The sequence below is a fragment of the Hoplias malabaricus genome, chromosome 3 (assembly GCF_029633855.1).
Source record: "Hoplias malabaricus isolate fHopMal1 chromosome 3, fHopMal1.hap1, whole genome shotgun sequence".
Lineage (NCBI taxonomy): Eukaryota > Metazoa > Chordata > Actinopteri > Characiformes > Erythrinidae > Hoplias > Hoplias malabaricus.
Genome location: NC_089802.1, coordinates 68,609,238 through 68,681,068, shown reverse-complemented (window position 1 = coordinate 68,681,068; position 71,831 = coordinate 68,609,238). Strand labels below are relative to the sequence as shown.

The 71,831-nt window shown below is 40.3% G+C and overlaps 5 protein-coding genes across 6 annotated transcripts; 2 read left to right on the top strand and 3 right to left on the bottom strand.

The window, feature by feature from the left end:
• Positions 1-24,143: 24,143 nt before the first annotated feature.
• LOC136691500 (C-X-C chemokine receptor type 1-like) lies at positions 24,144-27,695 on the bottom strand. Its single transcript, XM_066664059.1, has 2 exons — positions 27,659-27,695; positions 24,144-25,287 (listed from the first exon to the last, which is right to left on the bottom strand). Exons 1-2 carry the CDS (start codon positions 27,693-27,695, stop codon positions 24,209-24,211), a joined length of 1,116 nt encoding a protein of 371 aa, XP_066520156.1. The 3' UTR covers positions 24,144-24,208.
• A 10,970-nt stretch (positions 27,696-38,665) lies between these two features.
• Positions 38,666-52,442, top strand: LOC136691902 (actin-related protein 2/3 complex subunit 2-A). The gene is made up of 10 exons (XM_066664827.1): positions 38,666-38,942; positions 40,741-40,775; positions 40,959-41,071; positions 42,586-42,631; positions 42,880-43,066; positions 44,468-44,561; positions 45,902-46,028; positions 46,362-46,462; positions 46,981-47,081; positions 52,020-52,442. Exons 1-10 carry the CDS (start codon positions 38,869-38,871, stop codon positions 52,039-52,041), a joined length of 900 nt encoding a protein of 299 aa, XP_066520924.1. The 5' UTR covers positions 38,666-38,868; the 3' UTR covers positions 52,042-52,442.
• A 2,750-nt stretch (positions 52,443-55,192) lies between these two features.
• On the bottom strand, positions 55,193-59,445 carry LOC136692440 (keratin, type I cytoskeletal 18-like). Of its 2 annotated transcripts, XM_066665847.1 has the most exons (9): positions 59,320-59,445; positions 58,290-58,673; positions 58,042-58,124; positions 57,181-57,337; positions 56,521-56,682; positions 56,306-56,431; positions 55,791-56,011; positions 55,588-55,628; positions 55,193-55,378 (listed from the first exon to the last, which is right to left on the bottom strand). In XM_066665847.1, exons 2-9 carry the CDS (start codon positions 58,659-58,661, stop codon positions 55,356-55,358), a joined length of 1,185 nt encoding a protein of 394 aa, XP_066521944.1. In that variant the 5' UTR covers positions 58,662-58,673; positions 59,320-59,445; the 3' UTR covers positions 55,193-55,355. The 2 variants fall into 2 exon arrangements, with proteins under 2 accessions (XP_066521944.1, XP_066521945.1); XM_066665848.1 differs by lacking the exon at positions 55,588-55,628.
• Positions 59,446-59,614: 169 nt separating this feature from the next.
• Positions 59,615-65,186, top strand: LOC136692412 (keratin, type II cytoskeletal 8-like). The gene is made up of 9 exons (XM_066665790.1): positions 59,615-59,854; positions 61,857-62,065; positions 62,567-62,627; positions 62,720-62,815; positions 62,926-63,090; positions 63,317-63,442; positions 63,720-63,940; positions 64,433-64,461; positions 64,633-65,186. The coding sequence occupies exons 1-9, from the start codon at positions 59,648-59,650 to the stop codon at positions 64,638-64,640; spliced, it is 1,122 nt and encodes a 373-aa protein (XP_066521887.1). The 5' UTR covers positions 59,615-59,647; the 3' UTR covers positions 64,641-65,186.
• A 3,225-nt stretch (positions 65,187-68,411) lies between these two features.
• Positions 68,412-69,455, bottom strand: LOC136691499 (G-protein coupled bile acid receptor 1). Its single transcript, XM_066664058.1, has one exon. It carries the CDS (start codon positions 69,453-69,455, stop codon positions 68,412-68,414), a length of 1,044 nt encoding a protein of 347 aa, XP_066520155.1.
• Positions 69,456-71,831: the final 2,376 nt, after the last annotated feature.

The window sequence follows — 71,831 nt, the reverse complement described above, 5'->3', positions numbered from 1 at the left end:
TCAAATATATTATATATTGTGTTTTCTACACTCTTTTCTAGCCTCCAAAAGTTGAGGGGCTAAATTTCATTCATTCATTCATTCATTCATTCATTTATTCATTATCTGTAACCCTTATGCAGTTCAGGGTCGCGGTGGGTCCAGAGCCTACCCGGAATCATTGGGCGCAAGGCAGGAACACACCCTGGAGGGGGCGCCAGTCCTTCACAGGGCAACACCTACAACCTACGGACATTTTTGAGTCGCCAATCCACTACCAACGTGTCTTTTTGCACCGTAGGAGGAAACCAGAGCACCCGGAGGGGGCTAAATTCATGCAGCTGAATTCTCCAATCATGACCCCGTGGTCATTTAGTTGAAGTGAATTCATTTGGAAATTTAATTTCTAGTTTTTTCTTAGAATACTCAAAAGACACTGGTGGGTTTGAACATTATATAAAATGGCTGTATTTATGATGAAGATATGACAACCCTGGTTCCTATCACTACCACTGTAAAGAGTTTGAAGTCTCTAGAGTGAACCGTTTTATATTAAACAACCCTAAATTGCATTTACTTAGCGATTTTCCCTTAAAATGATTGTAAACTGAATGTTCCAGACAAGACACTTAGCAAATGTAATGTGTCCTTGCATAAATCTCGATTATTAGTTTGTAGATCAGTGTGAGCAGTGACAGTCGTCTCACTGAAGCTGCTCCTCCAATGTCCCACCCCCAAACTGAAATCAAGATTTTAATTATTTATGAGTCAGACTACCGGCCGTTTCCTACACATTGGTCAATGCTAGGAGCAGCTCTTGAGGGGTTCAAGGGAGGTTTTCTTTCCCAGTGTCCCACAGAAATATAGTGGGGCGTGGCCCCATTATTTCTAAAAGTGGTTGGGCGAATGCCGGCTCACCCCCCATAGTTCTGACGGCCCTGTATTTAATTTTGAATTGAAATCTTAGATTGATTCCATTATGAAAGGTCTCCACAAAAAAGGGCAGCTGCTGATGTCCCATTTTTGTATAAATACTACACAATGCCTTCAAAAAGTAGTTACTGATGTTGGGCTATTAGTTTTGGATCAAAAAAGGGACTTACCCTTAAACAGCTGAGATTAATTTTAAGGGATGTTAAACTTTGGGACACAGTATCTTCTACTTTATTTTTCAGGCTCCTTGCTGTGGATAACTGTTATTACATTAGACATGCTAGAATTCTTCTGGCTGGCTGGTATTCCTGGACACTCTGGCCTTCCTGGCGTTCAGAAAGTGTATGTGTGTGTGTTTGTGGCTGGTGTGTGTGCAGGACCACTGAGTAAGGTCCCCGCCTGCCACTGAGCGTTGTCAGCAAGCTGTCATGAGGATCAAGGCCTGAGGCAACATGGGATCATGGCCTGTCAAACACCTTTTACATCAATCACAGAGCTCACTGGGAAAAACACAGTCTGAGGCCATCTCTGCATTGTTCCACTGCTCCTGTTTACCTCAGTCAGCTTACTCTGCTCGGTTTACCTCAGGTCAAATGACCTCAGGACCTCTTAAGCTCATGTTCAAACCGAACTAGAAATACTGAATAATTTTATTAAGCTCATACAAACAAAACAGGGAAACAGGTAGGTGTTTGTTCATACGGCCGTATGGCAATGTTGATGCCTAGGGGTTAGGACCTGAGTGGAGGACAAGGTTCACCTCGCAAAGATCAGGCAGTGGAAAATATCATACACAATGTGATGTTTTTATTTACAGTTGACCCAAACCAGACGGGTCAGAAGCACGAATGCACCTTCCGCACTATACCAGGCAAGTTCCAGTCTCTCTATAACAGTTCCTACAACTTCTACTGGCTTAACGTCAGCCAGACCTAGTGTCAGAAGCCACAAGACCACATAGAAACAGCCTGTCTTCGCCATGTGGGTTCACTATTTGACAAACAACAGGTCACTTTGACCCTTCTCTCTAGGTTTTTAAAATGACTATTAATGCTTTTAATGTGTTACGATTGTAAACAATTTACAAACATTTATAATTGTAGTCTTATTCTAAAGTGGTTCACACTGAATTAGTATACCACACTAATTCCCTTCTTTCCAGCAATCTGACCTAGACAGAAAGGCCTTGACAAGCAGGATATTATGCTGCAATCTAAAGAAATTACAGAAGAGAAAGGAAGTTATATGTAATAGGTTGCAGCGCCATTTCTAACGCGCTGGTTCTCCAGGGAACTACAGTGAAAGTCGTTATCTCCAGAGTTGCTGGCCAGCCGAAACTCCTCCAAGAGCACAGCAATGACTCACAACAGAACGAAGAAACGAAGGACGCTGGCCTCAGATAAGGTTCATGATTCCAACATTAGAAAGAAATTGGACAATTAATGATATCCAAGGGAAGGCTGCAAGGCAAAAGCACTGCTGAACAAGAGGAACACAAAGGCTCATCTCACATTTGCCAAGAAACACCTTAATGACCTCAAGCCTTTTGGAATATTGCTTTGTGAAATGATGAGTCAGCAGCAGGACATTTGGGAAGACAAGTATCCCATTACATTTGAACATTCCATAATAATAACATCATACGACCTCATTGAAAACCCCTTTGTGTTCAGTGTAATAAACATTAAACGGGTAGTAGATTTATTAGACAAAAGCTATTCTTCATACTGAGAAATACACCTGGATGAGCATGATGTTGAAAAGTATACCCTGTAACTGTTAACTGTGCAGGTATTTTAAGCACCACTGGAAACTCACATATAAGGCTACTTACAGTGGAACCTCTACCTACGAACTTGATCCGTTCTGTGACCCGGTTCATAAGTGGAAAACTTTGTTTCTCGAGTCAATTTTCCCCATTTAAAATAATGGAAAAGCAATTAATGTGTTCCATCCCCCACCCTGAAATTCACCCTTTTTGCACTGATATATGTTTACAACACTCTCAAGTTAGTAAAAAAGATACATGGAGCATTACTAAAAATAAAAAAGAAATACAGTGGTAACAGTCATAAAAAAGAAATAAAGTTTTAAGTGTTTACACATCGCTATCTTGAAGACGTGACGACTGGCTGGAGGAGTAACACAGGCACTGGCTGTATGACGGGAGGTGGGTGGAATAACGGAGAGTAGGTGGGTGAATGTGGGGCGAATTTTGATGTCTGGGCGCGCTGGGAGACTCGCCGATTGGGGTCAGTGGCCATTTCCAGCCGGCTCCGCGGAGGCTCGGGTTAGTTTCTAAAGTCATGGTTCGTTGGTGGAGGCAAAAAATATTCAAATGCCCGGTTCGTATCTTGGAAAGTTCGTTAGTATAGGCGTTCGTTAGTAGAGGTTCCACTGTATTTCTTATGTACACATACCACAAGAGGGTGTGGCTTTGCTTCTCATCAGTGATATTTTGTGCCCTTTGTTTCTTACTGAAATACCGTTCACTCATTTTGACAGTAAATATATACACTGTAAAAAATTGCTGTAAATTTACAACGAGTCTGCTACAGTATTTTACTGTAAATCACAGTATTTACAGTAAATTATTTTATTATTCAATTACAGTAGTATGCTCTACAGTACAGTTTGCAATATTTTTTGCATAATTTGCAATACAGTAGTGTTCCTGTAGAAATACGGTAAATACGGCCAGTATTTTACTGCAAAATTTACAATAGCCAGTTGTTACAAATGTTAGTTAAGTCCTTTAACTGAACTCAAACAAAACCGAGTTGGCCCTTCCTGGTCCAAAAGTGTGAGAAGTCAACACTTTATACTAAATTTAAATAGTTTTTTTTTTTGGTTCATCACCACATCTGTGAAAAACCTTGGCATAACAAGTACATCTGCTCTTTCATTAACATAACAGCTGTAATTACTAGAACAGCTCTACATGTTTGTATATACCACTTTAAAATAAGACTACACTAATAAATGTTTATAGACGGTTTAGAATCGGTTTATTAAATGGTTATTAATTTGGTTGTAAACATTGTAAAAATCATTAGTAACTTCAATAGAAATTGCGAGAGTGACCTGAGGTTATAATAGTGGAAGTGTTCAATCACTTTCTAAAAAATGTCAAAGTAAAGAGCACGCTCAGATCTGAGAATGTGAATGTATTCACTTCATAGGTTAAGGGACCTACTAGATTATCGTTAATGTATAACATGGCAATTTGTTGGTAGATAATTGGTGAATAGATGGTTAAACGTATTAACAAATATGTGATGAAGCTGACAGGGTTAATTTTGACAGGTGGAGAAGACTAAGAGGCCTGTGTCTCTTTAACAGTGTAGATGGATGCAGGTTCACTATTTGGCAAACAACAGGTTACTGTTGCCCTTTCTATCTATGTGTTCTAACTGATTACTTATGACTTTTAAATGTGTTTACCACATAATAAACAAACACTAATAAACATATTTTTAACATTTATAAGTGTAGTCCTATTCTAAAGGGGTACCATTTGTCTGTTTGTTGAACTCTGGTGTTGACCCTTTTGAGTCTTGGTTCCTCTCAAGGTTTCAGGGAGTTTTCCTGCCTGTGCTCACTTGGGGCGAGGACCTGGAATTCTGTGTTGTTTTGCAGCAGCATCCCTTTTAAATATAGCTCTATAAATGAAAAAAAAAAAAAACTTTATTTATCATTTTGCCTTTTAAGAGATTTTGACAGAACCTGAGTTAGCGATAGGTTTAAGTCACATACCTTGATTTTGCCTGCCACTGATGTGTTCTTTTTCTGCCCAGCATCTGATGCACTGGTCCTCAGTACAATGTCAGTACAATGTCATAGGGGCAACAGTTTCATTGCTGATGGCCTCTCAGCTCTCGTCCATTGCAGGTACATCCAAACCCAGACAAGCCATGCTAACTACAGGGTGCTTTCAACCAAGGTTATTATTGGATGTATATCGCAACACTATACCAATGAACTTAGCTCCTTCGGTGTGCATCCACTGGGGACAAAGATCAGTTCAGTTATGCACAGATATGTTATAATCTCCAAAGCCTAAAGTGAGCCTGACCATGCCCAATGCCAATCATCATTTAGAGTAATACAAATTTGTAGTGGACATTGGCCTGGCCTTTATGATCCAAAACTTATCACCCATGTTCAATATACCAAGATACTGCCACAACACTAGGGCTGAATCTCATGCATCTTCCCTCACAGTATGTAGTACAGAATGTAGTGGTGGAGTAGAATTTATAAATCTTTAAAGTGCACTATTTAGGGAGTAGCCCGTTGTTTGGGATATGAGTGTCCTGGCTTGCTCCCGGTTTCCCGCCATGTATCAGATGATACATCCAGGTCAAGAAGAAGCCGCTGTGACTTGACCCAGGTATCCGAAGGGCACTGACCAAGCAGGTTTACTTGCTTTCATGTCAACACAGAGTCTGTCAGCAGCTGTTTATTCTGAGTGATGGCTGCCGAGAGGTGAGCGGATCCCTGACTTCAGCTTCTCAGCAGATTCATTCCCAACACTGTCATGGGGTAAACAGAGAGCTGAGGATCAAACGAAGACTTGGGACACCAAAGCCTATCATTTCAGCTTTGCTCTTCTCCAGGCAGACAATACGCCTTCCCTCCTGCTTTGTTCTGAGAGGATCTGATAAGGTTTGGTGACATGTGAGACATGATATGGATTCCTGTGAAACTTCTGAAGGTTTGAAGTGAAGAACTTTACAAATTACTGTGATGAGATTTCTCCCCACAAATTGATTTATTTTCTCTCATTAGTTTATACATATTTATACATTGGGATAAACTAGACCCTCTCGTCCAACATCAGTGCCTGACACAAACGCTCTTCTGAATGAACAGGTGAACATTCCCATTCATTGTAGAAAGGCTTTTCTAGGAAGATTTTAGACTGTGTCTCTGGGACACAGAGCGTTTGGGTCAGACACTGATGTTGGACGAGAGGGTCTGGTGTTCGATGGGGTTGAGGTAACACCACTGAACGATGTCTACAAACTTTTGGCCATATAGTTTATACATTCTGCCATACACAAGAGTTCACCTGGACACGCATCATTAGACACCCCAGTTAGTCGCTCTCTCCTGTGACTGAACTCAGCTCTAGCCGAGAAGCATTTGAACTACACTATCTCACACATACACCCACACACACACTCTTCTCCTCTGGCTGAAGTCCAGCAGAGAGAATGATGAATGCACAGCGTTCTCCTGGCTGACATATTCCATTAAAACAAAACAGCGCCTTATTTCCAGCTGGCATGCACAGACACAAGCCTCATCGCTTTTTTTTGTCCCACCAATATTATTGAATGGAGGAAACAAATGACTCAGAATCCCCCTATGGACCCTTGTCTGACACAGGGACCCAAACATGTTCTTGTGGAATGAAGTTTGTGTGTTTCTGATGGGGGAAAAGAAAAACAACGCTTTCCTCATTGGTTTTTTCTGTGGGATTGTAGCAATTTAAAAATGTAATCATATTACATTATACATACGTAGCTTGTAGATGTCCCGTATAATTAGTGAAATCAGATAAATATCATGTGCAGCTGAAGATAAGCACACGTTCGCAATGCTCAGTGTCAAGCCTCATCTTCTTCTTCTTCCAGCTTCTCCCTCCCATCAGGGGTTGCCACAGGGAATCCGCACTAATCTGGCACAGTTTTTTACACCGGACACACTTGGTATTGGTATGTGTGGCCTTTTGGTATGTGTGGCTAGGTACACATACTCACACCTATGGATGAGCTTCGGAGTCGCCAATCCACCTACCAACGTTCTCACTGGGAGAACACAGTAAACTCCTCACAGTCACCCAGAACACGGGGCTCCAACCCATAACTCCAGGTCCCTGGAGCTGAGTGACAGCAACACTATCTGTTGCCACCATGCCCCCACACCCACAATAGTATCTAAGTGGTTAATTGTATGAGGTGCTTTCAAATGTAATACATTACAAGTTTGGAAAATCTGTAAGAGAATATCTTATATGTATTGATATTGTTCATCCCAACTTCACATATGTGGTCCCTTCCAAAATGAATGGCACCCTTGGTAATGAAGTGATAAAATGCTATGGAAAAATGTGCAGAAGGGGAATGTGTTTTAATAAGGGATTCTAATTGAGAAAGAGAGTGCTACCACATTTTCATCATCGTCATGCTTTAGCAGAGCGCACACTGCAGATCCCTGCACATAAAGACGATTAAACTGTGGTCAAATAAACATGCCACATGCAGAAAGCTGACAGATACACACTCTGGAGATGCTTAGAAATGTACATTATATGGAGAATTAGAGAGAGGGGGGGAGGGGGGATAAGAGAATGAGAAAGACAGAAAGAGACAGCACACAAACGAGTGTGTATGTGGGTGAGAGAGAGAGAAAGAGACAAAACGAGAATAAAAGACAGTAGGTTTGGGCGGTATAAAGATAACACTGCCAACCGCGGTATTTAAAAAGTGCGGAAGGTATCTCAAAATGAGGGCGGTGTTTATGACCTGTGTGGGGTGTCAAATTTTTTGTTCTGTGTCTATAAATGTCGGCTGAAATTTTCACGTGCATTTAAGAGAGTTACAGGCAGGGGGCGCTGTGGGAGCTCATTGACTGCTGATGTAACGGTCTGAAAACGGGTGGAGAATAACACAAGCCATGTAGCCCACTGCAGTAGAAAGTTTGTGTTAAGAGAGGAAGAAAGCGGTAAACAAACAAAATTCTCATAAAATCCTTCACTTGACTTTGTGCTCACAGGTATATGACATTGTCCTATAAATATGTGTGTTTTGAGCCTTAATTTGGTGAAAAATCTGTGCTGTGCTAAACCACAAGTGCTTGTTAGCGCCAGCTAAACGGTTTAAAACCGTCTTATTTGGCTTATTTTTTAACCTTTCTGTTCCTTAAGCACTAGTCAGTGAAATTTGCTCTCTCAGAAACTGTGTTTTGTCGTCAACAAATGTCGTCACATGTGTCGGTGTGCCCTCGCTGCCGTTGTATGCTTAGCTGAACCTATGTGTGCTTTTAGGTCCTCTACACCTTTATTTACTACACAAAACATGGGCATTTCTTTTTAATTCATCCGAGAACTTACAATTACGTTTCGGCATAGCTGCTCGAGATGAGGGTAGGTATTTGTAGGGCCTTGCCTGACGTAAACAAGGACTACTGACGTGCAGACTGACCAATTAAATGTTTACAGAGAAGGTTATCGACCAATAACGGTAGCTCTACAGTCAGACCGTCCAATCAGAAGATTTTAGGCTACTTCACCACGCCCCCTTCTCACTCAAGCGAACCAATCGGAGTAGGGGAGGGCGGGACTAGTTTGTGAACGAAACGCTTCTCGAAGTTCTATGTAAGCTCTAGAAAAACAAAATCCCGGATGTTTGTGAAATTCCGCCCGGACATTTTTTAAGTCTAAAAAAGAGGACATGTCCGGGTAAAAGAGGACGTCTGGTCACCCTAGTTTAGTTAAATTCACTCAACTTTATGCTCACAGACAACGCAGCCTGACAGAGCACCCCCTCCTCACGGTAATACCGTATACCACGATACTATTTTGAGACGGTATGAAGGTACGAAAAATGTAGATTCCGCCCATCCCTAAAGACCCTAAAATTGAGAGTGAAAGAGTGACAGTATGAAAGAAACAAAACAGAGGATGAGAGAGAGAAAAAAAGGACAAGAAGGAGGGATGGACAGAGAAAATACAGCTTGAAGGTTGAGGCTGTGCCGTATTTATGTGAGGTTTAATGGTAAAGCAGAGAGAAAGCCTTAACATGATTATCATTGAGTTTTATTGCCTAATCATCCAGGTGTTTCACATTAAAATAATAGGTTCATTTTGCTGGTCTTCACCAACTCAACAAAATCAAGAAGGGATGCCCAAACACACACCCATTACACACACTGTATATACCTAAACCCATCCATGTGGGTATTGTTGATGTAGCCTGCTGTCTTGTGCTCAGGCAGGCACACCATTCATCACTAATAAGTCCCTGGACAGGACTCCTAACACTGGATTCACTTTATTAAGTAAGAGACAGATCACTCTGGATGAATAAGGGCTGTGTTGCCAAATGCCCCAAATGTAAAGGTGTACCGAATACTACACAAAATCCAAACCAGTCACAGTTGGCTTTGTCTATCTTTGTACATCGAGTGACGATCAAAAAATATAAATATCCAGGACACTGTGCTATGTTTAGTACAGAAGTGCTTCAGACAGCAGCGCACACAGACAATAAATACAGGTAATACACTGCTGCGTCTGATCCATTCGCACTAGCACAACACAACACACACTAACACACCACCACATCGGTATCACTGCAGCGCTGAGAAAGATCCACCACCTAAAGCATACCTGCCCTGAGGTCAGGAGCATTTAAGAACGGAGAAAGGGCACTAACAAAGTATGCAGAGCAACAGATGGACCACAGTCTGTAACTGTAGAGCTACAAAGTGCTCCTGTATGGGAATTGGAGTTGATGAAATGCATACTGAATGGAGATAATAATAATATTAAATCCATTTTATTTATAAGGCACTTTGCATTTCAAAGAAATCTGGATAAATGAACTCCTCCACAATTAACGATTTGAAATCCAGCCCTACTGTTTAACAGAGTAATGCAGACACCAGCGCACAAGTATCAACACTCAGCTACAGTGTACACTCCACATGGACACAGAAGCATGCATCTGCCTTTAATGTGAGGTGGCTCCAGGGTCTGAAAGCTTAAGCCAGGATGGAGGAGTGACCCAGATCCACTTATGAACACTGAGGTGAGGATGAGGTGGCCATTACTGTAGGAGCTTCAACAGTGGCCACACTCTTTCCTTGGAGCTGTGGGGCAAGTTGAATTTAGCGAATAATTGTGGGGAGAAAAGGAACTGCTATACACATTCCTTATCAGATGATTGCAAAAAGTGGAGGGGGAGATGCACAGAGGAGGACTACATTGAAGGCAGTCACCTCAGTGATGTTTAGCTAAAGGAAGGTAAAGCACCTCAGTAGCTACTCAATCTATGGTCAACAATGAGGAGTCAGCCTTTAAGACAGATCCTTGTTGTAGATATTTGCTCAGAAATGAAATTTTAAGCGGAGAATATTCTGTTTTTTCAAGGCTGTGTGGACACATGGCATTACGTTTTGAGTCCAAACCCATGCACTTAAAAAAAAAAAAACACTGAAAAACCTTATAGCTATAGACAATATTTTTAGCCACAGACTGTGATTTTGCAAAGGCTGGGGGTCTTTCAATGTCTATATCTGAATATTTATCATGCAATACGTATGTGATGTGAATATGACTCAAAATAGCAAATCCATATTCAAACACTCAGGTCTTAAAGGGACACAATGTAAGAATTGACTTTTTTGTCTCCTGAGCACCCCCTACCTGCTCATGAGTGTACTTCACGTTTACAATACTGTCATGAAATCAAGTCTCACACACATCTCTCTCCTTCGCTCGCTTTCTCACTCAAACACAACCGGCTCACTCACTTAAACACGACTCGTACACACTATCCCTGTCTCTCTCACACAGACAAACACACCTCTCTTTTACTCTCTCTTACTCACTCATCGAGTGATGTTTACAAAAGTAATGGCTCTGGGGCTCCTGTTGAATTTGAGCTGGGGCAATGTGTAATCGAATAAAATAATGTTGACTATATGATAAAACCCATATATCGCTCATAATACACACTGGAGTGTGGGGGGTGTTATTACAACCATAAAGTGTAACTATGGTGGTACACTAGACATTATAACAACAGCAACTGACAGTAACGCATTTGTTACTAGAATCAATGACCAATGCTAAAAACTGAGCCAATCCGGTTAAAGTAAGCAGGTGCTAGCACTCGCCCTTGTTTCTCAGTAGCTCTCAAAACTGGAAAATAACACTGTCATTAACAAAGCTTGGGTTCCACCGACACAAAGTGTAACTTCAGTCATTTGATGACAGTCTGACTGTCTCTCTGACATATCTACATGGCTGAAGGAACATCATCTCCAATTGAATTTATCCAAAACTGAACTGCTGGTCCTCCCAGCCAAGCAAGCTATTCTCCACAACATCAGCATCAAGCTAGAGTCCCTATCAGTGGCTCCCACCAAGGTTGTAAGAAACCTGGATGTCATAGTTGATGACCAGCTGAGCTTCGCAGATCACGTTACCGCTGTAGCTATTCAACATAAGGAAGATTAGGCCATACCTAACTCAACATGCAACACAGCTTCTTGTTCAGACGTTAGTAATCTCCCGTCTTGACTATCGCAACACCCTCCTGACAGGTCTTCCGGCCTGTGCTGTGAGACCGCTACAGATGATCCAGAATGCTGCAGCACGCCTGGTTTTCAACCAGCCAAAAAGAGCACATGTCACGCCCCTATTAGTTGAGCTGCATTGGCTACCCTTAGCTGCTCGCATCAAATTTAAATCACTAATGATGGCCTTCAGAGTATTCACTGGTTCTGCTCCCATCTACCTCAATAGACTCTTAAAACCATATGTTAGCGCCCGCCCTCTCCGTTCCTCAAAGGAGCGCCAACTAACACGGCCAACCCCCCGTACAGGTCAGTCGAGGCTATTCTCATCTCTGGTACCACGCTGGTGGAACGAGCTTCCAAGCACTATCAGAGCAACAGAAACCCTCTCCGCATTCAAGAAATCATTGAAAACCCAGCTCTTCCGAGAGTATCTCTTGCACTGACAGTCTTTCTTTAATGCACTTATTACTTTCTGACATATTGCACTCAATGTAAGGTAATTTGTATAAATTGTGCTGTAGTTCGAATGTTAGATCCTCTTTTGTAAGTCGCTTTGGATAAAATGTAAATGTCATTTAATCCACATAGCAAAGGGCGAAAAGCACTTATTACCAAAATCAATGTCTAATGCGAAAAAGTGAGCTAATCCGAGTAAAGTTAGCAGCTGCAAACCCTGGCTCACTGCTCAGTAACTCTCAGAAATTGAAAACATGAAATTCATTCATTCATTATCTGTAAGCGCTTATCCAGTTCAGGGTCGCGGTGGGTCCAGAGCCTCCCTGGAATCATTGGGCGCAAGGCGGGAACACACCCTGGAGGGGGCTAACATGAAATTTCCTCAACAAAACTATCGCTAACTAGCACCGTAACACGTGAAAAAAGGGCAACAAATACTTTCTGCTCTAACTTGTGTCCTCATGTCTGTTTCAGCTCTACTTTGTAAATTCAGTCCAGTAAAAACCCTTGTACGGACGGTCATTTTCTCTCTCTTTCTCCTCCTTGCTCTCTCTGCCATATAATGCACATAACAGGAAGACCGAACTAGGTTCTTCTTGTAGCTAGGTGACCATCCACCTGTACGCTATGTGCCATTAAGTGTTACTCATTTCTTGCGAGAGTCCTTCTACCCCCTGATTCCAAAGTTTCTTATTGCAGTAAACTAGAAGAGGACCCGGCGTAGCCGCAACACAGGCTGCATTCTCCCTAATACAGTTCTGTGGAACATTACAACCATTTAGAAGCTGTAATTTTAAGGTACAAATACTATAAAGTGTTCCTTTAAGCTCTGTATTTCCAGCCCTGAGTACTACACCCTACCAAGCCAACACACCCATGTGAAGCCCATATGAACAGCCCAACCGAGTACCAGCTAGTTTTATCCACCTTGGCTCCATGTTGATCTTACATATGGATGCCCTCCATGATCAGTGATGGATCCAGGATGGGATCAACACAAGGCCCATAACTGATTCAAAGATTTAGCTGCAGAACAACTCAACTGTATTGCTTTATATTTTATTATAAAATAGCATGTTTTTACACTTAATACATAGATAAATATTCAATGAAATGGCTTGCAGGCCTGCAATTCACACAGTTACAGTGTACAAGTCAACAACATGTAATACAATGTCTCTGTTGTGATGTGTTTTGATCACGTGTGTATCTGCTTACACCACGTTTCAAACACGGTTTGACGTTATGTGCCGAATTCAGCACCCCCGCCGCGAGATGCATCCCCGGCATATTTAGTCCTAAGGGAGGTTAATCGGCGTTTTATGACAAAACGGGCAAAATATCATGTTCATTTCCGTCAAAATAAAAATAAATCGCCTTTTCCCCAGTAGAAACACTCTAGATATTGAGATATAAAAAAGAAAAGGTCGCTTGTAAATAATAAAATGATATAATCTACAGGCACCACTGCTTTTTCTGAAGTCAGCTTCGACTTATTCTAAAACAAACGTGTACGTTCATTTTCTGACCACAATGAAACTCCTACACGTCCTGTCGCAATTTTTATGGAATATTTAAACACTGGAAATAAATAGGAATATAGGACAAAAGCAGCGAATTGTAAATAAAATTACCACTTCATTACTGAACTTGCTAAATGTTATATCCATGAAAATGTACACATGCTGCCACTGCCTGAACATTACTGCAATATTAATAGTTGAATTAGAAAGAAATGTACCCAATTTTAATTCTGGCTACATTTCTGTTTTTGCCATGAAACTTATACAGGTATTTTACATTGATCCTATAGGTGTACTGACAAAAACAAACCATATTTGTGTGTACAGAAAGAGAGTTATGATGGGGTGCTTTTTAAGGCAGTCCACCTGCCTGAAAAGGCACCCCCTCTTAATTCTGGCTACATTACTGTTATAACCATGAAACTTATACAGGTATTTTACATTGATCCTATAGGTGTACTGACAAAAACAAACCATATTTGTGTGTACAGAAAGACAGTTACAGGGGGATGCTCTTTAAGGCAGTCCATCTGCCTGAAAAGGCACCCCCTCTTAAAAATGCTGTGTGTTTTAAAGTAAAAAGAAATAAGCACTTGATTCAAATAAGATATTTTTGGAAAAATACAACCACACATTTATTTTATAATATAAAAACAATATATTATGAAAGAAAATATATTATTTAAACTGCACATGCAAATAAACATTAGAATCTAGAAAGCTCCTCCTTGGATCACCACCTTAACGTGGTGGAGGGGTTTGCGTGCCTGCGTGAGCCTAGGAGCTATGTTGGCGGGGGCAATAGCCCCTGGTAGGGTCTCCCAAGGCAAATTGGTCCTAGGTGATGGGCCAGACAAAGAGTGATCCACAAAGACACGGATGAAAAAGACAAGAACACGGACACAGCCTCCCTTGCCCAGAGCAGGGTTACCGGGGCCTCACCCTGGAGCCAGGCCTGGGGGAGGGGCTCCTTGGCGAGCGCCTGGTGGCCGGACTTTCACCCATGGGGTCCGGCCGGGCTTAGCCCGAAGGAGATATATGGGTCCACTCTCCCATGGGCCCACCACCTGTGGGAGAGGTAGTAATCCGGGTCTGGTGCATTGTGGATCAGGTAGCGGTCGGGGTCGGGGGCCCTGGCGTTCTGATCCTCGGTTACTGAAACTGGCTTTTGGAACATGGAACGTAACCTCTCTGGTGGGAAAAGAGCCTGAGCTGGTGCGCGAGGTTGAGAGGTACCGGCTAGATATAGTTGGGCTCACCTCGACACACAGTATGGGCTCTGAAACCAATCTGAAACCTTGAGAGGGGCTGGATGCTCTTTCACTCTGGAGTTGCCCAGGGTGAGAGGCGTAAGGCAGGTGTGGGCTTACTCATAGCCCCCCGGCTTAGCGCCTGTACGTTGGGGTTTACCCCAGTGGACGAGAGGGTAATTTCCCTGCGCCTTCGGGTTGGGGAAAGGGCTCTGACTGTTGTTTGTGCTTATGCACCGAACAGCAGTTCAGAGTACCATGCCTTCTTGGGGACCCTAGAGGGAGTGCTGGAGAACACTCATTCTGGGGACTCCATTGTTCTGCTGGGGGACTTCAACGCTCACGTGGGTAATGACAGTGAGACCTGGAGGGGCGTGATTGGGAGGAACGGCCCCGCTAATCTGAACCCGAGTGGTGTTCAGTTATTGGATTTCTGTGCTCGTCACAGTTTGTCCATTATGAACACCATGTTCGAACATAAGGGTGTCCACAAGTACACCTGGCATCAGGACACCCTAGGCCGCATTTCGATGATAGACAGAGGCGCTGAGCTGTCAACTGATCACCACCTTGTGGTGAGTTGGATTAGATGGCGGGGGAGGATGCCGGACAGACCTGGCAGGCCCAAACGTGTGCTGAGGGTTTGCTGGGAACGTTTGGCAGAGGAACCTGTCAGAAAGATCTTCAACTCCCACATCCGGCAGAGCTTCGACTGCATCCCGGGGGAGGCTGGTGACATTGAGTCCGAGTGGGCCATGAACGGAGCTGTGGCTGCAAGGTTGTCAGTGCCTGTCGGGGTGGCAATCCCCGCACTCAGTGGTGGACACCCCAGGTGAGGGGGGCTGTCAAGCTGAAGAAAGAGTCCTATCGAGCCTGGTTGGCTCAGGGGACTCCGGAGGCAGCCGACAAGGTACCGAGGAGCCAAGCAGCTTGCGGCCTCGGCAGTCGCTGAGGCAAAAACTCGGGTGTGGGAGGAGCTCGGGGAGAACATGGAAAACGACTTTCGGTCGGCTCTGAGAAGTTTCTGGCAAACCGTCAGGCGACTCAGGAGGGGAAAGCAGTTTTCCACCAACACTGTATATGGTGGGGGTGGGGAACTGTTGACCTCGACTGGGGACTACCAGACGGTGGAAGGAATACTTCGAGGATCTTCTCAATCCCACCAGCACGTCTTCCGCAGAGGAAGCAGAGCTTGGGGACCCCGGGGGGGGCTCGTCTATCACTGGGGCTGAAGTGGCCAAGGTGGTAGGGAAACTCCTTGGCGGTAGGGCCCCGGGGGTGGATGAGGTTCACCCCGGGTTCCTCAAGGCTCTGGATGTTGTGGGGCTGTCCTGGTTCACACGTCTTTGCAACATCGCGTGGACATCGGGGGCAGTGCCTCTGGACTGGCAGACTGGGGTGGTGGTTCCCCTTTTTAAAAAGGGGGATCGGAGGGTGTGTTCCAACTATAGGGGGATCACACTCCTCAGCCTCCCCGGTAAGGTCTATGCGGGGGTACTGGAGAAGAGAGTCCGACTGATAGTTGAACCTCGGATCCAGGAGGAACAATGCGGATTCCGCCCCGGTCGTGGAACACAGGACCAGCTCTTTACCCTCGCTAGGATCCTGGAGGGTGCATGGGAGTTTGCTCAACCAGTCTACATGTGTTTTGTGGATCTGGAGAAGGCATTCGACCGTGTCCCTCGGGGTACTGGGCTCTTTGTTACGAGCTATCCAGTCCCTGTACAAACAGAGCAGGAGTCTGGTTCGTATGGCTGGCAGTAAGTCCGACTGGTTTCCAGTCGGAGTTGGACTCCGTCAGGGCTGCCCGTTGTCACCGGTTCTGTTCACAATTTTTATGGACAGAATTTCTCGGCGTAGCCAAGTGGCGGAGGGTGTCCGGTTTGGTGGTCTCAGGATTCCATGTCTGCTTTTTGCAGATGATGTGGTCTTGTTGGCTTCATCGAGCCGGGACCTCCAGCTCTTGCTGGACCAGTTTGCAGCCGAGTGTGAAGCGGTAGGGATGAGGATCAGCACCTCCAAGTCCGAGTCCATGGTACTCAGCCGGAAAAGGGTGGAGTGCTCTCTCCAGGTTGGAAGTGAGATCCTGCCTCAAGTGGAGGAGTTTAAATATCTCGGGGTCTTGTTCACGAGTGAGGGAAAGATGGAGCGTGAGATTGACAGGCGGATCGGTGCAGCATCAGCAGTAATGCGGGCTCTGTACCGGTCTGTTGTGGTGAAGAGAGAGCTGAGCAAAAAAGCAAAGCTCTCGATTTACCGTTCAATCTAAATGAGTTTTCTCCGCAGGATGTCTGGACTCTCCCTTAGAGACAGGGTTAGGAGCTCGGACATCCGGGAGAGACTCGGAGTGGAGCCGCTGCTCCTCCACGTCGAGAGGAGCCAGTTGAGGTGGTTCGGGCATCTGGTTCGGATGCCTCCTGGACGCCTTCCTGGTGAGGTGTTCCGGGCATGTTCCACAGGTCGACTGGCCTGGGAACGCCTCGGTATACCCCCGGAGGAGCTAGAGTCGGTGGCTGGGGTGAGGGAGGTCTGGGTTTCTTTGCTCCGACTGCTTCCCCCGCGACCCGGACCCGGATAAGCGATGGATAATGGATGGATGGATGGATCTAGAAACAAGTTCAAGCAAACTTGTAGCATAATAATATATTATTATGGCAATTATTTTAATGACAATATATACAAAAGCATGTTAATAAATAAAAAACAAATATTAAAACTATTATAACAATCAAACATTTTTTAAATTATCTTAAAGTACTTTTATCTGAAAATGAACACAATACTGTATACATATATACATACCTTACATTTGCAAATAAACCAACTTTAAAAGATTCAAGTATATTTAACCAAAAAAACATGAGATTTTAGAAAGAAGAACACCCCTATTTGCATTGCTGGACACATGTAGTCTCTATGCAGTGTAGCCAGAATTAAGCAGGGGTGCCTTTTCATGTAGATGGACTGCCTTAAAAAGCACCCCATCATAACTCTCTTTCTGTACACACAAATATGGTTTGTTTTTGTCAGTACACCTATAGGATCAATGTAAAATACCTGTATAAGTTTCATGGCAAAAACAGAAATGTAGCCAGAATTAAAATTGGGTACATTTCTTTCTAATTCAACTATTAATATTGCAGTAATGTTCAGGCAGTGGCAGCATGTGTACATTTTCATGGATATAACATTTTAGCAAGTTCAGTAATGAAGTGGTAATTTTATTTAAAATTCGCTGCTTTTGTCCTATATTCCTATTTATTTCCAGTGTTTAAATATTCCATAAAAATTGCGACAGGACGTGTAGGAGTTTCATTGTGGTCAGAAAATGAACGTACACGTTTGTTTTAGAATAAGTCGAAGCTGACTTCAGAAAAAGCAGCGGTGCATGTAGATTATATCATTTTATTATTTACAAGCGACCTTTTCTTTTTTACATCTCAACATCTAGAGTGTTTCTACTGGGGAAAAGGCGATTTATTTTTATTTTGACGGAAATGAACATGATATTTTGCCCGTTTTGTCATAAAACGCCGATTAACCTCCCTTAGGACTAAATATGCCGGGGATGCATCTCGCGGCGGGGGTGCTGAATTCGGCACAACACCGTAACTCTGGAATGCTGCTTGGTTTAGTGAAGTTTCCAGACTCCGCCGGGTAGTGAACATCAGGCTAATGTTGTGGTTGCTTTTGAGCAGAACTCACCTCACACATGAGTCTACACTTCTCTTGTTGTTTGTCATAGCGCTCCAACGAGTCATTCACAAACTCTCCCTCGCAGCAGATGAAGCTTACTGTACATCCCATCCGGCCGCTTCAGGAGCATTTCACCTCTTATAATACTCGATAGGAACAGCTGCTCTCTCTCAGGACACGGAGAAGACAGCAGGAGTTAACGAGGAGTTTAGCTCTGTGACTTCAGTAGGAGGTTTAAAATGAACGGAGTTCCCTACACACTCTTCTTGGGAAGAAACTGCAAAAATACACAAACACAGAGAGAGAGGGAGGGGGAGAGAGAGAGGGAGAAAATAGCTCTTAGTGGAAGGCGCGCTATAAAATATCCTAAGAATATTAGTCCGTTTAAAAGTCTTTTGTCACAATCCAAATAAACTTTCTTAATGACACAGACAGTGTTTTAACCTAACACAGTCCTTATACAACTGTTGAGATTCCCCTACTTTAGTATCACTCAAGTAATGTCCAATAACAGAATGTTTACAAATAAGCAGCTAAAAACTGAATGGAAAGCTAGCTAATGTTAGCATTGCAAAAATATACATCTTTAAAATATTTTTGGTTAATATCAAGAAAATACAAATTATTTAAAGATCATCTTATTGTCTTTGATACATTTTTTAAAATGCCATATATAGTTATTGCCCTCCTAAAATGTTTTGACACTTATTTATTCATTTTACTTCATTACTTATTATTATTTATTATTATTATTTTTAATCAGCTCCATCATATGGTGTTTTAGAAAGTGTTACTCATAAAAGTGGATCGGACAGTTGTCCACTCAAAAAATGTGTCCACTCACTATTTGACACATCTACCTTGTTGGTCAACTTTATTGATGCAAAGTCAAAGACGATAGTTCTTCTGCTGCAAAGTTTGTGTTAGTTTGTGTTAGTTGTCCTGTTCACTGGATAGTCCATCAGTGACACAGAAATATTAATAATAAAGAAAAACCTTAAATAACAAACAACCTTAAAATAAATGCAAATTAACCTAGGTACAGTAAATATTTAACAAGAAATTCTTATTTTATTGTATTTAAAATATATTTTTCACAAGAAAACTGCTACAGGTTTGTTTTATGAATTTTCTGTGAATTTTCAGTTCCATGTAGAATTCCTTGCTGCTTTCTGGGACCAAATCCATCTCAGATTGTCTGGAAGACATTGGAAACATGCTGTGGTCAGATGAGCCTCCAGGTTTTTTTTGTTTTGTTTTTTTTTTTTTTTTTTGGGTGAAAAAAAATTATCTTTCTTATGGTATGGTAAATTTCTTATTGGTAATGTAGTGCATCAGTATACGTGGCACATTGGAGACTTGCATATGTGTGAAAGCACCATGATGTGGGGTGTATATTGGCATTATCCATCAAGGCGACAGTTTTATTTTCCTGGGAAGTCCATGGTTATTTCAGCAAGACAATATCAGACTTCGTTTGGTCAGATATGGACGTTCTTCATTCTGTGTATGTATGGTTGAAATTTTTTAACAATTATGCTCAGCTGTAACTGAGCATAATTGGTGTAAATGTGGACCACACATGTGAAAACAGGCAAAAACAAAAAAATATATATATATATAAATATATACCAAAAAATAAATCATAAAATCTGACAAAAATGGCCATTATTAAATAAAATGGGGACTAAAGTAAATAATATTTGACTGTGTGTATTTAGTAGATATTTGGGTTTTGATAGCACAGTGACTGCATCCCTCTCACCAATTTCTATTTAAAAATTCAGCCTTATTTATTACTTATAAGATAAACATTGTCCTAGTGGTTTGATAGCATATGGTGCTTGGCAAAGATACTTCTACAGCCACTGACTCAAATGTCTATATACAGTGGTGGGGTCAGGAACCAGGAGTAGCTTGTAATCATATTTTTACTCTAATAATAATGTATCCTCTTGTTCAAGTTTATATTGCTATTTCATTTTTCACCTAATGTTGTTGGATTGTAAAAACAAGGAAGTAATCCATTTCATAAATATGGATTGCTAACTTTTTGAGGTGAAATTTGTTGTTTGTTTACATCTAATCATAATGCAGACATTTTGAAAAAATCTGCATTTTCTTTTAAAGTAATTCTGTTTAATGTCTACTCCTCTCAGTGCAGCGGAGTACAGCCTGACGGTGTGCCTCTGGGGATCTCTTTCCTTCTCAGTTCTCAGCTCTTCTTTCCTTGTATCTCTTATGTTATCCCACAGTATTTCAACCCCCAAAAGGGTCTCGATGATGGGCTGTGGCAGGGGGCAGAGGGCAGCGGACCAACAGCAGTGTTTGTCATTCAGGTGTGTAAGGAAATACACACTTCAAGACAATGACACTGCAGAGAAATAGACCAGTCCAGCGACAGATATACTCTGGGAGATTTTTGACACTTAACCCCATTAGTGCAGGAAAGAGTTGGTGAGGTCACCTGCCCTGAGGAATCCATCCAGTGACACAGGACCCTCCACAACAACAAAAGTTCTCCCTGATGCCTGTGCTCAGCAGGATGAGGTGGTGACGGAGACGCTTTACATTTAGTAGATCTGTTTGCTTTTGTGTGTGTAGCCTGCAGAGCTGGGTAAGTTATTACTGATACATTCAGCAGAAAACACAGATGTAAAAATCCCAGTGTATGGCTGAATCGTTCACTGTAATCTGCAATTTACTCTTAATGATCTATAAAATATTTACTTTTAAAAGACGAACTCAAACATTTTCATATTGTGTATGCACAAACTTTAACATATAAAATCATTTTGTATGGCTGCAGTAAGGCTAGCCCAAAATCCCAGTGTAGGACTAAACTTGTACTTCGTAATACATTTCACCGTGATATTTCATAGCTTGTCACAATATACCTTATTGTATATTATCATAACACCTACATTAAACAGTAAATAAACATGTCATTCATTTTTATTCTGCTAAATATTGCAGTATAAACCCAAACACTCCCCTTCCCTCATGTCTGGGCATTATGGGCAGTTTTATTTTTCCCTTAAAAACATTTATAAACCAATATTTTATAAAAGATTTGTTTACTGTTTTACGTTTGGAAGAGTGTTATTGAAGATTCCTTCTAGAAAATAAGTAATGTAAATAAGGTATGGGTGGCACAGTGGCGCAGCAGGTAGCGTCACAGTCACACAGCTCCAGGGACCTGGAGGATGTGGGTTCAAGTCCCTCTCCAGGAGACTTTTGGTGTGTTCTCCCCGTGTCCAAGTAGGTTTCCTCCGGATGCTCAGATTTCCTCCCATGGTCCAAAAACACACGTTGGTAGATGGATTATGCTCAAAAGTGTCCATATGAATGTGTGAGTGACTGTGTGTGTTGCACTGTGCAGGACAGCTCTGTCCCCAGTTATTCCAGGCAGGCTCCAGACCCACCACAACCAGATCAGACAGTGGGCACCACGAATTGGTGAGGAGGTGAATCCTTGTATCAAGCAAGCATGGGAAAAAACCTTCAGTTCAAACACATCAACAATTTGTATCATCAGTTCCCAAACAATTAAAAAGCTAGGGTTAGGGTTGTTTATAAAAGGTGATGTAACACAGTGCTAAATGTTGCCTCTGTCCCAGCAAACTGAAAATAAAATCATGTTGATCTGTGAAAACCTTGGAAATCTTGTTTTGTGCTTTTGTCAGGTAAAGAAAAGTTCAAGAGAAATTACTTCCAGCTCTTCTGGAAATGCGGACATGTGTTTTGTATTTGTTCATTCAGCCTAAAAAAGTGTATACTCACTATTTTTTGGCTGTTATGTTATTCACTGGGAATATATTTCCCTGTAGGGGAGTAGCCTGAGAATGAAATCAAATCAAAATTATATTTTATAATATATTTTTCTTTTAACCTAATGTCCCTGATCACATTAACACAACCTGCATAGCATATGCTGCATTCAGCATAGCATTTCAAACTCAAAAAACATTGTTCACATTGTTGACCTTTCCTCACAGACTCCTACAACTTCCATATGACATCACTGACTTTAGGTTAAGTGTTATTTTTTATATATTGGATTGGTATCAGCCAGTACTCAAGGGTTCAATATCTGCTAATTGTTTATTTAAGCCAGTTCACTGCCATTTTGTCATAATGCAACTCTGTGTTTATTGAGGGTCAAATAGAGTGTGTGGTGTTACCTCACTACTGCATTTTCAACACACTTTTGCTGACTGTAATAACGGAAGGACAAAGGAAACTAATTGCACAAGTGGACGCCTCTTTCTGTGGGATCTGAATACTTATTAGAGAGTATAAAAGAACATAAATGTTCTGTCATCATTGTCAAAATAAACCTTGTATCCCCAAAATGGTGACCTACTTAGAAGTAGGATAAAATCTTCTTCAAATATACAGTAAAGTTGGTTCATTAAAATTCTTTTAATATAATGAATAAATATAATTAATAAATTAATACATAATTAATATAATTAATAAACACATTTTTAAAAATAATAATATTAATAATATTAATAATAATATAATAATAATGTTTATATGTTCATTGGTCTGTTCATCATAAAACTGTTGATTCATTTGATTCTTCTTGGTTTTATGAAACTTTACTCCAATATGCCGACAGCCAGTGGCCTCAAAGGTTCAAAGATTCTGTACTATACCCATTTACTCATTACCCACTCATTGAAGTGTAAACTGGTTTATTTAAGGACTACAAAAGCTACAAGCTACTGCACTTGTAAAAATAGACAAACAATGACTTATGTAAAATAATGATTGTCTCATAGTTCCAGCTCCAGGGTGTTCGAGTGCTCAGCCCCTGTCTGTTGCCCTGTGAAGTCATGGCACCCCCCCTGCAGGGTGTATTCCTGTCTTGCGCCCAGCGATTCTGGGTAGGCTCCGGACCCACAGTGACCCTGAACCAGATAAGTGGTTATAGACAATGAATGAATGAAACCAGATTACTGCTTCTTTAATGTAAAATCACTGTTATTTAAACTTGTACAGCGTGTATTGTATTTCATGTAAGTACATACTTCAGGCATTAATATGACTGTGATGATTGTACCATGATATGTGAGAATGTGAACTGGAAAGTAAAGATTTAGAGGGCGACTCTCCACACAGCTCACCTTTGAAGAGAGGGATTTGTTCTCTGTTTCTCCACACCGAAAGTAGGTCAGTTTTTACTTATGCCTCTGGCATAGTTGGCACACTTTTTCTCATAATGATGGTCACAGATAAATGTCTCATCGACAAAACATACACATCAGACTTATTAAAAGAACTCATTTACTGAAGCATCTCATTTTTACAGTCCAGCGGTGGAATTCCTGTTTTGCTGAAGAAAATATAATTGTAACAGATGATGTAAGTACAGTATATGGCCAAACATTTTTGCACACTGCCTCTGCTCATCTGGGAAATCTGTAGTATAGATGTTTGGACAGTTTTTCTGAGTTTTGAAGACATTCAGCCAGATTCTGGATTATTAGAAGTTCAGAATCATAAACAGCACTCCGAGTTATCTAACACATTCCAGAGAACATTGTTCCACTGCTCCCCAATACACTCATCTAATTGATTCCTGGCGTTGAACATGGTGAGCTTAAGTACATGTGCAGCTACTCAAGAGCATAAGGGACGTTCTGGAGCAAATGCCACTAATTCCAAATAACACAGCTAATGAGAACACCTCCTTATGGTTTTGAATGGCAAAACTCTAAACAGTAAAAAAATTAAAATAAAATAATATACAAATTTTTCTGTAAATAAGTACATCTACGAATTGAACATTTTACAATGTTTTATACTGATTGCTGTAAAATAAACATGCTTTTATAAATACAATTAGCCACTCAAGATTGTGCATATAGTAATTTTATCACAGTGAAGGACGTTTTATGCACTTTGCCTTGTGTCAAAAACACCCTTCCTTGTAATAAAATCAGTTACATATGGCAAAGTCCAGACACCATGTCTTGGAAAACTCCATATATTTTACAACAGATGTTAGGGATTCCCTGCTGTCTTTGCATGGTCTTGGAGAACTTGTCACGTGAGAGCATTATTAGCATCCTGCGAAGTGCTGGAGGTTGAGCGACTGAATCTGGACATGGATTCTCTTTCCAGCCCACTTCTCCTGCACAGCAGCTTCTTCAGATTGCTTCGGAATTTCTCTCCGACAAAGGCGTACAGTACAGGATTGATGCAGCAGTTGAGCAAACCCAGGCTCTGGGTCACCAACAAGGCAAGATCGACCTCATTCCTCTTCTCGCAGCTAGAAGCAAGTTCATCCCTCACCAGTGTATCCACTATCACAGCCAAGTGGTAGGGGCTCCAGCAGAGCAAAAAAGCCACCACAACCAAAATGATGACCCGCATGGCCTTCTGCTTGCGAAATCCGCGGGTCTGGACGAGCCGAGCTATGGTCACACCATAGAAGCCCACCATGGCTCCCAGGGGTATCAAGAAGCCAATCAAGTGACGTAACATACGTGTAGCAAACCTCCACTCAGTCGACGTGGAGGCAGTGTAGTATTCTCCACACTGGATCTTGTCTTTTTCATCTAGCTTGAAGGCTTCATTGTAGATGACCGCAGGCACAGAGAGCAGCAATCCCAGAGTCCAGACACAACCACAAGCAATCCAGCTTGGAATCCAGCGTCCTCTGAACCTCCCCCAGGTCTCTGTGGCGGCATGTACCACCACTATGTAGCGGTCAGCACTAATACAGACCAAGAAAAGGATGCTAGTGTAGTAGTTGACCTCCATAGCCATGCTGACCAGCTTACAGGTGAAGTTCCCAAAAACCCAGCCCTGCAAAACAGACACGGCCGACAGAGGCAGCGTCAAAGCCAGCATCAGGTCAGCCAGGGCCAGGTGGAAGAGGAACAAATCTGATGGGCTGAGCTTGTGGCGGCTGCAGCCCACAACACAGAACACCACAAAGTTACCAGGGATGGCCAGCAGGAAGATCAGCAAGTAGAAGATGCAGATAAAGATGCATACTCCTAGGGGGAGTTGTAGGGCCTTGCAGGCGTAGGCATGGTCCAGCACCAAGGTGCCATTAATGACGTAATCATCATAAATAATATCAGAAAACTCTTCACTTTCAAAGGAAACCTTGATGCCTGTGTAGGAAAATAAAAAGACAATCTTGAGATTCAACAAACATCACCATAACCCTTGTATTGCTTTGCTTTTTGTTAGTTTCATACAGTATGCATATGGATGCAGTTAGTCTCTAGTAAATACTACGTAATATACTTATGCCAAATGTGTATCTATTTATAGTTTTATGAACGTTTTCATATTAATCTTTACTCTGATAAGTTTTAGCTATTCATGCTATGCTACTAATAATTTTGTGTTAACTTTCATTCTGTACATCTGTACTGCTCCGTGATTGGTCACAATACTGAGCAGTTTTGGCATTTTATTTGAGACAAAAAGGATACTAAACTATCAACTTTCCTGTGCTAATAGAGTTACTCAGTACTTAGAGGAATACCTGGGCTACAGTTGCAGAGTGTAATTCATTATTTCAGTATTGTCCTTCAATACTTCAATACCTTCAGTGTAGCTTCCCTCCATATAGACTGTATGGCCAATAGTTTGTGGACATCATAACACGCTGCTGTCACTGTTTAATTAGGGAACATAACTGTTCCTTATTCTATTATATTGTACATTTTTAAGTTGTGTTGATTTCATACGCCCCATTTCATCTCCAGGACTTATATTATTTTATTTATTTTACACAGTTCTATAATGAAAGAACATTTCTGAGGACGTACATTAAACCGCTCTTCTAAAAACAGAATTTCAATGCTAAATATGTCATAATAAGTCAGCAAATACTATACACTTCTTCAACATTTTTGATACACAATGCCCTACTGTACTGGACACGGAGCATGTGGGCTAAGTAATGGGTCAAGGGGCATAGGGCTTTGTCAGTGGGCACAGTCGGCAGGCATGAGGCTCAGCTGCATGGCACAGAGCAAGCAAAAGGAAAGGTTTCTTCTGGTTTTTGTTTTCTTTTTTGCCATAAGATACTTCTTAAAATCTTGCTCATGACTTTGACACAAATCTAATTCCGTAAAACTGAAGACATTTCCACCTGTGAGTTTTGGGCAAGTTCTCTTTAAATTCAAACTTGAATGCTCCAAATCTACTTTGGGGAAATGGAACGCAACACAACTTTACAAAATGTCCTTCTGCAGGTTTTGAGCAATTACAGATTTCCACCAGAAAGATCATCAATCTTCTAAAGTTACCAAACATACACAGTGCAGCTTTAATATTGCATTTTTGGTTTGATTCAGAATGAGGCGAAATGAAATAAATGGAATAAGCAATATCTTGAATATTATAAATATAAATATATTCATAATCTATATTTATCCATCAGATTTGATTCTAAAATTATAAAATAGAATTTAATTAGGACCTTTTTTGAGCCCTTGGTTTGTTGATAATTCCCCTAAACCCTGGTGTCTACTGAACTAATATTCTGGATATCCAATTTTTTAAATGAGCACTAAAAACAGACATAAAGGTCTCTGGCATAAGCTTTCCCTCATAAAGAGAGTTCCCGTACACAATATGTCCAAGTTTGTAGACACCCCAGTATGGAGCGAATAAAGGTTCCGGTTTTTCAAATTTGCTTTCAGCTGCTATAATCTACACAGAAAACTGGATGCTGTAGAGCAGCTGTAAATGAGCCTAATGCTTAATGCATCAGTTAGAGAGGTATGAAGTCCCCCAGCTTTAGGACTGGAGCCAAAGATTGTTATTGTCTTTAAAATGATTTTTCTACAAGGGTTCTTTATTAAAGGAAATGGCTCTATATAGAACCCTGAGCACTTTAAGAACCTTTGGCATTGTGAAGGGGTTTCTTCAGATAAATGGAGAATGTGCTATAAATGGTTCTATATAGCACCTTTTGTAAAAGGGTCCTATATGGCATTTCTAAGGTGCTATATAGAACCATATTTGGTATATTCTCCATCAATCTAAAGAACCCCTTCATAATGCAGAAACCCTTTAATCAGAAGGTTTTTCAAGTGTTAAGGTTTCTATATAGAACTTTTTCCTTTGTAGAAGAACCCTTGTAGAACCATCATTTTTAAGTGTGTTAAGTGATGTATCTTGTACTGCTAGGATGAGACGGCATGGTGTTTGAGATCCAGATTTAATCAGCCAACATTAGTATCTGTATACCCTTAAATTCACAATAAAAAATGAAGAAGCAGGTGTCCACAAACTTTTGGTCATGAAGTATACATATCAGCAACACCAGTTATCAAAGCTCAGTTTTTATTGTTAAAGACGCTGAGCCTACCTGCCATGGTCGCCTTCATCTCTGTGTGACAAAGAGATTCAGAACTGAGTGTCTTTTATTATACTGTTGTTTTTCCTGTTAGGAAGTGTTGATATTTCCTATTAGGCCAACTGCGAATATTCTCCTTGCGTCAGTTATAAGACAGACATGTTTACCAGAGATGATGTCAAAGGGACCGTGTGCGTTGTTCATCCTGTTACCAGCTGATGTTAATTAGCCGTGGTCATTTGGGTTACATTTTTAAGAGACTTTTAAAAGATATCATTAGCATTAAAATAGCCCCAAAGTGTCAAATTCTTTCAGAATGACTTGTTTATATTAATACAGATGCTTATTGCTGTGCTACCATTTAGCAGCTGTTTTCAGTGTGTTTGAAGGAAACTTTCCTTTTTCGTTCCTTTAAGTGAGGAGAAACGCATACCAACATCTGAATATTCCAACAGCAGAGATTCTGCTCAACCTTTGAAGAGCCCCTTTACAGTAGAAGAACGAAGACTAAGTTTGATGTAGTGCATCTCAGATTTTGTGGACTTTTAGTTTACTACATCATTTGAACACATCAACTGTCCTTTATATTGTGTGAAAATATCATGATGAATGAACCAATACAGTGACAAAATAAAACATATCTGCAGCAGTTTAGCCGCGCCCATTTACATAGACTTTACAAAGATGCTGGACCACAAATGTAAATGAGGCCCAATATAGAATAGCCAGAACTTTTAAGAACTTTTAGACATCTGTGTGAATCCTGAATTAGAAAACTGTAAATCATTAATTAATCACTGTTATCATTTACTTCTTTACAACAAATCAGTGAATTCAACAGATTTTCTTTGCTCCCAAAGTGGTACAAATTTCTAAGCATTGCTCCTGTCAACAGGAGATCTATGATGATCCCTCAGTCATCTGAGGCACCCCATTACTCAGGGTGGTGTTATTTACCATAACAGAACTGGGAAGGTAGCATTTTCTACTAAGCTTTTTGATCTGTCCAATGATATGTAAGCATCAGTTTAAAAAGCATTGTGTGATTGAAGAGGGCAGCAGGTAGTGTCACAGTTACGCGGCTCCAGGGACCTGTCCCACTCTAGGTGACTGTCTGTGAGGAGTTTGGTGTGTTCTCCCCATGTTCACATAGGTTTCCCCCCACGGTTCAAAAACACATCGGTAGGTGGATTGGCAACTCGAAAGTGTCCATAGGTGAACACTTGGTGGGCAATGACTACAAATGGGAAGGGTGAAATCCACTCAAAGCCTTGAGTGTTTTTGTTTTTTTACCACGTTTAAGGACGGCTTAAGTATCTGCCTTGTAACTGCCTCAAAATGGCTGTAACTAATGGCCTCTGGTGACTTACTGCTTCATGAAAACCTGTTGGCCTACTCTGGCAAATGTAAAGAGCTGAAAAATATGACCATTACAGATGATGTGTTAGAATATGTGACAGTAGCCTGTAACTGACACCAGACACAGACTCTAAACAAAAAGATGCACTTTGTAGTTCTACATGTAAAAAAGACTATAGTACATATGTTCCTCTGCATTTTTAGCACCCTTTCACCCTGTTCTTCAATGGTCCCCCACAGGACCAGCACGGTGCATATATCATTTGGCTGTTGGATAAGTCTCTAGTGGTGACTTAATGTGCGTTGCACTGATATGAATGGATCAGACACAGCAGTGGTGCTGGAGTTTTAAAACCAACACAAACTGCAGCAGCAGATGAAATACGGTCTCATAATATATTTTACATTTTCAAGGTGAAGCAACATGGTGGGTTTGTCAGTTACCAGTATCTCCAACAGTACTGCTGCGTATGATTCACTCATACCAGTGCAGTCAGGGGATGCACTAAGTATGCAGAGCAACAGATAGACTACAGGCTAATTATTTAACTACAAATGTGCCTATAAGTAAGTGGTGCTGAGAAAACAGTGAATAGTGTAGAATAATAAGGTCCAATGTTGTGGCTGATTGGTGCGTACCATAATTTGACCAAGAATGTGAACTAACAGGATACAACAGGTGAATATGGATCTCAGTTTTCTCTAATGGGATTTTTGAATGGTAAAAACATAAAGTCATTCAGCTGTTGGATGTTAAAAATGTTATCAGTGATAATACTTTGCTATCGGTGATGCTACTGACTGTCTGTAATGATCACCGATAGCAACTGAAACTGAAAACTTTTGAAAAGATTTTTTAAAGGGGAATTCCACAGGTTTTTGACATTTTCTGCACAGCTCTGCACTTGAGATTGAGAAACATACACAGTAATATGTACAGGTGCATCTCAGGAAATTAGAATATCATCAAAAAGTTCATTTATTTCAGTATTCCAGTTCAAAAAGTGAAACTCACAGATTCATTGGAAACTGAGTGATCTATTTTAAGCGTTTATTTTAGAGCACTTCATGCCTCCCTCTGCTGACAAGCTTTATGAAGATATGGATTTCATTTTCCAGCAGGACTTGTCACCTGTTCACACTACCAAAAGTACCAATATCTGGTTTAATGACCACAATACGGTGGTGTGAAAATGGGTTTGCCCCTTCATGATTTCTTATTTTTTTGCATGTTTGTCACTCTTAAATGTTTCAGATCCTCAAACAAATTTAAATATTAGTCAAAGTAAACACAAAATGCAGTTTTTAAATGAAAGTTTTTATTATGTGTGAAAAAGTTAAAACATGACTTTTGTTTATCATACCTGAGTTCAATTTCTCTAGCCACACCCAGGCCTGATTACTGCCACACCTGCTATCAATCAAGAACTCAAGATCTATCAGTCTGATATCAGTCTATCAGGTTATAAAGCCATTTCTAAAGTTTTGGGAACAGTGGTCAGCACTATATATATATACATACCGTATGTATGCTTTATATTCACACATACATCAACACACCAAAGGAATGCATATTGTAGCTTGTTTACTCTCTACTTTTTCGTCAGCTATTTCACCACCACACATTGGTTAATGTAGATATTGATCAATGTGGGACAAAATTTTGTAATAAGGAAGTTAAGAAACAAACCTTTAGTCCTAAGTCCTTTAGGGATCCGCATTTAAAAATAAAAAGTATTCCTCTGTATACTATAGCACTCTCCTCAAAATTAAATATCATAAGTATTAACACAAAAGTCTAATTTCTTAAGGCTTCAGTTTTGAAATGAGTTCATTTTTGAGTGTACACTAGAGGGCAATATAGGACTACATTTGGCTCTTGATAAACTTTTACTGAAATGTCTATTTTGCTCCTTCTGCTGCCCACTGCTGGTTCAGTACATACATTCTCTTATCCACAGTTGAGCAAGAGTCTTTAACACTGGGTTATCAGCCGTAACCTTGACCACTTCTTTGTTTCTACACTCACGGTCCACTCCCTCAGTTTCAGTGCATATACAGGAGCACTATAGTTCTAGAGTTACAGACTGTAGCACACCTGTTACTCTGCCTATTTTATTTATCCCTTTTACCCTATTCTTTAATGGTCTGAAGCACCACAGGACCATGCTAACCTTAAAACAGCAGGACAAACTGGCAGTTTCTCTTTATTAAATGTGTAGAGAGACATGATCAGTGAACAAGCCCAAATAATTTTAGAAACAAACACAACATAAAGCAACCTGCAATTACATAACACGACATAAAGCAACCTGCTCCGGTTTCCTCCTATGGTCCAAAAACACATTGGTAGGTGGATTGGTGACTCAAAAGTGTCCATACATTTGAATGAATTTGTGAGTGAATTTGTGTGTTGCCCTGTAAAGGACTGGCGCCCCCTCCAGGGTGTATTCCCGCCCTGCGCCCAGTGATTACGGGTAGGCTCTGCACTCACCGCGACCTTGAACTGGATAAGCGGTTACAGATAATGAATGAATAAATAAATTATGTTTACAATTATTTTTTCAGTAAGAGGGAGCATGCCAGCCCCCCCATCAACACCCAGATTTCCACGCCTGCACAAGGACACGCCTGTCACTGATGGAACACACTGAATGGTGGCCCTTCTGTGGCATGTGAACGAGTGTGTGAAGAAGTCAGTGAATGATTGAGTGTGTTTCATTTCAGAATACGAAGTTCAGCAACTGACATATTAAGAAATGCCTCTGCAGTTCTGTGGGGAATTCAGTATGTCAGGCATTTTAAGTCCTTTTTGTTTCACTTCTATCCAAGTTGTGCTTTGGCTAAAGACACTTCTGCTTCTACTTTCTTGCCTTTATTACCACAGTCTATTAATACACTTCACAGGCAGGAGGACGTTATTTTCCTGAGAACAAATTTGAGTCCATGAGAACGAATGTATTTATATTTGACAAACCACACTGTCACGAATGAAGCCTCAAAATTTGCAATGCACATTGGTGAACAGCCTGACAGGTCTGTGAGATGCTTAGCATTCTCAGTTTGACTGAAACAGAAAACTGTGTTCAAATTGCCGTGCACCAGACCAAAACATGGGAAAGTGAGTGGTAGAGACTTATATTGTTTCTTATCTGCTTTCATGGGGTCCTGACCTGTATAACACAGGATTATGGTCTGAATCACAACCGCAGACTTTTAACAAACTCGGCAACGATATTAAAGTTTTTCAAGGTACATAAAGGTTTCAATTATTTTACATTCTTACATAAAAAAAATTGATTTTACCACAGAAATGCCACAACTCCATTAAAAAATGAATTGAGTTTGTATTGAACAAATGTGCTTAAATAATTAACAGTAAAGTTCTGTAATGTTATGAAAGAGGAAATGTTCTGTTAAAAAAAGTCACATATTTTACAGATTTTAAAGTAAAGATGACTTCAAAAATAATGGAATTAATTATTTATTACTAGAAAGAAAAAGACATCAATGTGCAGTAAACATTTATAAATGAAAGAAAGTCAGTTTTATATGCGAGATGATATCGCAAGATGATTTTGAGTGGCATGAGTGGCATGAGTGGCAGTGCAGGTAGCCAGGAGCTCATTAGAGCTAAGGGATGTGATTGGCCATGTGCAATGCAGAAGAGAGGGCCTTGGGTTAGGTAATTCATAGAAAGCATTTAGTAAGGCCACATCACAAGGGAGAAAGCAAATGACGACTAGATGTATTCGCGATCAGGATGAGGAGGCACGGTGCGCAACAGCAGCATCTCAGGCAAAACAAGGAGAATCTAGAGACGTGGAAGATCACTTGACAAGAATTGTGGGCGATGGCGGCAAGTCATTAAGTTTTTGCTGGGAGCAACTTATGACATCCTTCCAACACTGTCCTTCCATTTTTAAACACAAAATTTTGGACAGTGGGTAGGTGAAGACCCTAGTTGCAGTAGACGAAGCATTCAAAAGGAAGAAGCTGAAGTAGACGGACTTGGCAGCTGAAGTGAAGTTAGAAGTTTTGGAGACATGTTAAGACGGTGGAGATAGGTGTTAGGAGATTGCATGTGCAGTTCAGCATCAGGGGGCGGAAAACTGAGGGCAGCTATGAAGGAATTACCAGAAACAGCTGAAGGGTCTAGTCAGTGGTTATGGATTCGGAGAACACAGACGAGTTGGGGAAATGCACTGCAGAGGTGCTGTTGTGGTTGGTGATGTAGCATGTGGAGATCACATGGAATTGGTGGCACTGAGCATGCATTAATGGTGTCAGTGGGCCTAGGTACAGCCTTAATCACCAGGGAGGCCAGTGTGGATTTACGATTGTTGATGCTTCAAGGTAAGGTAGGACTGTAAAGGTAGCTTGGAGGGAGGTGGGTCTAGGACGCCAGACTTCACACTTGAGTCATTTGGAGGTGTTGTTGGCTTAATTCAGCGAAACACTGACCGGGGGAGGTGCCTACTTAACGACACCTGTTAAGAGCTAGTGATGTAGGGGGTGGTTTGGGTACTCGTGATTTGCTCAATAAGTAACCATAGATATTAAGGGTAGCTGGTTGCTGATCGGATCATAAACAGCCACAGCAACCTTAGGGTGTAGCAGTAGGATTGTGTTACGCCCCTACCATTGGGCTCCAGGGTGGTAGTAGTAAGGGAAACGTAACAATATGTGCAGGTGAAAAAGAGAAGCCAGCCAAAAGCTAGACACCAAGTGGTTCAGGTACTACAAACCTTACTTTAATACAAACGATAATACCACAATAACACACGACAGGTGGACAAACCTTAGGAGGGAGGAACATGGACAGTACCAAAGAAAAGAAAATAACAAAACATGACTAACACCTAAGCTATGTCAACATACTCTAACTGTATTCTATAAAGAAAATACAAGGGGTGGTACCTGCCCTCTACTCTGGTGTATCTATACAATACAGAGCCTACGTGTGCACCATGTAAGTGCGCGCACATCTAACTTGCTCTCACCCTCCTAGGGAGACAGAAACAAACAGACAACCTGACAGGACTAGGACACGGTTTCAAACACAAAAATATAAATACTCCAAAGGCAAAACAACACTAACATAAGGTAGACATCATTAAACTAGTTTAAGACACACACCAGCACACAAGACCATACAGCCAGACAGAGTCAAACAATTTCCAAGCAAAACAAGTGAGCCCAAAGATGGCTGCCTTTCTGATTTCCTGGTGCAGCTTAAAACCTTTAAGCCCCACCCTTTTAGGAGCAGTAAGCTGTTGTGGCTGGTTGGGATTGGCTGGAGCTAATTGGATTGCCAGGTCCATGAAGTGACAGTCCAATCTACCTATGAGAAGAAGAGAGAGAGAAAAAGAAAGAACCAGGAAACAAAACAAGATAACAAATACATGCACAAAATTGTTACATGTAACAGATTGGAACAATAGAAATTATATGGCTGCCATTAGGAAGAGTGTGGGGTGGGCCCTATGTGAAGCTCTAATAGATAGATATCTTATCTTGTGTATGATTATAATTGTGACAACCATTTGCTTATTTTTCCTAAATATTAGTCCTAGGTACTGTTTATAAAGTTTTATAAAGAAATTAAATTGTAGTTTTAATGAGTGTCTTGGAGAATCTGCCACAGTTCTTTTATCCATCCATCCATTATCTGTAACCGCTTATCCAATTTAGGGTCGCGGGGGGTCCAGAGCCTACCTGGAATCATCAGGCGCAAGGCGGGAATACACCCTGGAGGGGACGCCAGTCCTTCACAGGGCAGCACAGACACACACACATTCACTCACACCTACGGCCACTTTCGAGTCACCAATCCACCTGCAACGTGTGTTTTTGGACTGTGGGAGGAAACCGGAGCACCCGGAGGAAACCCACGCGGACACGGGGAGAACACACCAACTCTTCACAGACAGTCACCCGGAGTGCGAATTGAACCCACAACCTCCAGGCCCCTGGAGCTGTGTGACTGCGACACTACCTGCTGCGCCACCATGCCGCCCACAGTTCTTTTAAAAACTTGGATTGTTTCTCCTGGTGCTGGAGATGCAGCCGGCCAGCACTCTGTGTGTGTTCACAGCCCCTAGTGCCCTAGTATGTGTGTGTGCTCACTGCCACAGATGGGTTAAATGCGGAAGACATGTTTCATTGTACATTGTACAATGACAGATAATTTCACATTATGTATCTAAAATGGTTATGGATTTGCTCTTCTCTGCTGGGTCTCTCAATGGTATTGAGGGTACACAGTATGGTTATTTTGGTCCACATCCAAGGGTGATTACTTCTCTCACACCTGCCCAACCAAACTGCACCTGGGGTGAAAATGAACAAAAGTTTGATTCAGCGGGACTAAAATGTGTAATCAGCATTTTTCTCTAACATTTCATGTATGAACGAAACCTTTTTACTGACCCTTAGTGGCCTGGGTATTTCTGTTTTTTAAAAGAAAATTCTCATGTTGGGACCCCCTCTACAGACCATAAACTGTTTCATTCAGGGACTCCAAAAAGTTAGATTCTTCAGCTCTTGTGCGTTGATATTTTCTTACTAAAAAATATTTTTTAAAAAAGTTTTTAAAACAAACTTGGAAAAAAGTTGTATTCTCATAGTGTCTACATGGGTTCCCTCCAGGTGCTCCAGATTCTTCCTACAGTCCAAAAACACATGTTGGTAGATGGATTGGCTGTGCATATATGTCCATAGGAGTGAGTGAATGTGTAAGTGTGTGATACCCACGTGGGTACCCGGGTGATGGACTGGTGCCCAGGATGTGTTCCTTCTTTGCACCCAGTGATTTCAATGACCCACCACAGCCCTGAACAGCCTTTATAGAAAACAGACAAACGAATGAATGAATGAATGCATGAATGGATGGATGCATGGATGAGTGCATACTTTCTGATGATAAATAGTGACATTGTTAAAAATATAAAGAATAAAAAAAAAAACCAAAGGAATTTCTGCCTCTTATGAATCCACAAAACCACAAAACTAAATGAATTTGGCAAATGTCAATCCAGACTACTGTTTGGAACCTGCAAGATATGTCAGAATGTAGCTGTGCTGTTTTTATCTTACAACAATCTTTAGCTTGCTTTTCCAGGTTTTGGGGTGTGTACTGATTTGTAGTAAAGGTCTAGATAAGCATTTGAGCAATTCAGTAGTGAAGAGTAGTATGTTGAATCAGTTCCAAACCACATCAATCACACCACCATAGCAGCTTATATCACATTTACGTACATGTATATTGTTACGGAAATTTTTTAATTAATCTATGTGTAACCAGGAAGGAAGATCGATAGATCAGTTGCTCAAAGAATTCTACACATTTGGACACACCTGAAGATGTTTCTACACCTTGATTAGAGCCCAGCTTTCTGCCTTGTATACAGAAGAGGATTGTTTGATTTTCTGCCCAGGTAAAGCACAAATCCAAGAGAACTGATGGGTGAGATTCTACACTCAAGCATGGTTACGTAAGAACTGATGTTATCAGTCCAACACATTGTAACAGGCTATTTATAAACATTACATGCTATAAACCAAATAAAAACAAGATCATGAATGAATTACAGGACTAATAAAATAAAATGTTGGCAAAACCACTTCTTTTTTTATATTAACACTAATAGTACATATCTAATTACAGGTGCAATGACATATCATTATCTATGACGTATTATTAAGTTGCAAGTCAAAAACTGACATTTAATTTGTGGGTAAATACAACATGTTACAATATTACTATATTGCACTTATTACTGAAAATACCCCTCTAATTATGCTGGAATACAGGACTACTGGAATACAGAAATAATGTATTCCTCGTGGTTTTTGAAAACCCTCTAGGAACTTTAAGAAACCCCATCTTTACTAAAGCTCCATGGAGGGAACCTGTCTGTCTTTAAAAGATTTCTCCTAAAAGATTCCACCTCATTAATTACAGTGAAAAGGACACCAAACATCCTAGTGGACTCTTTATTTACGTGCAGTGTACTTCAGTGTTTATGTTTTTGTATTATAGTTTATGTATTTTGAAAGTAGATAATCTCTGTGTGTTTTCCCTTATTTTCTCAATAGATATCTGAAGAGACTTTCACAATAGGATGTCCTGCGCAAAAATGGACAAACATGCTCCATGACGTTTCCTTGATTTCTGCAAAGACCGTGGACTCATTATAACACAAACAAAGACAGTCATTATTATGTAACTTCTGCTTGTGTTATCTGAGTTATTCAATCTGTCTGGAGAATGTCGCCATGGCCCAAACTTCTGCCTGTTTTATTGTGGTATTTTTGTTTGATCGCTGGGGCTAATGGATTTTCTGTGAATAGCTAGTTACACACGTTGGAGTAATGACAGCCAGGCCTACGGCAGTAGTCAAATATTGCTCAAAGACCCAGGCTGATAACAGCAGTTCTCCCCATGAAGAACTGTAAATCGAGTTTCAGGGAGTGTCATTTTAAACTATGTGTGGGATCATATAGTGTACATGACTAATTGCAATTAGTATCAATCTCTTATTGGCTCTCTCTTTATCTGTATATCAGGCTAAGTGATGTAAAAATTATTGCGTAATATAGAAGTTGTGTGTCTGCACATGAGCTCAACTGCGAATGTGGACTAGATGTTTATAAAACCTCCCAGCACTGCTTTTCTCTGGTGTGATGAAGCACCTTTCAAACATTTGTGATGAGTTTGAGTGGTGCTTGTCTTCCAAAACTAATCTTGTAACATAAATATCTGACTATGGTATTGTTTGTGTGGCCGAATATCAGCAAATCCTCAAATACATCTTCCAACAGTTTAAATCCTTATCAAAATTGCTCTATTACAGGAGCAAAGGATGGAAAACATCCTTCATTTCAGAAGAAATTGTGTGTTAGGGACCATTCACTTTTAGCTATGTTGTGTATGAAGTATTACAAATGTAGGTATGGAATGTAGGCCTGCTTTCAAATTGAAATTGGGCCTGGAGGGTCCCAGACCCATATTAGAGAAATGTATGGGATTTTCATTTGGGTCACTAAGCTGTATATGTGGTAATTTCTAAAGAAAAATTATTGAGGTCTACCTAGAAAGAAAGAAAAAATATGTTATAATTTTGGCCTATATATTATAGAAACATCTGATATATTTAAAAAAAATTCTGCCATTTATATATTTATACAAATTTAAAACAAATAATAATATTTATACAAATTTGTGTTTATCCTCAGATACACAAAGTAAATTAATAAATTAATTTGTTAATTTTTAACAATTTTTAAATGTCATAACAGAGTTAACACAAATTACTTGAAGAAAACTCCAATGCAGATTTGAAGACAACCTAACGGATGAAAAGTCAATTAATTTCAATGTATTTTACTGTATATATTTGGAAAAATAGCAAGGCAAAATTCTGAAAATGACATTTAAGTTTAACATGTGGCACATATTTAATAAAATGTTTAAATCGAACCAGCAAATTTCACTGCAGTATTTCAGAGCACTTTGAGTACACATAATTTTCAGGTATGTTTACTGTAATTATCTAGAGTAACAATAATGAAAATCCTTTAAAATGCCGATAGCTAAATAGCATAAATCCACTGCATGTGCATAGGGTGATATAGACCACCTCGTCAGACCCTCCACCAGGGGGACACCCCAAGACCTAGGCCACAGCAGGCTATGCTAGGCTAAGTGCTATAATGAATTATAAATCATTACATTAGCGCTCCCTGGTGCTTCCAAAAAAATGGCATATTCTACAACATACAAAAACTACAGCTTTGACTGAAAATACAAGATTTTGTCCGAAAGTAAAGCAGTTATTGGGGTCTGACATTTTACACAGGCGGATACTCCGTCCACCTAAAGCGGCTGTGTGAAGAAGGGAGAGCGGATGTGCTGAGAGGCGGAAGAGGGCTGCAGACACTAATAAACATTCCACAGAAGAAAATCAGAAGTTAACAAAAATCACACATTAATTTACAGCTCCCCGGCGGAGATATGATTCTTCTGGAGATCAATAACCGGATCATAGAGGAGACTCTGAATCTCAAGTTTGAAAGCGCTGCAAACGGGTGAGAAATCCGAACTGACTCTGCACAGACACTACCATCAGAGAAAGAGGCTCTGCAACACCAGAGCACACACGGCCCCTCACTCAGATATTATTTATTTGTCTGGTTATGTGCTGTGTTGCTGATTTGAATGCTGCTTCACGGGTTTCTCTTTTAGCTGAAGCTAAATCTCTATGTTTAATTTCCCTTCAGCCGCTTCCCCACAGTCACAGCAGCGGGCGTGTCCCTGCACTGGCTTGCACTCAATGATACTGCTTTATTAAGCTGTCTACTGTTTTATATGAATTAATACTGTTTTATTTAAACTTCTACGGCCTTAAATTCATTAGTATTTATTATTCACACTTCTACTGCCTTATACTGATACATACTGCCTATTTTTTAGCCGTTTACTGCCTTAAAACTGCTTTAGTTAACTTTATACTGATTACTGCCTTATTCATCTTTCCACTGCCCTTTTACAGTTTATTACGGTTTTATTTTGAATTCTGTTGTTTTGTCTTATACTGATAATGTTTACATTAACCTTATACTGCTTGTCCAATTTATAGTGCAGCATACTCTTTTATTCAGATGTATACTATGGTTTTGTAATGTTTTATGGACTATTTTTACAGCCTTTAATGTTTTATTCCTTGTTTTTTTTTATGTTCATAATTCATGCAGCTTATTCAGCTTATTTAGTCGTTGTTATACATTTTATACTGGTTTATTTAAACATGTATGTATATAAGCAGCCTTATACTGCCTTATGAAAGTTCATACTAAAGTTTATACTAACGTAATCAGTTTTACAGTGTCTCCTACTGCTTTAATCTACTTTATTCTAATATTATAAAGCATTATATAGGGTTATTCTGACTTATACTGTGCTCTTTTGATTTGTTCCACTATGTTCTGCCCAAAAACTACCTTGATCAATTTTATGTTGTCTCTAGCGTTTTCTACCCATTTATAGCTGACACATTCAGGCTCATTCTGCATTATCTAGCTTCACACTGCTTTATGCCTTCTTATACCATCTTATTTATATGCACGGTACCTTCCTGCCACATAATATTTTGCACTGCCTTATGCCGCTTCACACTGCCTTATATAGCCTTACTCAGTGTTTCACTGCCCTTTTCTTCCTTATATCTTCTTATTCTAAGTTGATTTGACTTATTGCTCGATGTACTAACTTACACAGACTTCTTCCACCTTCTAACTCCACATACTGGCTCACAATGCCTTATTCAGTTTGAGTGAATTTGAATCTTCTCTTTGAAACCATGCAATCTCATTTTCCTCTGTCCTAGTGAGTGAGGTCTCATAGTTGGAGCCAGTTCACCAGCTAACGTTCAAGCTTCGTGCCAGTGTCAGTATTGAAACAGCTTTAGTGTGAATGTCTCCAACTATAGTAGGTGATGGTAAATGAAAATTGGTCACAACTTGATTAGTTCTGAATAATTATTTTAAACCACAGGATATAGGCATTCCTAGCAGAGGGCTTAGAAAACATAAATACTATGCACTGTTGTGAGTGAATACCAAACCCTGTTCTGTCATGTTCTGATGAAGAATGGAGTCATGGCCTTGCATCAACTTGTCTCATAGCATGGCTGAGAGTGTTATAATTCTATAATAAGCTACTGACAGACACAAAAGACAAGAATGAACATACTGTTGTACATTAAACAGCGTGTTTAATGCTAATTTTGCTAGCAAACATTGCTGTCCTATTAACTGTGAATTAGTTGATGCTTCTTATCATGGTTTAGTGTTTCATATTGTTCATCACAATTTCTCTCTCCTGTAGGAATAAACCAGAGGCAGTGGAAGTTACATTTGCTGGTAAGTTTAATTAATATCTTGAAAATCTTTGGCATTACCCTTGTTGCCTACATTTTTGTGACTGTCAGTTGTCATAGGAGTGTGTCTCACTTTACTACTGTTGCTGCCAGTGGAATAAACAGGCCATTTTTATTTTTTATTATTTTTATATATTTATTTCTTCCTTGTGTGTGTTTTGTGCAGATTTTGATGGCGTCCTTTACCACATATCAAACCCTAATGGGGACAAGACCAAAGTGATGGTCAGCATCTCACTCAAATTCTACAAGGAGCTGCAGGAACATGGAACTGATGAGGTAAACCCCTCTGAAACACACCACACAGCAGTTAGAATGTATGTAACACCTTTATTTTCTGGAATTCAGTCGCATTTGCTGCATCATTAGAGTATGTCCAAAGGAAGATATTTGCATTGAATATTACGGTGGAAATGTTATGCTCTCTCATGTTGGAACACCTCAGAGTTTTAAAAGCTTTTTGCAAGCACTCATAATCACCATTTAAGGAAGAGCGAGAGGCTGCAGGAACAGGAAGTTCTGTATGAGTCACTCTGATGAACCCTAGTGACCTAAGTGGCCATTGGCAAGTACTTTGTCCAAAAAAAGAAGTACTATAAATAAAGATTTAATTTAGTTCCGTGGAATGATGCATATGCACCTATATCTGTTGCTTATGCAGTTGAACATAAGGGTTTGTGTAGCCTTGGCCAAATTTCTCATTTAGATTATATTCAGAAAAGTAGGTGAGTTAAACCACTTAAAATGTGCCACATGTAACACGACACCAATTGAAATGCAGTTTGTAAGCCAACATTAATGGAATAGTTCTTGTGAGAAAATACACATCATATGTTATTGTACGTTCATAAGTAAAGGCACCAGTTTGGTCAGCACAGAACCCTCTTCTGCAGAAATCATTGCTATAAATGTCTTAAAATAAATTGTGTCCAGTCTTTCTCAAACATATCTTAGAATGTTAAAGACCTCTTTGAAAACTAAGTAAACCGTGATTTTAATGTTTGTTTAGATTGTTGTAATATATCGCCAGTTTCTTTCTCTCTTTTGTCTCTGACTCTGGAAAATAATGATATGGTGATAAGTAGTCAAATGCATTCTAGGATTCTTGGTTTCAGAACCTCAGTGAGCTGGTTATATATGAGCCCTCACTTTTAAGTGCAAGCACAACACCCTGAAAGGTTTGAAAACATGTCTCATCATTTATTATTACACTTTGAATTTGTCTACACCGTCATTGGATTATTTGCATTACAGCCTGCCCCAAATAAGTTTTAAGACCAGTGTTTAGAGTTTCAACTGAGTGTTCAAACATTTGTACATGCCACATTTTGTTCTTTTATTTAATGTTAGCAAATAAAAGTAGTTTTGTAGGTTTTTTTAATAAGCTATGTAGAAATGTGTTATATTTAAGTTCCATGTTTTGACTCAATTTTATTTATAAAAAAACAGGCACTGGGCCAGAAATGGTCCAGAAATTGGCATACACATTTACATAAAATGAAGATAAACAGCTCTGTTTCACAAGGATGATGATAGATGTACCTCTGGACTGTAGCATTTGTCAATTAACATCAGAGTGTAAAGAACTCATTACGGATGTATATACCTTACTGTAATTTACTGTTAAGTATGTTCTCCCCTAGCTTTCCTCTGAAAATTCCTTTCAGGAAGGCATTTAATTAAGACTTGTTGGACAAGCTTGTTGCTGTACAATGGATCAAAAAAATGTTTGATTTATTGCTTTGAAGTCCAAACTGATAAGTGGTATTTAACGACTTCATTTCCATTTTCAGCTCTTGAAGCGCGTTTATGGAAACTTCCTTGTGTCACCCGAGTCAGGTTTGTCAACATGCTTTGTTTATACTGGAGGACACAGGATTTCAAAAATGCAGTACAAACATTACACGGGGTGTTTAGATAATTGTTTTGAAATGCTTTGAGTATGATATTCTGGACGTGTTACAAAAAAAACTGTTGTGCACACTCAGGTCTTTCAGGTCTTTATTAATATAAAATATATTTTACGATGTTTTAATTTGTTGTGTGAGCATCCTTGTAATTTTCTTTGTATCTGTCTCGCGTTCAAGGCTACAACGTGTCCCTGCTGTATGATCTGGACACACTTCCTGCAAACAAAGAGGAAGTGGTTCACCAGGCAGGCATGCTGAAGAGAAACTGCTTTGCATCGGTCTTTGAGAAGTACTTCAAATTCCAGGAGGAAGGCAAAGAGGGAGAGAAGAGGGCTGTGGTTCACTACCGTGAAGATGAGTCCATGTAGGCCTACGTTATCTGTTCTATAAAATCTAAAAATATGTACCTGTGCATCTCGAAATACATTTTTTCAGATTCAGTTTGTGAAATAGACCTGTCACTATTGAAAAATGTATATGGAAATTTAGTTGTCCTATTAATTATTGCAAAAACAGTTTTTCTTGTATGCAACCAAATTAGCTGGTTAGCTAGTTTGATAATTATTGATATTTATCACAAATATGTCCACATTTATACACTGAATGATCACAGAACACCTACCTGGTATCTACACTGATCACTCCACTGACCATACAGGAGCGCTTTGTAGTTCTACAGTTACAAACAGTAGTTCACCTGTTCCTCTACATCCATTGTTAGCCGCCTTTCACATTGTTCTTCAATGGTCAGGACCCCCACAGAGCAGGTATGATTTGGGTGGTGGATCATCCTCAGCGCTGCAATTACACTGACATGGTAGTGTGTTAGTATGTCTTGTGCTTGTACGAGTGGATCAGAGACAGCAGTGCTCCTGGAGTTTTTAAACATTGTGTCCACTCACTGTCCACTCTATCAGACACACCTACCTCGTTGGTTCCCCTTGTAGATGTAAAGTCAGAGACAGTAGCTCACCTATTTCTGCCCAGTTTGTGTTGGTCCTCCTCTTGTCCTTCATCAGTGGACCCAGAGTGCCGACCTCAGGACACAGTTGGCAGGATATTATTTGTTGGTGGACTGTTCTCAGTCCAGCTGTGACACTGGGGGATTTTATAAAATCCTGCAACACTGCTGTGTCTGATCCACTCTTACCAGCTGGGTGAAATGGTGATAATGAAGTATACAAAGGAACAGATGGACTACAGTCTGTAATTGTAGAACTATAAAGTGCTCTGTATGGTCAGTGGAGTTGAAAAAATGGACAATGAATGTAGATACGAGGTAGGTGTTCTGAATGCAATGTAGACTCCACTTATGTGTTTGGCTAATTTAATCTGCACCTGTTGTGGACACATTCAATTGAGCATGCACAGTCTGTAAAGGCCAGTTTGCAGCTAGGAATGCTAACTGTGGAAAGTAACTGCTGCAAGCTTAAAAAATTGCAACCACCTGAAACACCTACCAGCAGGCAGTTGTAGTATAATTGTTATAGCTCTGCAGGCAAGTATTTAAGATTCAAAATAAGCAAGTGTAAATGTTCCAGACAGTTTATATTTGTTTGAAATGGCTCAGTGTTGCAAACGTTAGTGTGTGTACTGCTCCACCACACCAGGTTCAACTCATTATAGGTGATAATTAGCTGTTGAATTGAATAAGAAGGGATAGGGTAAACAGTCTGTATGCTAACCCTGCACTATGGACTGTTTCATAAAGAGTTGCTTCTGCATGTGTGTTCTAAAGCAGAAGGTTTTGCTTCTTCATTCACAGGTATGTGGAGGCGAAGAAAGACAGAGTGACAGTGGTTTTCAGCACCGTCTTCAAAGATGATGATGATGTCATAATTGGGAAAGTATTTATGCAGGTCAGATGGATTTCTTTGATCCCCCCCCCCACACTAAGGACATGCCCAGCCTATGGACATCATGTATATGGCACTTTTTAAGGGTCCCGTATCTTGGACCTGTTCATTTTCAGTGATTTTATTTTCTCCAGTTTAATGACATCTCATTAACTGCCAAGTCTACTCAGAGAAACCAGGCTGTTGAATCAGCCCTTTTTAATGTCACAAAAACAAACACATTGACATATATGCTTGAAAAGATGAAATGTATCTACTTGTGCAGTCTACAACATTTTACCTTCATCCATTCAGTTTGAAGTTGTAGAGCATATAAAGCTTCATAAGTCAATTGATTTTGTAACTTTTAAAATAGTAAGAGCATGGTTAAAAGGACGTATACTCAGGATGGAAGCATTGTTGAGTTAGAAAACCGAGTGTTTCGATTCTAAACACAGCCTTACCTCATTGCTCAAAAGTGAAGTCATGCGGCTAATAATCTCTAACAGAACACCCCTGGCCACTGTAGATTGAAGGGCTGTGCATTGTGTTTGTGGGCAGGATTGGGAAGTTTGGGACATTCCACACTTGCTTCTAATTTTAAAAAAATCCACAGTTGTTTATGTCCCATCTGTTTCAGTGTGAAAAAAGCTACTCGAACACCATTGTTCTGAAAAGTGATCTGGCCACCTGAGAACCCAGACTTTAACATCACTGAATGTGATTGGAATTATTTGGTTGTTCACAAGCAGAAAACCAGCTTCTAAAAAGAACTTTGAAGGTGTAGAAAAATATCCCTTTAAATTGTCTCAAAACTTACAGTTAACCTAGTTACTGAAAATTGGACTTCGAGAAACATTTTGTACAAATTTTACCTTAAAATTACAGCTTTAAAAGGATTGTGATGTTTCACTGACTTATACTAGTGAGAATAGGGCTTCTGTCATTGCTAATCTGGGTTCAGCACTGCAGAAACTGCACTATGTAACTCTTGTAAGTCCCCCATTGATTTCAGTACAGTGCTGTAAATATGAACACTAGCCCAGTGGAGCCCCAGTATCAAAAAACCTGAATCTTATGTAGTGTTCCTTTTAAAGGCCAGTTTTACTGGATATTAAATAAATGAGGGCTGGTCTCTGACATTTGCACAGATTTTTATGTCAGTTTTAATGGAACAGAAAGCAGACCGTTCTGTTTGTCTCTAAGGGCTGTAAAGAAATTGTAAATAGTCATGTCATGTTTTTTACATAACCTCACGTAAACCTCATATGGTAAAAACACAGAATGGTGATATAAACATTTATCTCCTTTTAATGTTCTGTTTAGATTATCAGTGAAATGATGTGCTGTCCTCTTATTTTCAGGAGTTTAAGGAAGGTCGGCGAGCGAGTCACACGGCTCCACAAGTGCTCTTCAACCACAGAGAACCCCCCCTGGAGCTGAAGGACACAGACGCTGCTGTGGGTGACAACATCGGCTACATCACATTCGGTATTTACACCACCTACCTCCACCTATCATCAGTTCTTTGCTCCGCTGAAAGATGGAACTCGTGTAAAAGAGTGCTCGCTGATGGAAGTTCACTTTTCCACAGCAGACTCTTCTGAGCCCTTGTCATTTACTCAATATCCTTGTGGCGGTCTGTAGTCCTTGTTTGTGCCAAAGTATGTTATTTTAACCCTGACATCTACTGTACACTTCATCAGTGTCTTCTTTGAGCGGAATGTAGCGCACTTCAGAAATTGTCAACATTTTGTTGTAGTCCTGTAATTCTGGCTTCTGATTTTGTGGTGTTTCCCCTAATTACAAGTCCTTCTTTTGCAGTCCTCTTCCCCCGCCACACCAATGCGAATGCCAGAGACAACACCATCAATCTCATCCACACCTTCAGGGACTACCTGCACTACCATATCAAGTGCTCTAAGGTAAAAGAAAACTTATATTTGTCAATTTAAGTAAAACCATTTCACAATCAATTATTCTAGAGAGAGAAAGAAAGAGAGCGAACATTTTACAGACGGTAAAGACAGCTGTTTGTTCTGCAATTATCACAGGACCCCCACAGAGCAGGATAAACCGGTTACTAAAGATGAAAGAATCATTGAATGCATACATGAATAATGAAAATCAAACATTTTATATCTAATGTAATATATGTTGACGTAACATTTTGTCTTTTCATTTATAAACTGTTATTTTTTTGATGTACTGTGTTTTTTCTTTTGGGTTGTTGTGTTTTTTGGGGTTTTTTTAATTTGTTTTTGGTTGTTTTTTTTGTTGGTTGACATTCTTGTGTTTGTGCCTACTTTTAGTTTTGGTTTTTTGACGGCAATAAATTGCAGCATTTGGCTTGCGGCCATACCACAAATACCTCTAGATACTCTAGATAAGTGTTCTCTTAAGTTCCATTGAAAACTGCTTCTCTCACACTGTCTGTTTTCAGGCCTACATTCATACACGCATGAGGGCCAAGACCACAGACTTCCTGAAGGTTCTGAACAGAGCAAGACCTGACGCTGAGAAAAAGGAGATGAAAACCATCTCGTAAGTGATGTCAAGCACATTTCATTTAATGTCGTAAACCAAGAACCCCACATAGCATTTTTCCACCAACGAAGAACCAGAACGGTTCCAGTTTGCGAACTAAATTTGGAACTGTTTTGGCGCGTTTCCACCGACATAAACTGGTTCGCAAACCAGAAAAGTTCGTTCCCAACTGGCACCAAAGAAGAGTAGGTTTTTCAGCACGAACCGTGTCAAGGATCAGTAACTCGAGAAAGAGCTCAGAGCCTCAAATACAGCGTTATCGCCCAGTGGAGCTGGACTGGGTCATTTTAAAATGTTTCATTATAAATAAATAATAGGAAATAAAACAGGAACATGCTCCGATTGTGTGTGTTTCTGGTGTTGTTAGGCATGAAAATCATACACGTTGGTCAGGGCCACATCTCTTGGTTACGTTTCTCCGCTGTTCACAAGCTCAGCAGGACAGCTCTGAACTCAGCAACATTTATACAGTAATATATCTCACTCTGGTCTGACTCCACGGTAAACAAAGAATAAACAATGACCCTGTCATGACTCTGACAGTTTATCTTTGGCTCTGGAGCTGTATTCCGCCACAGTGACACCCCCCACTGATGACGTATTCATGGTTTCCCTCTAAACGTGTAGAAACGCGGGCCAGTTCACTGGAAAGAACCTAGGTTCCAAGAATCAGGAATGAAACTGGTTTCAAATTCTCTAATCCCATGAATTAATCCCTGCTGGTTCAGGCACTTATGAGGTTAAAGCAGAGTGTACATGACATTGTTCGCGTACTGGACATTCCACTCAAAATGTTTATAGGTGATGATTAAAATGCATTTTGTGTGTGTGTTTGTTTTAATGCTAATGCTAAAATTAAATTACATTTATTTGGACAAAGGCCTTGCATTTAGCCAAATAACATTTGAAATGAGGCCTGCAGCACTTCTTCACTAATCACGCTGGTGCTGACCCTCATTTCACACTAAAGAAGCGTGTTGGGTGGGAGCAGGGAAACCGTTAAAACATTGGGACACACTCCATATGTAGCAAACATTGCATTAGCCGTATAAAACACGAATGTTTGGGCCTTGAGGTGTATTACCATTAAATGGATTAATCCAAATGGATAACCCTAAGGATTCCAAAGGTTTATGATATTCTATCAAACTGAACAAGTAACGTTCTGTCTAACGCTTCAACGCCAACACAATGCCTTACAATCACTGAACTGCAACATTGAAATCTCAGACCGATGTGTCCTTTCCTGGTGAAAGTTGTAATCTGACATGTCCACAAGCATGTGCTCTGACATAATCGGAGTTAAGTATCAAATTCGATCGTATTACAGCATCGACTAAACCAGCGTTGGTTTGAATGCACAATTTCAGCTTCCGTGAACAATCAGTGATGTCACAGACTTACTACATAACTTTTGCTTTTTTGGAGCCAGTTTTACAAACGTTTAAAAACATTAGCGTGATAAGATCACAACTTTCGAATACACCATAGGATGGTGTATTCCCCTAAGGATGACGTTGATGGGTTGGCGCTGAAGTTATCCAACAAGGTTCTCCTTTGGAATAATTCTGTGGCCGAGTCTACAAAGTTATCAGAAGTCATCCCAGATCTTCATGGACCAAAGGGACATCGGATATGATTCACAAGCCTGTATTTCAACTAGAGCTGCCTTTATAAATTTTAAGATTTAACATTAAATTTAGTGGGGAGATATTAAGCACATTGACAGGGAAGAAAAGTTCAAAGTGGCAGTTAGAGGAAATGAAGCATGATATTCATTTAAGCCGTTTGAAGTTCTTAGAGCTGCCGGTTAACAGAGCCATCGGGACATATTCTGAGGCACTCCACCTGAGTCTGAGAACTAGCTATTCCACAGAACTCTAAGCTGTTGACAAGAATGTCTACCGTATATCAATCTGTATGTTCACGTGTGCATGTCTCACATTCATGGTCTTTATCCAAGAAGCAATGTCCTCTTATCTGATTCTTTAGAAGACCTCATTTACAGCTCAATCTTGATTTGCAAGTGCGCCAACAATACATTGGGACATTACTGATCTAATCTTGACTGAGAGTGAATGAGTGAGACAATTCCTACCATACCAAGTAATATATTTTGGTTTTGTTTTGTTTTTTTCTGTACTGTTTGACGTTAATCAAAAATGTAATGATGCAGAACCTGTATTATAAGACATGGCGTGACTTTGTACATCAAAGTAGTTTCGCTGGTGTCTGATTGATCTGTTGCTGTTCTGTGTGGAAGTACTTAAAGCGTCATTCATCAGTTGTCGTTGGTTCTCAACTACAAAATTAACATTATAAAACTGATAGTTCCAGTCCTAAAATTTGATTGGCTGAGCCTCGTTCGAAGCCGTTGTAAAATACACTATATACCACATCTGAATTCCATATTTCTGTACCAATGTTTTAATCTCAATCAGTTATTATTCAGCTCTCTCAAACAGGGACATCACTGGGGATTTAAGAGTTGAAGGTGGGGCTAGGTTTGTAGTAACTGACAGGAGAGGGTCTATAAGCTCCCTAAAACATGTCTAACTACGTCAGTGCCCCGAACAGCGTATCAGAACAGAAATACAGTGCTGCAGATAATCAGCAAGAGGAGTTCAAAAACACTCTCCAAGGTGGGGATTTTTGAAAATGGCGTTGTCACTGTTCTCATGTGGACGAAAGAAAACAGATTTTTTCTGAAATGTTGACGTGACACACTGTGCCTGTCTCTTGCTGAAACACAAATAGCTACCTATATAGTGAAGTACTAAAGTCATTAAACTACAACATGCAGCAGCACTAGATTATAGTTTCCCACAAATGAATAAATATAAATGATGCTGTATAAATTAGAAATATATAATGCACTATTAATATCTAGATTCCGTAATTTCATGATTTGTGTAGTGCACTACATACGAAATATGGAGTGATTTGAGATGAACGCCTCCTTGATTTTCTCGTACGTCATGGTGTTTTGATGCCTCCCTTAGAGGTAGTATGGCCCCCCTACTGGACTGATAATGTAAATGTTTTCATATTTGTCTGGCTGGGGATATTTTCAAGAACGTAGAGAGAGAAATCTCTCTACGAAAGATATGGTGATAATAATAGATCATTAAAAAAAGGTTCCTGCCCACTTATTTACATCAGTCTCATCCAGCCCTAAATAAGAAAAATAATTTGTGCAATTACACATTACCACCAGTGAGGTCTCCAAATCCCCACAAGTGACAAAGTGCAGCTTTAAGGTAATTTGTGATGTGCACTCATGTTCTTTGACTCCTTCAGAACTCTTTGTTGCCAGACCCAATGTGTATAGAAGATCTGTCCTCGATTTCTACCACATCCCACATTTAGTTGGTTTTTGGTGCAGGCTGCATAAAGAGCATGACGTATACAGCCAAGCTTTGATGATGTTTTGGTGCTGCAGTGTTGTCTCTGATTGCTTATCACCTCCGACCAAGCAGCAGAGGCATATCGTAACATTCAAACAGTCTGCTTTACAGATTTCACTGTTCAAGTAAGGTTTTTTTCCTTCAGTTACTCCCATGTTCCTTTTATAGTTTTGTTTGATGCAGCCAAAAAAGTATGAGGGTAGAATTTCGTGCAGCAGGTGTCCACAAAGGTGTGCTTTGTTTGTCTACAACTTCCACAGAAACTTACCTTTGTGTATCTTCTTGCAGAGGACTGTGAAACTGATAACTGTTATCAGCTGTAAATACTTCTAGGCTCGAGAGACAATTTTTGTTCCCCTTAATCCTTATGTAGTCAACAGTCGACAGTTGATTGAAGTTTGGTTTCTTTTTTTAGTTTGTTTGGGTTTGTTTTTTTTGCGCACTAAGACATTGGATGCATGTCCCTTCATGCAAAATGTCTAACTCTCTCTAGTCCCAAAATGCTATAAAATCAAATGTTTCCATATGTGTAAATCATTATAGTATAATGGAATTTGTCTTGACTAAGATCACAGGGCTCAGTTCAGACTTGATATTGTACAACAGTGAAGATTAGATTTGTTTTGTGGTTTATTTTCCTGCACTTTTCTCTCCTTTTTCTCTTTGCATTTACAGTATTTAGCAGATGCTCTTATCCAGAGTGACTCTCAAAAGTGCTTAGTGTTCAAACAGAATGTTTATCCTAGTTAGTACAAATAGGTTCGAATCCAATCTCCCATTGAGCTCATACACTTTCAGAATTGGGCCAACGCTGATACCTCGAAAGAACTAAACATAGTAGGTGCAATACAAAGTCAGTGCTTATACCTAGAACAAATGTAAGTGCAATACAGTCTGTATTTGAAGCTCAAAGGGCTCGAGGTGCAGCTCAACTCTTGACCATTGCCATGAGGTAGTGAGGGGCTGGTCCGTTCTTGGCTTTCATTGGTTGCCATGGGAAACACAACACCAAAAATAAATAAATGGCAGCTGTTACATTTTAAGTGAATCAGTTCAACATCAAAAAACTGATGATGTCACATCTTGGGTTTCACCTTCCACGTACAATAAGTGTTGTGACAGAATTAAAATATTTTTCTTAGAGGCAGTTTTTCAAAGGCTAAATACTTTAGCATTATCAATGCTAAAGCTCAACTTAAATGATCTCAACTCTACAATCTGCCACTTATTTTTGCCACTAAGGGTTAGTGCAGATGTTATCCAATCAGAGTCTGGGTTCTGCCTTGGATTATGTGGGTCTCCCTATATGAAAGTTATCAGAAGGTAGCACAATTCTACATGGAATAAACGTACAGGAATCAAAACAGATCCATTAGATATGATTCAAGTTTTGAACTAAGATGTCAGAGTCTGTACTCTTGTACGTATTTGTTTACTGTTTGAACGAAAAATATATTTTTGCTGAACATTTCTTTTAATTCTAGCAAATAACACCTCATGCTGACATACTGACGTTTTTGCTTTTCAGGGGCAAGACCTTCTCTCGCTAAAGGACATTTCACTCCAAACCCAGCAATCTCAGACGAGCGATCTCTGCCCCAGTGCCTTGATGGACAGAGCAGAAGTTCCTCGTCTCATCGTCTCATGCTTTATTTGTTGTTGTTGGTTTTTTTTTGTTTTAGTTTTTTTTAAAGAAACTTATGCTTCATATACAAAATGTTAGACATTTTTATAAGGGCATACCTTCCTTGGAGCATATCAAAACCTATACTAAAATAATAAATATATTGAGATATCTGTATAAAATGAACATTTTTGATACAAAGACTTTTATTCTGGATGTTTGTTACTGTCTGACCCAACTTCTCTCTTTCATCCCCCCCCCCCCTGTCATCTGTCATCAATTACCACTGTCAGTGGATGGTACACCATGACAAATAAAAAGCCTTGTTTTGGAAATGTGCCATGTGTGATACTTCCAGAGAACTACAAATATTGTGTTCTTACTTGCTAAGAAAAGACTCCAGTGGTGTGGCGTGTAATTAGGTTTGGATCTGAGATGCATCGCAACTACCTCTTTTGAGTGTATTTTAACATATTGTATAATATTTACCACAATGAAGGATATCAAACATATAAACCGCACTGTTTCATCTTGGCTTACTAATGTTACAATATTAGCTGTTGAGTTACTTTAACAGCCCACCTGCAGCTTTGTGGATTTTCTCCATATAATTTCATGTCCTTTATTAGGCAGGATCATGTGAAATGTTGCATGAATAGATGTCATACAGTCTGCTTTACTGTAAAACACAAGCATTACACACAAGTCTAAATTTCTCTTAAGCACTTGTAATAAGTATTGTATATTTTGTAAATGTATATGTATATTTTGGACCTCCCTAAATGACTTCCTCCCCATCTGGCAGAACTAGACTCTCCTGTTCTTATTTTTCTCCATCACACATCTAACATAGTAACAGCAAACCTGTTGCCAGCCTTCAAAGAATCACTGCTCTGAGTGTTTGTAAGGGTAATACACAATTAGGAGCATTTTTCTTTCTACGTTAGGAGCATTCTACTGCTTGGAATGTTTATAGACTGTCATTTGATAAAGAGAAATTTGGGCAGAAACATACAGGGTTTGAATGAACCTACACGTTTAGTTGTTTATGTTCAAACTGAGATTGGTCTATTTTATGCATATTAAGGATGGGTAGAAGTTTTGGTTGTTGAGTGGTTCTTTATTTAATAGTGTTAGTAATACGTTGTTTCCGAAATGATCTAAACTAAACACCGGTTCTTCTAACCGGTAAATTGATGATACTTTAAAAACATCGTAGACTGGGATGCGGAGCAGTGGAACCGTGTTCCCTGAAATCTTAGTGTCGTCTAATACCTTTTGGGTTTTTTATTTAGAACGTCTTGTATGCAGTACCTGACCTCACCACCAGTGCTGTCAACTGAATATTAGGCCTGTCATGATAATTATGTAGCCACTAGATTTGTCCTGTTCTCTGCTTTTCTCTGTACAGAAGGTCCACGGGTTACGTCAGTCCTGAGTTACGTTGTTTCATGGTTACAACACATCTCCCATTTACTGTATAAAGCCTTGTTTCGACTTTAGTGGTTTTGCGTCGTAGACGTCGTAACGCGAACTTCGTGTTTGTTGTGCGCGGCGGAAGAATACACGGTTACGCGGCTTGGGACTGAGGTGTTTATTGATAATTACTGTGTTAGGATAGGATAAGTGCTTACAGTATGTTATTTATGTACAGTATGTACGTATGTTCCGACTTACACCGAAAATCTGTTTACAATTTTTACAATTTTTCTTTTCATTCATTCATTCATTGTCTGTAACCGTTTATCCAGTTCAGGGTCATGGTGGGTCCAGATCCGACCCAGAATCATTGGGCGCAATGCAGGAACACACCCTGAAGGGGGCACCAGCCCTTCACACAGCAACGGACCTTTGAGTCGCCAAACCACCTACCAATGTGTTTATGGACGGTGGGAGGAAACCCACGCGGACACAGGGAGAACACACCAAACTCCTCACAGACAGTGACCTGGAGCGGGACTTGAACCCACAACCTCCAAGTCCCAGGAGCTGTGTGCTGCGCCACCGTGCCACGTTTTTATATTTCATATATTTGGTATATTTAAACATTTTATTATTCAAACATCTGTGTCTGAATATTCTTAATAATTAAATTTTTTTGCTAAAAGTTAGTTTCTGTTTAAAGGGGTATACAATATTTAAAAATGACAATAATATTGTTTATCACAATTATTTCTGTGACAATATATCGACCAAAACATGCCTATTGTGATAGGCCTACTGAATTCAATTCAGTCCTCTCAGTAGCGTTCCAATATTTAGTGCAGAGATAACCAATCTCGTTTGTGAAATGTGGAAGTGGCTGCGTGTTTTCATGCCAAAGAAGCAAGAGTGCATCATTCCATTAGCTTTATCATGATCTCTCAGTCTTCTAAAGCATTCAGTTTTGATTGATAGGAAATCTGCAGACATGCCTGCCTTTAATGGTAGACCTGAACTGATAAACTGTAAAAATATTTCTCAGAGTAGAGATTTACAGTAGAGCAAAGGGAGAAAAGGTTACTTATTAACGCACTTGATTTTGGAGAATGCTTTGTAGAATCAAGTGTCCTGTCTTAACTCAGAACTCAGATAGATAGTGTGCAGATACCTTCAAAGGTACAACACACTCCTTATGGTCCAGTGTTGTAGTATGCATTTCTATTTCCAAGTGGAAAACTGCATTAATGAACCTTTTCATAAGTCGTGTTTATCACCCCAGTAAGAGTTTACCTAATTTTTGTGTTTGGAGCAGAATTTTAAAGTTGAACTGGGATTAGTAGACCTTTATATAACATACGTTACATCTGTTATGTAGTCATGTGTTTATTGAGGCTCTCTTTCACTGTTTCCTTTAACTAAATAATTTAAATAATGATTAATATAGGTTTTTTACCTTTATTTAACCAGGTTAGCCTCATTAAGATCACTAATCTTTTACAAGGAAGACCTGGCTAGAATTATTCCTTTATTCTCATTATTGAAGCTGCCTCTACACTGAAGTCCTCACTGACTCCTAACTATTGTTACCAGTAGACTGTCTTAAGCCAATCACAAACTCAAGAAAAAAATCAGAAGACAATAAGGCAAGTATGTGATAATGTACTTTATTTTATTGCCACAGACCTCTCTATATATTAATGTCTGTATTTTTCATTGACACTTTCAGATCTGAAAACATGTTACATCAAAGAAAGAAGCAGAGCTCTCTTCATCTGGTCAGTTCTGGACATTACTGGACTGACTGCAGACGGTTGTGGTCTAATGTTGTGCCTTAGAGGACTCTGTGGGACAAGAAAATAGGGACATGAAAATCAATTTATTTATGTAAACATATAATGCCACAAAATAGTAATAATGGAACACGAGTTATGATCTGGGTTAGTATGTTGCATGCTTCACAAAAGCATCATTAGTCTTCCAATGACTTTTGGAAGAGTAATCATGCCTATTGCAAGGAAAGAAGCCTCATTAGTCTATTCTACCAACTCACCATTACTCTTCTGTAAAGCCTGCTCTAAGGAAAACTCCACTCTGTGAAAGGAAAGGAAGGTAAAACCATCACCTGTTTTCACTACATTTGCAACTCAAGGAAACCAGAATTCACAGGATTATACCTCTAACAATCCCCTGCATTCTCCTGAAGAAGTTCTAAAAGGCACACAAAAATGCCCTTCAAATCTCTTTTATCCTCACCCATCCTCGATTCCTCCAATAAGCTTGCGGTAGCCTTCAATCTCAGCCTCAAGCTTCATCTTGATGTTGAGCAGGGCCTGGTAGTCTTCAGACTGACGTTCGATATTGTTTCTGACTTTAGTCAGCTCAGCCTCAAGCTGCTGGATGATCCGGTTCAGACGGGACATTTCACGCCCGTACCGACCATTTGAATCCTTCAGGGTTTCCTCCAAAGACTGGATCTATAGAAAGAGTTATTCAAATACATTCAATACATACATACAAGTGACATCCTCAATAACAGAGACACATACAGTATTTTAAAATGAACATGATATCACTATTTGATATGCACCACTGAGTCTACAGGAGTACTGAGAAGAGTTTAGAATTACTATCTTTTGTTAAGCATGTTGTTACTACTGCTCACATCCCAGTATTTGTGATGGTTGAATCTTTTATTGCACCTTGTCTCTACTGTATTGTGACAAAAACTCTCCATTACTACCTATATTCTATGAAAAAATGGAAGTTACCGTTTTCTGTAAAGCCTGAATGTCAATCTCTCGCATCTGTTTCACTCTGCGAAGCTCATTAATTTCGGTCCTGCTGGACTGTAGAGCCTCTGTGTTCCTTGCTACCTCCACTTTAATGTTTTCAAACTGTAAAAAAGGGATGAAAAAGTGTCTCAGAAAGTGCTGGAACTGGATTAACAGTAGAGCTTGCTGTCTTTAAACTCCTTAAAGTTTACCTTGTTTTTGTACCACTCATTGGTATCCTCACGGTTCTTGCTGGCCAGCTTTTCATACTGACCACGGATCTTATTGATGGTTTCACTCAGGTTGGACTGAGAGGAATCTGCTTCCACATTCACACTGCAGTCCTTGATTTTCTCCTTCAGCAAAGCAACCTCCTTTAGATTTGTACAAAGAGAACATTGTTTATATATTCGTTAAATATTTAAGTGCATTTAAATTCATTTACATGAACAGGACTACCCAGTAAACAAGGAACGTCCCTGGACGTTCAAAATAGGTCTAAAAGTAGTCTGTCCGTCAAGGACATATTTTAAACGTCAATGGATCTTAATAATTTAGTTAAGTGGTGACCAATTAATAACGTCTATGGACGTCCAAAATTCGTCTAATAGTCGTCTTTTCAATGTCTGTGTTTGGACGTCTTTTCAACTTTCATTTTCAACCTTAAGAGAACGTTGATTAGACGGCAGTCATTACGTTATTTCAACGTTGAATCAACGGCTAAATGTTTCCTGGGTATAGCGTTACTCGTGATAGGTTTATTTGAACTTGTGGGTATTTAAGACTTTTTGGGGCTACAAAAGTAAGCAGTAGCAGGGGCAGGTTAGCAGAAAGGTTAAACTCAGGTGAAATAAGTCAGAAGGTAATAGTACATCGCGGTGGTCCTTCTGGAGGTAAGCCAGCTCCTCTTTCAATGACTCGATCTCGCTCTCAACGTTGAGACGCACGATCTGCGAGTCGTCGATAGTTCTCTTCAGTTCCGACACCTCGTGCTCCAGGTTCTGGCGCGCAAAACGTTCCACCTCCAGCCTGTCAAAGAAACCGCAAAAGAGACAAAAAAAAGTCTGTTTACCTCCGTTTTAACGCAAAGAAGATGGTAATTTAAAGAGGCCAAAACACGGTAAACGAGCCTTTTCTTGTATGTTTTCGTTATTTTCCGTAGGGTGACCAGATCTGAGATGGTGTGCTGTTAGGTCCTTTACACCTTTATTTGCTACACAAAACATGGGCATTTCTTTTTTAATTCATCCGAGAACTTAAATTTACGTTTCGGCATAGCTGCTCGAGATGAGGGTGGGTATCGCTACATGAGCTTTGCCTGACGTAACTAAAGACTACAAACGTTATCGACCAATCACGGTAGCGCTACAGTCAGACTGCCCAATCCAAAGATTTTAGGCTACTTCACACGCCCCCTTCTCACTCAAGCGAACCAATCGGAGTAGGGGAGGGCGGGACTAGTTTGTGAACGAAACGCTTCTCGAAATTCTATGTAAGCTCCTAAAAAAACAAAATCCCGGACGTTTGTGAAATTCCGCCCGGACATTTTTTAAGTCTAAAAAAGAGGACGTCTGGTCACCCTATTTTCCGCAGCAGTGTGACAAGCCTCGAATCCTAATGGTTATAGAACCCGGATATATATTAAAAAAAAAAAAAAAGCTTTGTTGTTGCTATTAAACGTTAATGTCTTTCACCACAAAGATAGAAAACAGTGAAAGAAAGATGTCTCTTACTTGTTTTTGAAGTCATCATCCGCCAGTTTGCTGTTGTCAATTTGCAGTAAAATAGCGGCATTTTCCATGGTCTTGTCTCTGATCTACAAACATGAGAATAGTAAGAGATTTACATTTCCTTGAAAAAAAAAACCTCTCACCTCAAGTCACCCACTGACTGGGAATTAATTAATTAATGTTAGTAATTAATACAATTTTATTTAATTAAATTATTTAAATCAGTTTAAAACTGTCAGTTCATTCCTCACCTGCTTCCTGAGGTCAGCCAGTGGCTTCTCAATCTCATCCCAGTCACGGTCAACTGTCTGTCCTCTCTTTTCCAGGATGTCTCTGATCTTGTCCTCCAGATCTTGGTTGGACTTCTCCAGTTCCTTCACTCGTCCTAAGTATCCAGAGAGGCGGTTGTTCAGGTCCACCATGGTCTTCTTGTCGTCAGCAGGTACAGGGGCAGGTGCTGTGTTGTTCAGAGGCTGCGACTGCTGTGGTTGCTGCTGCTTGCTCTCAGGCCGCAGGCTCTCGGGCCGCAGAGCTTTCCTCAAGTTTTGGAGATTGGACACTGAGGCCCGAGAATCCCGACCACCAGCTCCACCAAACATACTGCTGGCACTGTTGTGAGGCATGTTGCTGCAGGGCTGAGGGGTAAGTTTGAGGAGAAGGATATACAGTACAAAGCTGCATGAAATGACCCCGATTTTTATGGTGTTTGGCTACTGAAGTGTTAGAAGACTAGCCCAAGGATTCTTACTGATGTTTAAAATACCACTGATAAATACCAATCAAGTCAAAATCAGTCTTTAATGTGAGTCAATTTTCCGCAGACAATAAATGGCTAAGCCCAAAAGTGAAAGATGAGATAAACAGGAAATACACTCTTAAAAATAAGCATGCTACAACATGGGTTCTTTAAGCAATACAATAGAAGATCCATTTTTGGTTCGATACATAACAATTTTTCCTAATAACTTTAAACTGGTAAAGAACTATTTAAAAGTTCTATGAATATTTAAAAGTTTCTTTCCATTTTTAAACGTCGCCAAAACAAGTCTTTTTTCTATTAAATCATTCAAAGTATCCTTTGAAGCACCATTATTTTTAAATGCGTAGTTCAACAGAATACAGTGATACGAAACCTTATATTAACAGAGAATTATCAAATAAATATGAAATAAAACAGATTCCTATTTTCAAAAATATTCCTAAATAGAATTAGTCTTGTAAATATTCAAAGAAGTGTAAATTCTACACGGGACAGAGTACAAAGAAGTAATTACTGCTCACCTGTACTGAAGTGACAGAAAGCAAAGAAAGGCAGCCTGAACCTCTGGCTTCTAAAAAGCTCTGTTAGCTCCTGTGCCCTGGGGTAGATGATTTTATACAGAACTCTATCTGATGCCTGCGGATGCCATTGGACAAATGACGCCCACGCACACGTTCAACAGGTTTTTAAGCTGAAAAAACAGGTTCTATTCCCATCCTCTCCACATTTTCCACAGTAAACATAATTCAGTGTGGGAGGGCCTTGCTAACCCTTCAAATACACCTTACCGCTCTGTGTTCTTTTGCAGATCTTCTCCTCTTTTCTTACAGCAATCCTCGTCTCAGCAGTATGGCTAAGAGAAACAACACCGGCTTCAGCACCCAGTCTTACTCACCCGCTTCATCCAGAGGCTACCCAAGTGTCCCTTCCGACCGAGTGGACACGCTGCTGAACTCACCGGTCTCTAAAATGGACCCTGAGGACCAGCAAGTCAAGACCAAGGAGAAAGATCAGATGGTCGGACTCAATGACAAGTTTGTGGCCTTCATTGACAAGGTGAGCAAACCCAAGCCTAGTTCTTATTCTAATGATCAGTTCTTTTCAACTCTGTTTCACCAAAATTCCAGGAAACCGAGTTGGAGCATAATTAATTACACATGAGAGATCAGCCGGAAGATTAGAACCAAGGAGAAGTGATATTAATCACATGTATTATCAAGGGGAGGGAAGGCTAGATGGTCTGGTCTGATCTCATAGCCGTGCTACTGTAACACAAATTTTTCATGCTTCCAACACATTAACTAAAACTGACTGTTCACTTGCTGGTGATACCTGACCAGTCCCATTGTAACAAGATGTCAGTGGTTTTAAACTTGTGTCTGATGGATGTATAGTTCTGTTTCTTTGTTTTCAGCGTCTCTTGGACTGACTTGATTAAGTGAGAAGACGCGGGGGGCTTCTATAGATTAACAAGCGTGTAGTTTTATATTTAAACACTAGATGCCGCTATCATATAAAACATCACCACCATCTGTCCCCCACTTCAAACCTTTGTTTTGTCAGCTGCCTTAATGTTCCTACCAAAAGGTCCATCTCCTACATTTGACTGGCATTTTTTCTAGGAGTGTACATATCATATTCATACAGATTTATGTGTATCATTTCTTTACTTAACAATTTTCTAGCCTCCCTTTAGAAATAAAGCATTCCAGACTGAAACCCTCATTATAGCTTTAAAATGAATGGGGAGCTAACCCGCTGCAAAATACTAACGCAGTTCATTCATAACACCCTGTTTTTACTATTAAATTTAAAGGAGGAATATTATTTAAAAGATCTGTATTCGAATATTCATGTTTTATTTGATCCTTGTGGTATTTTGACCAAAGCATGTCACATACCTTTCATTAAGACCCCAGGGATCTGTGTTGAATTGTGGGAAATAATGTGGCCCCTTTAATTTACTGTGACAGAAAGAAAGCAAAATTGTTTTTCAGTTGTCTTTGAGCTCTTTAAAAAGGGCCACCTACCTGTAAAATAATGTGTAAAAACATGTAAAATAGTATTGATATGTAGTGAAGGGTCTATAGTAATGGCTGTCAGAAAACACCTTTGGCTTGTTTTATTAGTATTAATAATATAGCTTGGTGCGGCAAAGTGGCACAGCAGGTAGTGTCGTTGTCACACAGCTCCAGGATCCTGTGTTCGTGAGTTCCGATCCCACTCCGGGTGACTGTTTGTGAGGAGTTTGGTGTGTTCTCTCTGTGTCTGCGTGGGTTTCCTCCGGGTGATCCGCTTTCCTCCCACTGTCCAAAAACACACGTTGGTAGGTGGATTGGTGAATCAAAAGTGTCCGTAAGTGTGAGTGTGTGAGTGAGTGTCACCCTGTGAAGTACTGGCGCCCCCTCCAGAGTGTGTGCCCACCTTGCGCCCTGTGATTCCAGGTAGACTCCTGAATTGGATAAGCGGTTGCAGACAATGAATGAATGAATACAGCTTCGGTCTGTTTTCTATGACTGGCCAAATTATAAGGGCTTTGTCTTAAAATGTAACTTTAAACAATTAGCTAATTCACGTTTTAAAATTGATCTCTAAATGACATGATGTTAAATATTGTACATTTATTTTCATACCTCTGATATTCATTCATTCATTCATTATCTGTAAGCGCTTATCCAATTCAGGGTCGCGGTGGGTCCAGAGCCTTCCTGGAATCATTGGGCGCAAGGCAGGAACACACCCTGGAGGGGGCGCCAGTCCTTCACAGGGCAACACACACACACATACCTGTGGACACTTTTTTTTTTGAGTCGCCAATCCACCTGTAACGTGTGTTTTTGGACTGTGGGAGGAAACCCACGCAGACACAGGGAGAACACACCAACTCCTCACAGACAGTCACCCGGAGTGGAAATTGAACCCACAACCTCCAGGCCCCTGGAGCTGTGTGACTGCGACAATACCTGCAGTGCCACCGTGACGCCCTACCTCTGATACGTGATATTATATTTGTAACGATACTGATAGTAAATACACTGACATTGAAACTCTGTCTTAGGTTCGCAATCTAGAGGAAACAAAACAAGTCCTAGAAACCCGGCTGAGAATTCTACTGGAGCAGGACAGCTACAAGGGGAACATAGATGACATTGTGAAAGAAACAAAAGAAGATCTGAAGAAGCTGATTGATGCACTTGACCGGGACCAGCAGAAATTAAATAACGAGCTGGCAAAGACACAAAATGATGTAGAAAGATCCCGGCAGAGGTATGTGCAGTACACAGATACATGTGGGAGTAGCAAGAATACTAATGGTTTCTTGACGGAAAGAAAAACTCAAAATTTTGACAGATATAGGCTGTTTATTTAAGCTTTAGTAAGATCTCAGTTGAACTTAATCTTGAGGATTCAAAAGCCTACTTTCTATGACACAATCTGCAACAGGGAGCTTTGATACTCCCTTGTCCAGAAGTTTATTTTCTCCACCTTAATAACTTTACAGAGACATGATCATAAGTAGCATTTACGTAAACAGCTGCTGTCCAGTGAGCCATGTAAGGAGGGGTTGGATGCAGAAACACTCTGGTATGCGTTCCAAAGCAGGCCATCATTGAAGCCATCCATCCAGCCAGTGCTTCCGCAGCTTAGTCTGTTTCCTCTCAGTGTGAACACTGTTTTCTTCCCATGGTCACAAGATCAGCGCAACCTCCAGGGCTTAGCATCTTTTTTGCTCTACACTGTCCTCTAAGCAAATTGTCTGTTTGACAGATACGAGGATGAAATCCAGAAGAAGACTGACCTGGAAAATGAATTTGTTCTGAATAAGAAGGTAAAAGGTCCCATACCAATACTTAATTTCAAGACTCTTGGTGCCTCCCTGCTTGATGTTACAGTGAGAGCTCTTGTGTCTCTGTTCTACAGGATTTAGATGATGGCTATCTGCAGAGGGTGAAGCTGGAGCTGGATCTGGAGGACATCGTCAAGGAGCTTGACTTCTTAAGGCGTGGATTTGAGGAAGTCAGTGCCACTATAGAGACCATATGTTGCCAAACAGCTTCAGTACTGATTTGCATTCACCGTTTGTTTTGTGCCATGTATTTACTGAGTGTTCTCTGATTTTGCAACAGGAGATAAAGGAACTGCAGTCTCTGATCCGCAATGAGACAATTGTGTTGAAGGCCGGCAACAGTCGTAATCTGGACATGGATGAGATCCTGCAGACAGTTAAGACCCAGTATGAGGAAATGGCTTCTCGCAGCCGAGAGGAGGCCGAGCAGTGGAACAGGAGGAAGGTCGGTGAATTTATGATCATGCACTCACTGAGACAGGTCATGCACTACAATCACATATTTTGGGCCTGCTATGTATTGAGATTTACAGCTTTTACTCCATTCTAATGGCATGGTGTGTTCCTGCCTTGCGCCAAGTGATTCCGGGTAGGCTCTGGACCCACCGCAACCCTGAACTGGATAAGCGGTTAATGACAATGGATTGAATGTATGTTGTGTGATTCCATAGATGGATGACATGGTGTCGAAAGCAGAGAAGCATGAAGAAGATGTGAAAACAATCAGAAGAGAAATTACCGAAATCCAGAGAAGCATTCAGAGACTCCTTTCAGAGGCTGAAGCACTCAAGAGGAAGGTAGAACAACATTTACCAACACCTTTTATTTTCCAGTGCCTGTTAATTATTTCTGATTTAGAACCATCCAAGTACATCTGCCACGTACAAACAGACGCTGAGCTTCTGAACGTAAACAAACCAGAGAGAACAGCATTTTCCACGATTGCAGACATTCCCTATAGTGCATCGCTACAAGAATACGATTCATTATTTATATTTAATTGTAATATTCACATCACAGACTTGATATTAATTTTCTTTTTCTTTTTTATCTCTTCTTGCATGTCCTGTGCAGAAAGCCCATCTGGAGGAAGACATAAAGAACTCAGAACTGGATGGACAGCAAACTCTGGAAAATACTCGGGAGCAGATTGCTCAATTGGAGGATGCACTACGTAGGGACAAGCAACTGATGGCGCAGCAGGTGCGCGAGTATCAAGAGCTCATGAACCTCAAGCTGGCTTTGGACATTGAGATCGCTACCTACAGGAAGCTTCTGGAAGGAGAGGAGATGAGGTACAGTAGCTTAAATAAAAGCGTGGAACAAGGACAACGTTGGCTTTTGAATAGGTCTTTCATTGTCCAGTAGAGTTTTAGTGTCTTTATTAATGGTCTACACCAGGTATTAGCCATGAAAGGCCAAGTGTAGTCTATGTATTTCAATAGTGGTTCCCAAAATGGGGGGCACTCACCCTCAGGGAGGCCTCTGCGCTGTTGCAGGGGGGCGCAGCATGGCAATAATTCACTTGTAAAGGACATTTATCACTTTAAATTGTTCTGTTTAATAAGAAATTGCAATTTTCAAAATATATTCCAAAACAAACAAACAAAAAAAAGATGTGTACTGATATTCATGTTTACAAAAGGGGGTACTACAGAGAATGTGTGGGAACCAGTGTATTACAGCAAAGAAAATGCCAAACTGTGCTCCATTCTCAGTCTTCTTCCTCTGTTCTATACAGTCTACCTGACCCATGTTTTCATTTTCTAAATTTGTGTCCCGTACAGATTGGCTGAGCATCAGCGTGATCAGCGTGGTAAGAATTGGACCTTTTCTTTTCTTACAATATTTTTATTACCTTACAACACATGCATTCACTTCCAAACATTAGTGATATCACATTCACTCTGCGGTGTCACACTTCAGGGGCATAGACTGTGTCATCCAACTGTCATGCTAAAGTAAACTTGTCTCATCTTTTGCTCAGATTTCTAAAATCAAACCAAACATCCCCCGTACTTGCTTACGCAGACGTCAAGGCCCCCGAGTTCCAGTCCAAGGAGGAACCTTCACAAGTCGACTCTCCTGACAAAGCCAAAAAGGTCCTGATAATAAGAATCGAAGTCAAGAATGGGCATGTGGTTTCTGAGACTTCACAGCTTCTGTAAGGATTCTGCTTGTTGCCACAATAGACATACACTCCACCCTGAGCCAATGAGATTCCTAATCAATCTGAATGAATTGTTCATATTAAATATTCAAATAAAAGCATTATTACCTCATTCATTTACTAACGTGTTTTAATAAATACGTTCCAACTACATACTGTGATCACATTGTGTGCTAATATAATTACACACAAAAAATAAGAAGCACTGTCTGATTATCACTATTTTACATGTCTGTATTCTTGAGTCTGGATGTCAGGAGAGCCACTGGTGATGCCTCGTTACTGCACCCTGTCTTTTTCAGTCTGCTTTTGTGAATGTAAAGCCCATAAATACTTTTATATCCTTGGAAGAATAAACTCAGCTTTTTGTGTTCACCGAACTGCTGTTTGTCTTTTTTTGTTCCTTTTATGTAAGCAGTGATCTCAAGGTGTAGGTCCTGGTCTTTCTCACTCTGAAACAGAATAGGAATACTGTGTTTCCTAGAAACACTACCACAGCTGACTTTCTTAAAAATATATCTATATATATATTTTTTACTAGACTGGAGGCCCAGGCACTAGTTCATGATTAGGAAGGTGATGGGGGAAGCTCAGGAGCTGCATTCCTGTAGCGGTAGTTTTAAAACGTTTTTAGATTTTAGAGACAGAGTTGTTTGCACTTGGCCCTCAGCAGATGGAGTTGTGATCTGGAACAAAGTGAAATGATGAAGATGAAACTTTGAGGAGCAAAATGTCCGGGACGACATCCAATCCTACCTCACACCCCGACTTCACACTCACACTCATGACTATAAATATAAAACGTCTGGCTTGTGATGCACTCTCCACACAAATTTTGCAGTATTTCAGTTTGCGTTGTAAAATAGATTACAAAAAAAAGCAGATGTTACTGGACTTTAACGTCACAAAGAATGAACAAGCCATTACTCAGTTTCAGTGTTTTGGGCTCATGAACACTTTGGAGGGGGGAAAAAACATGTTCTGACTTTATTTAGAACAGAATGCAGATCATTAGTAGAGCTTCACATAGGATCCACCACACTCTCTTTTTACCTGCAGCCACAAAATTGTTCTTACACCTCAACACTAAGGTTGCTGGTGCCATTTACGAGCCGATCAGCAACCAGCTACATTTAGAAATGTTTAATAGTATCCTACACCTACTCACTAGGGTTGCTGTGGGCGTTTAAGATCTGATCAGCAAACAGCTATCCTTAAGAACTACAGTTACTCATTGAGCCCAGCACCAACTGCATCACTAACTCTTCCCAGGGGTCATCAGGTAGGCACCTCCCCTTTTGGTGTTTCGCTGAATTAAGGATACCTCCAAAAGGCTCAACAGTGAAGTCTGGCATCCCAGATCCACCACACTCCACGCTTGATTTACAGTCCTACCTTACTCTTTACCATCAACAACCTCAAACCGCCTTGGTGATGTGTTAGTGTGTCTTGTGCTGGTACAGGTGGATCAGATACAGCAGTGCTGCTGGAGCTTTTAAAGACATTAATGTCACTGCTGGACTGAGAATAGTCCACAAACCAAAAACATACAGCCAACAGCGTCCTGTGAGCATGGTTCCATGTCCACTGATGAAGGACTAGAGGACGATCAATACAAACAGTGCCGCAACAGATGAGCTACTGTCTCTGACTTTACATCTACAAGGTGGACCAACGAGGTAAGTGAGTTTAACAGAGTGGACACAGCGTTTAAGAACTGTGTTTTATATATTTTTGTCTCTGTAGTTACCAGACCAGAGAACAATACCCCTTTAGAAGGTATTTTAAAGATGAAGTACAAAAGGTTTCAGGGACATTGCCTCCTGTTTGCTGCAGTAAAAGCGTCTACACCTTGCTTTGAGGATTGAATTGCTTTCAGGTGCATGATCCTAAGTCATGTTGAATGAGTAGTTCTGGATCACAAAAGCCACTCCACTGCTTCACAAAAAACCTTGAGGATTCATGCCACTCTCATCAACATTTGACTCATGCAGCTTGCCATTCTATTGGCAGTGTTACTCTATTGAGGTTATACAAGCTGTGCTTCCACAGTTGGAAATTAAATTGTCTCAGCAATGAGAGGACCTAAAGCTGGCTTAAAATAAAGATCATATGAGTTCTCTTTGCTCTTAGAAACACACGTGTCAAGAGTTTAGAAAAAGCAAAAGTCACTGCATGATGTGTTAGCTCCTTGATTTCAGTGTTGATTTTGTATGTTGATGACCACTGCTATCACCACCTGTCTTAATGTTACAGATGATTTAACGATAAACAATGATTAGAATTTAAAATGTAAAAGATGATTAAAAGAATATCTTTTTAAACTGTCTTTCTTTCTTTCTTTCTTTCTTTCTTTCTTTCAGTGAGGAAGTAAAGCTGTCGCCTGGCTCTGTAATGAGTTACTGGAGGACAATAATGTGCTGACTGAGTGAAATCAATAAGGTTTGTGGACACCATCCATCTTCTAATAGTAGAGTAATTATTAGTACCTATTCTAATAATTACTGAGTATTATATTAGTAATTAGTCGGATGAGAAGAAATAACCAGGGCAGTTGTGTTACTAGATGTTATGTCAGGAGAAGTGCTGTGGAGTCCCAGATGTGTCTGAGATTAACCTGCCCAATGGAACCTAGCATAGAGATGATACATGTTTAGATTTTAAAATGATTTACCCTAAACAACCAGATACAGTCAGGGTCGGGATAAAGCGGCTGCGAGACCAGAAGTCATGAGAATGTTCTGGACAAGAATGTCATTACAAAGCAATTCTCAAAGCAGACTAAGCAGATTAAGAGCCTGTGTCTGAGTGTCCGCTGCTGCTAAAGGGGTTTTCACTTATGTGTTAGCAACAAGCTAATAATAGTTAATGATTACATTTCACAACAGTTTTCTTGACTAAACAGACAGTTTAAGCTCATAAAACTCTATCTGGTTCAGATTTACTCAAAACCTGCTCCAGTTAGCATACATAACACTCGAATGAAAATGAGACAGAATCAGTCGCTAACGGGATTTAGCTTTTCCCTATATGATATTACATTGAAGTTTTACTCTACACTGTCTATCAGAGACCACTGTGTTAAACTACAGCTAAACTGATGGAAGTATAAAGGCTGTGTGAGTAGGTATGGAGTTTTGTTTTCATGCTTTCATTGAAATCATATATCGTCACTGTCCAAAATAAAATAAATCAAGTACATATCTGTTTGCTGTTAAATTTTAGTTTATGACATCATTTGAATACAGCAGCTGTCCTTCACATTGTGTGAAATTTGAATGATGAATTGACCAGTAGAAATGCTCCCAAACCACTGGAATAAAATCATTTTATACTGACTTCCATTTAAAGTTATGTTTTTTCCCCTTCTCATATAAAGGTAATTTTGTGGAAATCTAAGATGATTTGGCAGTTTTGGGTTGGATTTATTCAGCGGTAAGTGCCATACAGTGCACCAAATATTTTACCTTCAATTTCTTCAGTTTAATACAGAAGACCTGAGAACAATTAAAGTCAAGAAATGATTTTCATATAAACTTGCAGATCCTTCTGTTTATAAATACGATAATATCCAGTAATCCAGTTTTATTAATCCTCTACCAGTCCCCAGTATTACTGTGAAAAACCCGAAGGTTAACAACATCGCTTTGTCTTTGTGTTATATGCCATCGGTGCCACAGCTTGCGTAAAAGACTTCTGGCAGGTTCAGTGTACTGCCTGTTAGCAAGACCCAAAAGGATTGGCATTGCGGCCATGCCGCCTACGCCAGTGCCAGACAGTACAATGTGGCCAGTATGGTTGACCCGTGCCTCGCGGCTCAGCAGGAAGGCCATGCATATATGTGTGTAGACAATGTAGGGCAACCAACAGGCCAGGAAGGAAAGGGAAACAGTGGCCACACAGCGAGCATAACGTATCTCCATCTTACGTCGCCTTTCTGCAGTGGTCACTGCACTCTGCTGCCGTTGGATGTGCCTTATTTGACCTCGCGTGATCCACAGCACCCGACCGGTCATAACGGCTATGGACAGCATGGCTGGTACTAGCAAGCCACAAACCTCTAGGTAGATGAAGGTGTCTGGAAAGACACTACGGTATGTACAACAGTTGTCTTTAGGCATAGTCATGGGATAGCTAGAGTGGACTGTTTTGTTGGTTACCCGGCCATGTACCTCCCAGTTATTCCAGCCAAAAGCAGGCAGAAGTGCATAAAGCAGAGGCAGCAGCCATACAGCCAACAAGGCTGGGATAAAGCGGCTGCGAGACCAGAAGTGTCCTGGCACCAGTGGGCAGACAATGCTCAGGTAGCGCTCATAGTGCACCAGGACCAGGTTGAAAATGAAAGCCAGAAATAGGAAGTTGGGGAAGATGTGAACCAGCAGGCAGGAGGAGAAGCTGAGAGGCCGGACAAGGCTCATCCAGGGTATGAACGGCAAGGCAATGCCCATACACAGGTCAGCCACAAGCAGGCTCAGGTACATGTAGTTAGATGGGTTATGGAGCTGGCGGCTACAAGCGATGCCCAAGATGATTATCAGATTAGCCAAAATGATGACCGTGGACAGAGGCAGAGTGATGGCATAGATGAGCTGGGGCTCCTGTCCACTGTTTCTTGTCTCATTGCAAACTATGGCAGCCATCCCGTGGGCTGTCCACTACTTCCACTTCATCTTGTAATTAGAGGTCCACCCTGCAAAAACATAATAAAACATATTTTCATTACCAGTTTGCTGTAATTTTTCTGTTATGTTCTTACTGCATTCAAAATGCACAATATCACAGGGAAGATTTCCAAAAAAGCCTAGAGCCCAGCTAAGACAAAAAATGTAAACATGATTGCTCATCTCTTACAACCTTTTCTTTACTCCAGAGTCTAGGCCAGTTTGCTAAACTGTCAAAAATACCAAAATTGCTCCAATTAGTCGGTGTAAAATTTACCCATTAGCTAGGACTCTCCCAGTCACACAATTCTGCTCAGATAGCAGTCACATTTGGACCTAATCTGTCTCTTTTTTGGCACTTACAGCTCACTTGCAGAAGTTGTCAAATGGGCCGGACATGGGCAAAATACATCATGATGAGCTTGACTTGGAAAATGGTATGTGTTTTGTGGACCAGGCATGGGTAAAATATTAATTTGGCGCAGATTTGTTCTACAATACCTGATATTTGTCCCATAGACTAACTCAATTACCTCATTTAAGGCCAAATGTAGGTAGGGTGACCAGATCTAAGAAGGTGAAAAAGAGGACACATTTACACCTTTATTTGCTACACAAAACATGGGAATTTCTTTTTTAATTCATCCGAGAACTTACATTTACGTTTCGGCATAGCTGATGAGGGTAGGTACGTGAGCTTTGCCTGACGTAAACAAGGACTACTGACGTGCAGACTGACCAATTAAATGTTTACAGAGATGGGTATCGACCAATAACGGTAGCTCTACAGTCAGACCGTCCAATCCGAAGATTTTAGGCTACTTCACCACGCCCCCTTCTCACTCAAGCGAACCAATCGGAGTAGGGGAGGGCGGGACTAGTTTGTGAACGAAACGCTTCTCGAAGTTCTATGTAAGCTCTAGAAAAACAAAATCCCAGACGTTTGTGAAATTCGGCAAAAAGTCTAAAAAGAGGACATGTCCGGGTAAAAGACGACGTCTGGTCACTCTAAATGTAGGCCATAAGAGAACTGAAGATGGATTTGGGCCAACATTCACTGCTGTCTGGTTGGGAGAGTATAGATCTGGTAGATAAGTATAGGCTTAATCTGATTCATAGGAAGCCAGCCACCATCTATTTTTGAACAGCTGCAAAGATCAGTAAAATTAGCTAACAGCTAACACTGCTTGCATCGGTTAGCAGACTTTTCTTTTGCTAACATACTAGGTAATGCCATTCGGTTAATAAAGAACAATAGAGCTTAAAGCTACAACTGTAAAACACAACACAATTCTAGAGGGTTTTTAAAAAAATAGGACCACACATATTTAAAGTACAGTCTAAAATATCTAAATGGTTACTTCCCCTCAATAAGTCACTGTTGATTAATTAATACATACAGTGTATATTTAATACTAATTTCATAACATACTGAAGGACTAGAGGACAATAAACACAAACTGTGCAGCAACAGATGAGCTACTGTCTTTTCCAAATGTTGGACAGTTGAACATGCCTGCAGAAGAAATGCCTGAATTGGCTAACATGACGTCACATGACTGATGTGTTGAGATGAAGAGCCAGCCAACCCACCCAGGCAAGGTGAGGCCAGCTGTGCTCTGTTAGGAGACCCCTGGTCTCAGATGTCTGAGGCGAAAAATCATCAAATCTCCTGATGACTGGGGTCATGCTTATTCGCCATTCCATTTGAACTTGGATGTTGGACTTTCTGAGTTCCAAGTAGGAAATTTAAACAGGAACAACCCCACAAGTCGAATGTGTGTGTGTATTCCTGCCTTGCGCCCCATGGATTCCAGGTAGACTCTTGAACCAACTGTGACCCAGAACTGGATAAGCGGTTACAGATAATGAATGAATGAATCTATTTGTGTCTCATTAAATTTGTCACACACTGTACTGACCCACTGCTCTATGTGAAACCTTGTGTTGATTCATTGTCACATGTGGATGCTGTTGCATATTAAAATCAACTGTAGTTCTTCTAGTGAAAAAAAAAGTAAAATGGAGAAAATAAGCCAAATAAATTATGAGTTTGTTATAAACCTTATGTTTCATTGCTGTCCAAAGAAAAACATGTATTTTCAAAATAGCTTCACAGGAGAAGTAAAAACCCTTTAAATTGAAGTCAAGGCAAAATGATTCCAAGTAATTTTGGAGCTTTTCCATTGGTCCATTCATCATTACATTTTCACACAATGTGAAGGACAGCTGATATGTTCAAGTGCTGTGGTAAAATAAAAATAGACAAAAATGGAGAGACTTTTTTCTTTGTACAGAGACGATTTGTTTGTTCATACCTGTTTTTCTAAGTTCAGCACCATCACACAACCACCA

Coding starts and splice junctions, on each gene's coding strand:
- LOC136692412 (XM_066665790.1), top strand. CDS start 59,648: ATGGCTAAGAGAAACAACACCGGCTTCAGCACCCAGTCTTACTCACCC. Junction 59,855..61,856: donor TTGTGGCCTTCATTGACAAG/GTGAGCAAACCC, acceptor ACTCTGTCTTAG/GTTCGCAATCTAGAGGAAAC. Junction 62,628..62,719: donor AATTTGTTCTGAATAAGAAG/GTAAAAGGTCCC, acceptor TCTGTTCTACAG/GATTTAGATGATGGCTATCT.
- LOC136691902 (XM_066664827.1), top strand. CDS start 38,869: ATGATTCTTCTGGAGATCAATAACCGGATCATAGAGGAGACTCTGAAT. Junction 40,776..40,958: donor AGTGGAAGTTACATTTGCTG/GTAAGTTTAATT, acceptor TGTTTTGTGCAG/ATTTTGATGGCGTCCTTTAC. Junction 41,072..42,585: donor AGGAACATGGAACTGATGAG/GTAAACCCCTCT, acceptor TTCCATTTTCAG/CTCTTGAAGCGCGTTTATGG.
- LOC136691500 (XM_066664059.1), bottom strand. CDS start 27,695: ATGAACAACGCACACGGTCCCTTTGACATCATCTCTG. Junction 25,288..27,658: donor TCCCTTTGACATCATCTCTG/GTAAACATGTCT, acceptor TTTCCTACACAG/GCATCAAGGTTTCCTTTGAA.
- LOC136691499 (XM_066664058.1), bottom strand. CDS start 69,455: ATGGCTGCCATAGTTTGCAATGAGACAAGAAACAGTGGACAGGAGCCC.
- LOC136692440 (XM_066665847.1), bottom strand. CDS start 58,661: ATGCCTCACAACAGTGCCAGCAGTATGTTTGGTGGAGCTGGTGGTCGG. Junction 57,338..58,041: donor GATGATGACTTCAAAAACAA/GTAAGAGACATC, acceptor TTTCTTTGACAG/GCTGGAGGTGGAACGTTTTG. Junction 55,379..55,587: donor GGCTTTACAGAAGAGTAATG/GTGAGTTGGTAG, acceptor CTTGTCCCACAG/AGTCCTCTAAGGCACAACAT.